The following is a 72,089-nucleotide window of genomic DNA, read 5'->3' on the forward strand; positions in this document are numbered from 1 at the left end:
GCATTAGCTAGTGCAAAGGACATGACTAGATATTCATAGTGACCAAAGGGTGTTCTGAAGGCTGTTTTCCAGTCGTCTCCTTCCTGGACACGGATCAAATGGTAGGCACCCCGGAGATCCAACTTTGTGAATATTACGGCGCCTCTCACAACTTCCAGGATATCCGAGATCAAGGGCAATGGGTACCGGTCTTTGCGGGTGCATTGATTTAAGCCACGATAGTCGAGGCAAGGTCTGAGTTCCTTGGTGTCCTTCTTGGGAACAAAGAACAACGAAGCACCCGCTGGTGATTTTGAAGGTCTTATGGTGCAAATTTCAAGGTTGGTATCCAGGTATTCTCGGAGGGCCTTTTTCTCAGGTTCGGAAAGGATGAACATTCTGTCGAAGGGAATCACTGCTGAGGGATCTGTATCTATGGCGCAGTCTTCAGGTCTGTGAGGGGGTAAGACTTGGACTGTGGCAGTTGAAAATACATCAGCATATCCCTAATAAGCCTCAGGGACTTGTATGATATTGGAAACCATGAGTGGTGTTTGCTGGTCTCCTGGTGGTTCTTTAGGGGGTGTCAAGGAGGGATCCAGGAATAGACAGTGAGACATACAAAACTCTGAGCCTAGGAATAGTGATCCTGCTGTCCAATTGATGTACAGATTGTGCTTCTGTAACCAGGGCATACCCAATACCATGGTGTAATGAGCTGACTTAATGATGTCGAATCTAATCCGCTCTTGGTGATGGTTTATAGAAAGCTGGATCTCTTTAGTCTGCAGGCTTATGGGCCCTGAAGTGAGGGGTCTTCCGTCGATTGCTTCCACCGGCTGCATGGTGCTTCGTGTCTCGTATGGAATATAATGACTAACAACCCAATTTGATCAATGAAAATTCCCATAGCTACGCAGTCTACCAAGGCCAAAATGGAATAGGTCTTATTCTTGGAGGGCAATAGGAAGGCCTGCAGTATCACCAAATTGTTTTGTCCAGGAGAGTTCAAGGATGGAATTGATGTGGAGCAAACATCTCTCTCCCGAAGCTCTGCTCCATCTAGGATCAGGAGCTGGCGTTTCCCGAAAGCCGAGGAGGGGCTAGAGGACACTCCCTAACCAAGTGTTTATCTGAGGCACAATACATGCACAACCCCGTATGAATCCTTCTCATCCTTTCTTGCGGGGATATAGGTCCACGAAAGGCTCCTATCTGCATGGGTTCTGGTTCAGTGACTGAGCCTGGGTTTGTGTCCATCTTGGTGGTACTCTCAAAGGACACTTGGAGGATTACCTCTGGATTTCTTCTTCTCTGCCTTCCTTTCCTGGATTCGAAAGTCTATTTGCATGGCAAGGTCCATTAGTGCCTGGAATGAGTTTGGGTGAGCCACTCTGGCCCACTCATCCTTAATCTCATCATTCAGTCCTCTCCTGAAAAGGGTAAAACTTGCCTCAGGGTACCAATCAGCTTCCTTGGCTAATTGCTTGAATCGGGTTACAAAGGTGAGCATATCCTGGGATCCCTGCTGAAAGTCTAACAGGCGTTCCTGGGCACTATAGACTTGCTCTGGGCGATCAAACATGGTTTTAAGGGCTTGTATGAACCCATCATAGTCATCTAGGAGAGCATCGCCGAAATTAACGAGGGGGGTAGCTCAGGTTAATGCATTTCCTGAAAGGTGAGAAATTATGAAACCCACTTTAGCCCTGGGAGTCGAAAAGTAGTAGGGCTTAAAAGTAAAGTGGACCAAACATGAATCCAGGAATCCACAAAGGGTTTTTGCCGACCCATCGTATTTGTCAACTATGCCGCCCAGCAACACACTTTCTTTTGTGGCAGAATCACGGGATAGAACCAATTGTTTGAGAGCGGCGTTTTCCGCCTTGAGATTCTGTACCTCGGTTGATAGTTCTTGCATGCCACGCATCAGGTCCTGAACGGCCGCTTCCATGTCCATATCGAGTTCGGTCGGGTGGCATCTCAAACTGTCAAGGAGTTGCCCCCCTTCTCACCTGAGTCCGATCTTTGCTGGATTTCTTGGTCGATGCCTTCTTGCAGACGGATCGGGTCTTGAATAAGGCTGCACGAGTCTCTTCTGACTCCAGCGTGCGTTCAAAGTTCCGGGATGCAATGATCCAGGAATCCGGGAAATTAAGAAAGTGCACTACACAGCACACAAGTCCAGTAAGTAAGAAAGAAAGGAGAGGGACTAGGAATGGAGTTATTAGGGACAGAATCAGGGAAACAATACCGCGAGCTACGGAGCACACAACTGGTCGCTACATCGCTATAGCATTGAGACGCATGGAGATGAGGGGGGCGTGGTCTATTAATACAACATGCTACGTCCAACGTGTAGAGTGAGGAAGGTGTTTCACGCTGGACGGCCATGTTGGGAGTACCAGGGAGTGTAAGCCCCGTTGAGACAAGGAACAGGAAGTCCAAAAGGGGCGCTTTCTGTACATCATGACATCCGGAGGAGGACGTGGTCTCCTTCCGCAACAGTCCAGTCGGTTTTTTGTCCTTGTACCTCATTTGTTTCTTCTTGTTGAGTGTTTTTCGACCCGCCCCGCGTGTGCTCGAGCTCTTGAGAGATAAAGGCGACACTAGTAATCAAAGAAGACACATATTGGTACATTTCATCACCAAAAACATTTGCAGAGCTATCATAATCGGTCATGGTCCTTGATGGTGGCGTTAGTGGAAGGTGCATCTGACGTCCAGTCACCACCTCATGGGGTGTGAGGTGGTGACCTGACCCTGGCCTATTCCTTAACTCAAACAGGGCCAAGGGGAGGCAGCACAACCAGCTTTTTTTTGTTGTCTGCTGAATTTTAGCAATTTCTTCTTTCAGGAGGCCGTTCAGGCGTTCACAAAAACCGTTAGCCTGCTGGTGATATGCGCATGCAAACTTGTGTTTGATGCCAAGGAGTGCAGTTATGTGTTCGAACATTTCATTTGCAAAGTGCGGGCCATTGTCTGACCACAGCACTTTGCAAACTCCCCATCTGGGGAAGACCTCCCTCACCAGGAATTTGGCTGCCATGAAGGTGTCTGTATGAGAGCAGGGCCCAGCCTCTATCCACCTTGAAAATGGGCATACCACTACAATCATGTATCTGTGTCCTTGACATACATTGATCATGTCAACGTAGTCAATGTGCAGGTGCAGAAAGGGTCCTTCTGGCCGGGGTATAGTACCTTTTATCACTTGGAGCGTGTGACTGGCTGTGAACTGTTGACAGGTTAGGCATTTGCTGATAAAGTTTGCAACATGTGAATTTAACTTGGGACAGAACCAGGCCTCCTTTATTCATGCTGCAATCACTTCCTTTCCTGTGTGTGTAGGATGGTGTAGCTGAGCCAGGGCTGTTTTCAATAGGGCTAGGGGCATCACTACTTTGCCTGTATTATTCCGATGCCACAATGCATCTGTGGGTGACATTGTGCATCCTCTTTTGACCCATAGCTCCTTTTCCGCCATGGGTGCTGCTGCCTGTAATTCCATAATTTGACTTTCAGGGATGTGTGTGTACCCCTCCTTCATCAACATCTGTCTTGCTCCCGCCCTCCTCTTATCTTTTTGTTTTTCTGGGAGGGTCCAGATCTCGCCAGAGTACGCAGCATGTTTGGCATGTGCGTCTGCTGTTTCATGACCTTTTGAGATAGGATCATCCCCGTTAGTGTGTGCCTGACACTTCACCAGGGCTATTTCTCTAGGGTCATTAATTACTTCAATCAGTTCAGCAAGTAGGAGGGCATGTTGTACTGGGTTACCATCTGCTCTTCTGAACCCCCTTCATTGCCATTTTATTAGCCGTGTGTGCACCGTTGATGTGACGTATGCACTGTCTGAATATATTGTTACCCTCTTGTCATTACTCTCTTTTAGTGCCAAAATTAGGGCCACTAGTTCTGCTGCTTGTGCCGAGTAATGTTGTGGTAGCTGAACAGATTTAACTGGTACATACATCCAATCCTCTGTCAGTCTGAGCACTGCTGCTCCTGTCCTTCTCACCCCATCACTCTGGTCAATTGTGGAGGACCTATCAATGTACTTTATCTCTTCCCCCCTCTAGGGCATTTTCCTCAATCTTTCTTGCGCTGGAGTATATTTCAATGGCCTGTGTGCAATCATGAGCGTAGTGACCATCTTCAACTACCTCTGCTATAAATCTTGCTGGGTTTACAATTTTTATTTTTTATTTTTTTTTTTAAAATGCATTTGGTTTATTTCTTAAACCTTACATTTGTTGCATCATATTGGTGCAATTTAAGGATAATATGAATAAAAAAGGACACAAGAAAGAATCTCTGAATGAAAATAGCATAGTCTTTAAAACACTTATGTATAGTTTACAGCAGTGATGTCCTTCCAAAAGTGGATGATTGGGGACACCATTTTTCTGTTGTTTCCCATTAAAATATAGCTCCACCGTGCCTCAGTGTCCAATGGGATGGTTGCTGACTCGTATCATTTACTGTATGTCAGCCTTTTCTGATTCAGAACTTCACATTCCATTATTATATGTTTGATGGTTTCTTCAGTGACATTGCAAAATCTGCAGTTAGTACTGTTAGAGGGGTTCAGGGTCCATATGCCTAAGATTTGTCATGTCGGAAGGATGTTTAACCTAAATCTTAGGAAGGTGTTGCGTATTTGGCGATCTGGGAATAGGTTGAGGTAATAGGGCAGTTGGCTTATTGCTCTTGCTTCTCCGTCGCATTTAGTATTTAGTATGGCAAAGAGGGCGTGTTCCACAAATAGTGTGGTCGGGCACCCCATTGTTATTGATGATGACTTTTCCACCGCAAAGGCTGCGGCGGCCAGGCTCTGTTCGCAAGGGAAGTGACCTAACATTACAGGGTCCAAGTGTCAGCTGTAAAATGCTACAGGCTTGTGTCCCATGCTTGTTTTTTGTGTCAGTACTGCCTTCATTACTGCTGAGTCGCAATGTGAGAAGATGAAAAATTGGTGTTCATAGTTTGGAGTGGCCAGCACAGGTGCTGTTGAGATGGCGTGTTTTAATTCATCAAATGCCTCTTTCATTTCTCTTGTCCACCCCAACCTTTTGTCCCACTTCTGTGCTTCTCTGAGGGCCTCGAGCAGGGGTCCTATGTATGAGCTGTAGTCAAAAACCCACGCCCTGCAGTAGTTGCATAGGCCCAGGAACTGCTGTAGTTCTCTCACTGTCTGTGGTTGTGGTGTGTTTGTTATGGCTTGTGCCCTTTGTGGTGCAATGTTCCTTCCATGCTGTGAAATGAGCTGACCAATGTAGAGCACCTGTTCTTGGCAGTACTGTAGCTTTTCCTTGTCTACCTTGTACCCCTTTTCAGCTAACACTGTGAGCATCTTTACTGAGTCCTTCCTACACCTTTCTTCTGTGGTGCTGCAAATGATGATGTCATCCACATATTGCAGGACCGTGCTCTCCATCTCAATGTTTCCCAAATCCATTTGTATCACTCTGTTGAAGATGGATGGTGACTCACAGTACCCTTGGGGCAACCTGGTGTGTTTCCATTTTGTGTTGCGGTATCTGAAGCTTGTCAGGTCCTGTGAGTCTGGGTGCAGAGGTATCGCATTTTTTAGGTCAATCACGGTAAACCGTGATGCCTCTGCTGGTATTCCACATAGTATGGTGGCTGGGTTAGCTGCTATGGGGTACTCTGCTTCTACAATGTAGTTCAAGGGTCTTAGGTCCTGGATAAAACGCCAAGACCCTCCTTTTGCTTTGCGTACAGGGTACACAGCAGTGTTGCAAGGTGATTCTGATGGTACTAGTATACCATTGTTTATTAGGGCTGTTATTGTTTCATATATGCCCTCATCCGCCTCTTTTGATAGTGGGTATTGCTTCACTCTTGGTAGCATTGCTCCTTTTTTCAGTTTTATTTTTACTCCACCAATGCTTTTGATGCAGCCAACGTCATATGGACTAGTGGTCCACAGGAATGTTGGTACAGCTGCCATGTCTTCCTCGTAAAATGGCACTGGTGTAGGGGCAGGTGCCTCTAGTGCCATTGCCATTTTTTGTGCCACTTGCTTGTCCGTTACCTTCAACCAAATGTTAATGCTCATCCCAAACACCATCTCTCCCTCTCCATTGTCCTCTGAGAAGAGCTCCTCATCAGATACCTGTGTAAGCCTGCACCCCTCTGCCAGTGCTATTACAGCTCTCCAGGCCCTCCCCTCCCTGTCCTGGGCATGTACTGCGATGTAGTCTGCAGTTTCCATAATGCTCTCAATGCTTACTGACATCATTTTCCCCTCCTTTTCACTCGCAGGTGTTTCTGGTCTAAATAGGTAAGCTGCTGGCCTCCTCCAAATGTTGCCCTCAATTCCAGGCAACTATGCTATTGCCATGTGTGTCCCATATTGGAAGAGGTCTCTGTCTACTGGCTCAGCCCGGGCCACTGTTTGGCCGCAATAAGCCTGAAGTATTTATCGTGCTGTGAGCATGTTGCTGCCTGGTGTAGAGCAAATTATGCCATTCTCAGTGAAGGAGATGGTCATATTCAATCTGCTCATTATATCTCTTCCAAGTATGTTCACTGGTGACTGCTTCTATTATAGAAGTGGAAGAGACATGCCGTGATCTCCTATAGATAAGGAGATGTTATCAATGAAGGGAACCAACCCTCGAGCCCCAGAAAATCCTTGAGTGTGCATGGCTTCAGCTGACAATTTAAACTTTCCCTCCCTTATGCAAGACCTAGTGACCCCGGTGTCAACTAGGAAGGAAACATTTTTGTCACCTATCACCACCTGTATGCGTGGTTCCACCGCAGTATTAGGTGTTACTGATAGGATGGGACACATCAAAAACATCCGTGGGCTGTCCTATTGTGGATATAGTGACTGACCGCTTCCTGTGTAAGGGTTGTGACCCAATATTGTCACCTTCCCCAGCTGTGTCTGCTGTAGGGGTGCATCAGTTGTTGATACTGCATTGTCCTGTATTTGTGTGAGCTGCTGTACCGGTTGTACTTGATGTCGTTGTGTTGCTATCGCCTGTTGCTGTGGTGGTGTGTATGTTTGTACCTGTTGCTGTGGTTGTGTGCATGTTTGTACCTGCTGCTGTGGTGGTGTGTATGTTTGTACCTGCTGCTGTGGTGGTGTGTATGTTTGTACCTGTATCTGTGGCTGTGGTTGTTGCAGTGGTGCTTGTTGTTGTGGTAGGCATTGTTGTGTTCCTTGTTGATGTTGGTAAACTTGTTGTTCCCCCATGGGCCCTTGTTGCCCTTGTTCCCCCCAGGCTGCTTGGGTGGGCCTCATCCTGCAAGTGCGTGACAAGTGTCCCACCATCCCACAAACTCAACATATTGCTGGTTCTCTGGCCTGCCATGGGAACCCCCCGTGTTGTCTTGGTATCCTTGCTGTCCATTCGGGTAGTAGCCCCGGAACCCTCCCCCTTGTTGTTGTGCAGGCGGGCCATAGCCCCTCCCTCTCATCATGCCACCCCTCCCCCTGTAGTAGTTTGAGTACCCATTTCCCACCTGCATATATCCGCCTCCTGCGTATGCTGTGTATGGTGGGGGCAGGGGCATCTGTTGTGTTATTATTTGTGCTGGCTGCTGTAATTGTGCTACCTGTTGTTGTGTTGTGTCTTGTGCAACCGTGACCTGCGTGGGGGCTGGTGTTGCTACCACGGGTGTTGTTATTAGTGCTCCTTCCATGGCATAATTAGATAACTACTTCTGTACCAATTTTGCCTCCTCTGCCTTCCTATCTTCCTCCTTTTGTTTCATCTTTTCCTGCCACATCCTGCAGTGGTGTACTATAGTTAGTTGTATTTCCGGCCAGGCCTTAACTTCCATCCTCACTATTTTCTTCAGCTGTCTTTGTACTTGCTCCGGGAGCCCTTGTATTAATATATGGCAGAAAATTGCTAGTGTTTTATCCCACGGCTCCCGCATTTCCAAGCGCCACTTCTCCTGAATCTCCTCTATGTAATCAACAGGATCTTCATCCTCACGCATCTTGCATGACGTTATTGCTCCTATGTCTGACGTGTCTGGGTACTGAACCCTCAAAGCATGCCACAGCGCATGTCTGCAATTGGCAAATGGCCCTCCATCATGTGACGTGTCTGTTATTGTGACCCCTGGGAATCCCGCCCTTTTCCAGATGTCATCTGCAGCATCCCCCAATATTGATATTAGGAGCCCCTTCACGTCCCCCACCGCCAGTTTCTGCCCCACAGTGTATTTTTCCATCTCATATATCCATTTCCCTGCTCCTCCACTTAGTGATGGGAGTCTGCATTTTATGTTCTCTTTATCGGCATGCTTCCAGGGGACATATTGTGGTCTGGCCTCTCCCCTTTCCAGAAGTGGCATTAAATTGTACCCCCTCATTTCCCCCAGTGCCCGTGGGGTTATGTCAGTGTATTCATCCTCTTCCTCTGTGTCAGGTAATTCTGTAATCTTATCAATATTACAGTGGTTTATTCTATCGTCCCTTTCATCCTTCCTCCCTCTCCTGTTACCCTCTTGTCTCACCGTGGGCATGCTTGCCCGTTCTTCCTGCCTGCGTCCTGGGAGGTCCCTAAGTCTGCCGACATATGGGGTGTGCGCAGGGGTGGGTGTCAGTGGGAGTGGTGTTAGTGGGCGTGATGTTTGTACTGGTGTCGGTGTTAATGGTTGTGGCGTTCTCCTTGCTACCTGTCTTACCTGTGCTTTCTTCTTCCCTTCTTCCGCATGCCCATGGTGACTCGCAGTTAGTGCGTGTAATGTACAGTTTATCTAAACTCTCCCTATTGCCATCTCTTCCACTTTTCCCCGAACATTCTTCCTCCTCGCTGCAAAATCCATCAAGAAAAGACAATCCCCACTCTGTGCGTTTTCCCCCCACTGTTACCGTCCTTAAATCTATTAAGTCTGCTTCCTTGTGCTCACCTCCTTTAACAGCTGCCCCCTGTGTTGACGTTGTAGCCACCTACGAGTCCTGGCGTGTGTATGTTTTTACTCTGTGCTCCACTCTCCGATCTCCTCTTCCTTCTTTCCCATTATTTTACCACCTATTTCCGCTCTCTTCCTGTGTAATTCTTCCATTACTTCTGCACTTACCTTTGCTAATATCCCTTCTTCTTCCTTTCTCCCCCATTTTGCCCCTTCCCTTTTTAATATGCTCTCTATTACTTTACCTTCTTCATACTTCCGGGCGCTTTCAGATAATATCTTCTTTTTCCAAAGTTCCATTTCCCTATCCTTCTCTTCCTCCTTCATTTTCATTTCCCGTTGCTCCGCGCGTGACACCCTCTCTGCTATTGCCTTCATCCGCTCTGCTTCCTTCTTCCTCTCTACCGTTCATTCCTTCATCCTCTCCTGCTCGTCCCTATTCTCCTTTCTTTCCTTCTTACTTCCTCGTGTTTCTTGCTCGAACTGTCTGATCAGTGCGCTTCGTACTTCTCTTAATTCAGCCAACCTTTCCTCCAACATTTCTTCCTCTACCTGTGATAGTTGGCCTTCTCTTGTCTTACTCACCTCAGTCCCTGTCTGTGTGTTGTCCATTTCTTCCTTGTTCACCTTCCTCACTGCGTCCTCTTCTTCCCCTGTTAGTGTCCCTCAGAGATTTAGGAGCACCTGTGCTGCTATCCATTCATCTGGTCCTATGTTTGTGATGTTTTCCCCACTTCTCTTCCCTCCCCCCGTGCCTGCCTGTGTGGTGTTTAAGTCTATCGTGCCCGTCGCCACCGCCCCCCTCTGGTCGCTATCTGTAGGGGCTTATGGTGGAGGGCTGTACGCAGGCTTTGAGTACCCCTCAGCAGCTGTTAATTGTTGTCTGGCGGCTTCTCTTAATTCTGTTACTGGGCACAACCCTCCTTCCTCCTTCTCTACTACCTTCCCCAGAGGCATATCATCTGTCCCTTCCTTTCCCATCTTTACTTCTGAAACTGCAACCGATCCTTCTTTCTCCTTCTTGCCCTCTCCTGTGCATTGTGTATTGCTGCTTGCCGTGCCCACTGCCCCTCTGCTCTCCTTCTCCTCTTTACCCTCCTTTGTTTCTTTGCTCCCTTTCTCTTCTGTTGCCCCTTCCATAGTAAACATTCCCATTGCCCCTGGCCTGGCTCCCTGGAACATCTTCCATAAGTTAACCATCTCTATATGGTGAGCTAATTTCTTTCCTTTGTACGTGTTGTGTATGTATGTCAGTAGCGAGTGTTGGGTGTATGAGTCAAAGCTGCCGTTAGGCGGCCATGGTGTTAGTATTTTGTTGTCTGTCTCTTGTGTCCAGTCAATGCTGTACTTTATAATTTTCTGTTTGTGTGGTGATAGTGACGTGCAAATGTGCTGGAGGGGTGTAGTTAAAGTGTTCCCCCTCACTCCAGACCCCGACCCGTAGTATGTGGCCATGTTACAATTTTTTTCTAATATCAACCTTCTTTACCTGGCCCCGTAAACTGGGGACCTCCGACTGTCTGCTAAAAAGTAATATAATTGCAAATATACAGTTCCTTCTCCTTTATTATTTGTCCCCCTAAATGTCACCAGTATGGCCCCCTGCGGCCATGGCGCACGAAGCCCCCTGCGGCTGCGTGCCCTGTGTGACGTGCTTTTACAGCCGCCCCACCTTCCCTTCTTCATCAAACCTCTCCCTCCCCTTTCTCAACCCCCTTGCTGAGCGTGACCGGCGTTCTCCGTGCGCGGCCACCTCTCCCTTTTTCGCCCCTCCCTTATCGAATGCTGCCAGCGTTCTCCGTGCACGGCCTTCTTTCCCCTTCTGTCCCACCCTTTCCCACTTCCTATCCCCTGACCACCCCTTGATCAACACGAGATGGTCGCAGTGTCACTTCCTGTCCCCCAGCCACCCCTTGATCAACACGAGATGGTCGCAGTGTCCTATACAAGCCCAACAGGTGACGTCACCAACTTCTACAAACTATTACCGGTAAGAAAACTTTTATAAAATCAAAAGAGCGTGCGCGCGATATGTTCTAACCCTCTTGCCCCTCGTAAATCCCACAGCTATCTTCCCACTAAGAGTGGAGGATACAACAATCAATTAACTTATTACAATCAGACTGCGCACGCTGCGTCGCCTGCCTCGCGTGTGATACGCCCCCTCTCTCTCGGGGAGCTTAACCAGCCAATCGTCTTCCGCACTTGGGAACAAAACTAGCTACTTCCTGCGGGGAAACTTCATCTACCTAACGAGCTTCAACACTCAATTAGTAGGGATCCTCGTCTACTCATTGATCTATAACGCCAATTCCTAGGAAAGCCACACCCCTCCCCTACAGGTGCCCGCGATCTGGACAAATCAGTGCTTCCTAACAACCACACGTGGTACCTTTCGGCTCCAACCAAATCACTTTGTGACGTGGTAGAAGACTGCCCTCATGCCTGTCCAGCTACCGCTCACTCGTCTATCATCACTTATTAATCAAATCTTCGGCAGCACACTGTAAACACCTCCCGCCACTCTTTTGACAATGCTTCCCTCCTCCCACACAACATTACATTGCTTGTTGGGTGTGTCATACTCACCAAGTCCTCTTGAGCCGGGGCCGCTCGACCGTGTGCACCCCTCCAAAGCAGCTCGCCGCCTCCCCACATCTGGACACTCCCCAACCGCGGACGGGATACTTCTCAAGTCGGCTCCCGAGGGCCAATATCCGGGTTGCGCTGTCCAGTCTTCTCGCAGTTCTGCGATGGTCCTGTAGTCCTCAAAAGGGAGCAACGGCAGAGGGGGCCGCGCTGCTGGGTTGCCTCGTTGCAAGAGGCCTTGGAATGATGCTCTCAGGGGAATAGACCTCAAACAGATCTCAGCAGTGCCTCCAACTTGTTGGGGTGATTTCCCGGGGGCCGGCAGAGCGGTCCGCGGACCTCCGGGGCTGGGAGGGCCCCAATTCCTCCCACGTCCCAAAAGGAGTATGAGACACACACAAGGAGCAAAGTAATTACTGCTGTTTATTATAGTAACGGCGGGGATAGTTCTCAGCTCGTATGCATCCGATGAGACTCTCGTCGTTAGTGGAGCTCGAAGGCCCTTTTTACAGCAGTATGACGCGCTACTTGCGTCACCTGGGAAAATCATCACAAAACCTATCGCCACTTCGGGTTGGTTCCCCGAGTGGTAGGGTTAGTATAGTTACCCTATGTGAGGAAATGTTAGTGGATAAGGATGGGTCAGGTGTCCCTAACAGTTGCTACATTGGAATTGTTACAAGGGGACCCTTGGTGATTGGCTAAGAGTAATGGCGTCAGTGATGAGCCCCCTGTATTCTGATTGGTTCTCCCGTGAGCCCCCAAGCCTGGGACCATCGCCGTTCCCAGCTCGCAGTAGACCAGACATTAGCAACAATGTGCAACTATGTGTTTGTGGCGGCCAATGGACAGGTCTGCTTACGGGGTGGTGAGCAGGTCTTTCCCATCGCTGTATGTGTCCAACTTGCTGCTTCGTTGCTGCAAACTGTGTCCCAGACGTGGGTCCCTGGCGATTTTCTGTCTCGTGAGCTTGGCATCTTGTCAGTTCGGCTTGATCACATGTGGGGAGACCGTAGCTGGAGCAGAATTGTGAGCATTAGATTTGTGTTTTTCGGCTCTGATGGCTTGGCACCGGCAGGTATAACCTTGGTGCTGGGAGCGCGGCATGTGGGTTGCAACATCGTGGCCTTGGCTATGAGCTCTCGTTGAGGGCTCGTTCTGCATGGTCAGCACTTGCATTTTCGTTCTGGGAGGATTTTCGTTTGCGAGGCTCCTGCCTGGGGACTCTTGCTTGCGGCCTACTTGGGCCTAGTTCGTGGGTGGCGGTACATAATCCATACTATGGAGGTTGCGTGGTGACAGAGTGTCATACGCAGCATTAGGTATACATGGTGGCGTCTTCATAGGGATAGGTAGCGAGAAAGCATCAGCAAGCATATACACAAGCTCTTCAGGCGTCTTGCGTTTCTGCAGTGCTGTAGAAGGCCTATGTGAAAAATAACGATGCATGTCCGTGGGTATGTCAGTCCGCTACGTCATAGCACTGAGTATATTCTTCGTGTGGGTTGGTGTGTGAGTGACCGGTGTGCATGGTGGCACGTGTATTCTTGTCTGTTGGCTATGTTGTCATGGCATCTCTAACGATGATGATTTTCGTGGTTGGTGCCTAATCGAGCTGGTCCATGGTGCAGGCGTCGGCCTGACCAGGGCGTGCTAGTGGGCATGCTTCTCTTATATGTATGCTTTTGAAGCAGGACACTTTGTCATCCGGTAAGGAAGGGAATTGCTGGAACTCCTCTCGTGGGAGGTGCTTGGGCCTTGATCCCCTAGGCCGTGGTCTTGATCCCCTAGGCCGTGGTCTGGACTGGGGGGAGGGTGTTTTCCCATTCTCCTACTTCTATCCCCCACCGTCCTTATCTTTGTGCTTTTTCCTTCCTCCTGCTTACCTGAAGCAGGCTTGTCCTTATGTGACACCCATAAATCTGCTGCAATTGCTAACTTCTTAGGATCTATCTCCTTGGAGCTAGCCAAGTGCCGCACAAGCTCAGGGGAACAAGAAGGAACAATATGTTCAAGCATGATTAAGTACATCATACCCTCACCTTGTATCCTTTCACCCAACCATTCAAGTTTTTAAAGGAATCAGCAACATAAGAAGCCCAAGTATTACCTTCTTTCTTTTTGTATTCTCTGAATCTCTTCAAATATTGGGCAGAGTCTTCCCAAACTTTAAAGCCAGAGTTTGCTTCAATTTCGCAGCATATTTTCTGTCCGCCTTTGACATATCTATAATATCACTGCAGCCAGAATGGGTTAGTCGACTGAGCAACCATGCAATCTTATCAGCATCCACTACTTCTTGTACCTCACATACATACTCAAATGCAGTCGACCAGTCCATAATGTCATTCTTGTCATCATATACACTAAGCAGATCTTTCTGAAATCTTGGATGAGAGAAGGGGCCAGCCCCATTACCAGATTTCCTGCCCATCTGTTATCCTCTGGATCATTTCGGAATTAGTACCAGTGGCCGACAGGCCCCTTTCGGTGCAAATCTTTCTTAATGTCTCAGATTTAGGGGCACTCAAAGCAATGTCCGTAATTGCTTCCATACTATAAATAAAGCAGGTGGCTAACAGTTAACTTTAACTTAAGGACACTATGGGCCTCATTAGTAGTCTACCAGTCCGGTAACAATGTTGCTGGTAACCCTACTAGCACTGTAGTTACCGGACTGGCACACTCCGAGTCTGCGGGCGGCTGCCGTCCGCAGACTTTCACAGAAGCACCGTCATTCCCATTCCCATTGAGTCCTATGGGACAGGATTAATGTTTTTCCGGTGCCTGACTTCCAGGAACACCGGGGTCGTAACCCCCCGGTGTTTCCGTGAAGCCAGTCGCCGGAAAGCTTCACAAGTCCGGCAGCAGCCTCCTGGATTTACCGGCACGATTACCGCCATACTTGTAATGAGGCCCTATATCTCTTGTGTAAGTATAACCGGGGTACCTTACCAGTGCGCAACACTGGGTACCTCCGATCTTACTCCACTGCTGTACACCAATTTGTTAAGATGGATTTCTAAACTCTGACCTGGTGGGCAGAAGTTTAGCAGGCCACCCTTGGTTTAGTGAAACAGGGGAACGTTCTGGACAAGCAAGACCAATCTAGTTAGCTTGTCAGATGGTGAAGACTAAGTCTCAGGAGGGGTGAGAGTGGTCAGAAGCCCATAATGCACACACACAGCAACAAACCACACATTACTCTAAGAAAAGTGTATGTGAAAAATATCTATACATTTATTGTCAGCCAGACCAATAGACACAAAAAATCTTTAGTTATGCAGAAACAGTTACCACACAAAATACTCTACTATACAGCATATATACAATATGTTTCCTAATGTGACAAATAAGGAAAATATAGCCACAACCTGTACATAGAAGGGTGGGTTAACACACTAGGAGCATTACACAAAAGAGTCGTTACTTAACTTTCGAGCCCAGCCCTAAGAAGTGGGAAGCCTTGTGCTCACCATTACAGTTGTGCGTAAAAGCGCATAATCGCACAGGTGAAGTAAAAAACAGGGCTTCTTGGGAGGGCTTTAGCAAGTCAGGAAGGGGCTTGAGGCGATGAAGAATAGGTTCCCACTATTCGAGTATGATCTGCCCTTGGCGGCAGAGCAGTTTTCAAAAGGTTAGAATAGCTAGGGAGCGCAAGCTAACCCAGCCAAGAACGAATACCTTTAGGGGATATTTGTGCGTAAAAGGGATGGGTTGGGGCCACCGGTAAGTGATCCAAATACTCACTGACCCACGGCACAGTCCTGACCAAACCTCGCCAGTCTAGTGGAGGTCACTAGTACATTAGAATCCTGCAGTTTCGCAGTGCTCTGGCTCTCAGCAGCTGCGGGAGAGAACGATCATCTGTGATGGGAAAGTTGCCTTTTCTCAGCTTCCGAATGAGGTATGAAGAAAATTCTGGTGCAGCAGCCTTTAGGCCACTGGAGAGCAAAGCAGCAAGGCGCCTACAGTGACCGACACCAACAGGTAGTGACCCGGGAATCACAGATGCCGGCGGCATTACACACTCTCCTTATTCAGGACCTGGAGGAGCTAGTCTTGTAGAATTTGGAGGGAGAATGCACGGGACCACAAGTAAGCGATGTCCCAAGTCTCGGGTTGCACTTCAAGACAATGGCGATTCTGCTGAATACCCTTAGGTAGAGCTGGATGGCCTCTGCACACTTCCGAAGGGGCTTGTTCGGTAGGTAGGCAGGGGACGCTGAGAGTAGTTTTTCCCACTACTCCAAACAGGATAATCTGATCGAGGAAGAAAGCAGGGGTCTGATTGGACAGCAGAGCGCTAAGGGTGCCAAAACCTTCCATAGTGTCTCCGGTGGTTTCACAAGTCAGTTTCTTCGTGCAGGAGGCTTGGCTCCTTCTGTAGTTCAATGAGAACTCAGGTGATCAACCTGGAATGGATGCAGAACCCCTTCCCTTATCCAAGACTAGCTTCACACCAAAATCGAGGACTTCCAATCGAAGATCTGCTCTCATGCAGGCATCCCAGTCATGGTCCAATCACGGTCCATGGTGGTCTCAGTCATTCAGGCACTCTAGACATCCTGGCACCAGTAGTGTGGATTGGGACCAGACAGTCCCAACCCGCTTGCTGGGCACACACGTGACAGGCAGAAGCCTCCGAAAGAGATCGGTTTTCGTGGGAGGCTGCATGCCCAGCTAAGGAAAACCTGGGTTACTCGACCTGGGTGAAGGCAAGGGACAAAATGGCAATGGGACAGAACAAAAGACTTTGTGGCTTGGCCATTTTCATACCTGACCACAGTCTTGAATCAAATGAGGAAAACACGGTATGATTCAGTAAAAAGAAGTAAAACATTATTAAAAGTCACTGCTGCCACCAGTTCATCCAAGGCACACTCATACAATCACCAAAAAATCCTTCAAGGGTGTCTAGGGCAATAAAACAAAAAGGACCCCAGCACACGGTACTGGAATGTACATGGTGCGCTGTTAAAAAGTTACCAAGAGATAGCATCATAGTCAAAGATTAAGGGAAACCTAGTTTCCCAGTACTGACAGTCTGAAGGACGCGTCAGTTTCCCTGTAACAAGTAGTGAGCAACAGCCCAGGGGAGCACAGCTGAAGGGGGGTCCAAAAATAGAGGGAAAATTACACATAAATGAAATCTTTCCTAACACATACTTGGCAGGAGAGTGAACCAAGGTGCAGCAACCTTGTGTGAGTATTGGAAGAAGAAGAAGGAGAAGGAGAAGGAGAAGAAGAAGAATGGGACTCTGGAGTTTCATGCTTGGCAGTAGAGTGTACCAAGGCGGAGCGAACCTCTGTGAGTCTGGAACCCGCACCCATATCAGAAACCAAAGTCTAAAGCCAGGAGGGGGTGGGGCCCATTGAAAGAGACATCTTAAGAGAACCATTTTTGCCAGTCTGGGACTCACTACCATCTAGAAGATTGAAATCCAGGGGAACAAAGACTGTGGAACTGTTAAAGCAAAACCTATACTTGGTTGAGGAGTTTGCCAAGTTAGGGAGTTTGAAGGACTGGGAAAACAATAAACAATTATTTGTGTGATATCCAGTTTCTTGGAAATATAATAAACCTAAGGGAAAAAAGCATCACCATAGTTTTGGAACTTGCACATTTTTTAACATTATTTTTGCATCACGTTATTACCAGTGAACCTGGAGACTTTTCTGTTTTCTTAGAACACCAACAACACTTTTTATTTTGAAGTAAAGATATCCCTTGCACAGTTATAGTATTATAATATTGTTAGGGGCAGAGGACGGTTTTCCTTGGACATGACAGGGACTGGCTGTTTAAGCTCAACTTCCTGACATTTTCAGTAGTTTCTTTAGAGGCAGGGAAACCCCTCTTTGTTATTGGGACAGAGGTATTTTTCCAACCCTTTTTTTTTAATAAAAGTCTTTACCCAAAATCATGCCACCCTTGTGTCCGAATCGGACTTCTGCACAGGGTGCACGAAAAAAAAAAAGCTTGTTATAAAGAACAGTTTTAGTTGTGGCTATTCATTTGTTAACAGCTCAGATACAGAACATGAGTTATACTATTGGGTAAAAACCCTCATGTGTATTACAAAAAAACAATCTTGCTTATCACAGCTGTTGTGGCTGCCAACAAATTCAGACAGGATAAATTCTTTGTATGATGAAGAAAAGGCAGATAAAAGTAGTGTACTAGAAAACATGCCAATAAGAGTTCATGTGCCACTTTAATGAAGTAATTGACAGGTCAGGAGAACAAATCCCTCATAATTTGAGTCAGGATGATAACTGCATCAGAATAACACATTGGGCCTCATTACAATTCTGGCGGTAACCCTGCCGACGGAGTCGTAATATTTTTACTGATGTCTGATGTCCTATAGGACTTTATGGGAGGGGCGACACTGTAAAAGTAGATATACCTTGCATTATAATGTTGGCCTAAGCACATACACATTGAACTGCGCTATCGCAATTTTTGGAAAATGCCATTTTGGCTGCTTTTGCTCTCATTTTCGAGTTTTCATTCTAACACCGGTGAACGCTCGCAAAGTCACCGCTTTGGAAGCTTCCTAAAGCATGCCCCCACACAGGAATGTCAAACTCACTGAGCACGCTGAACTCTGCAACAGAGAACCTTGAAGCACTGGCATGAACGTAGCTAATCTATAAATTAGGTGCCATTCTGTCTTCCTTGACTGTCTCTTTTTCCAAAGCTAATTGTGAATGTGCAATCAGACAATTAAAGCGAAGCATGATTTACAGCATATTCTGTTTCTAAAATGAATAAACTACTTAGTAGACATGCAGACTGACCTTTCTGCTTATCACAAGCATAGATAAAGTAGCGCACGGAATGTTACCTTGTACTGAAGAACACGATATCCGCCTACACTCATCTTTGGTTTGCTTCCCAGACAGTAAATAGACTGTAGGGGGAGATGGAGGGATCGACCACATGTTGTCATGGAGGATTGAACACGTTCATGGGTCTTTAGGTCACAAGCAATTATCACGTGATGAGCTAGCCCTAATTTGTCATGATATTGTAATGGTGCATAAAACACCCGTACGCACATACGTTTTTGCTCACTTTTCCTATTCTTGTATACCATGCATTTCTAAAAATCTATCTGCGCTCGAGTGCGAATAAACTGTTGTTTATACCTTTGTTCCTCGTGACTGGTGTGTCTTCATTGTTTTACAATAGCCTTCTATAATCAGACTAACCGAATGGCACCCGGAACATGGGCTCTTACGTCCAGGAGCCATCGCTTGGTGAGAACGGAGTGGGCGTACTGAGATCGGAGTGTCGGGGGCCCCTGCATATCATGAGACGCGACTTCTCAGCAGTCTGCTGCTTGTGATTTCCAGAAGCCAAACTTCGCCTAGAGGTCCTGACGGCAAGAGACTCGGACTACAGGCTTTTTGGGAAGACAGCCAGCCACGACGAGTTGAATTGATGCTGGGAGATCTCTCTTTGGAATCAGGTGAGTCTGTTTCAAACAGACAGTGCTCTGCCTGTTGTTGATTGAACTTTGATTGATACTTTGATAGATATTTATACACGTTCAGATATTGGCCTGATAGAACGGCTTGTTTAGACATGCCAGGTTTTAGTAAATTGTCCTCCTGTTGGGCAACGCTTTGTTGTAGGGGAAAACAATTGAATGGTTTGGAACATAATCAACCAGCACCATCGCCAGGGTCGCCGGCATATGATATGTTCATTAAATACGCTAAAGGGGCTGTAGAGTTTAATACTATTTAGTATTGTCCAACCAGACATGAACCAGAACTTCAGTGGCCGAAATTGGGGAGTTTTAAGATAGCGAGAATTGGGTATTTGGAAACTGTGCTGCTGCAAAAGAAAGCGAGACTGACGTTGTTATGGATTGGAGGAAGGAAGCAACCCAACGTCTTAGAAGCAGAGAAAAACATGCACTCAAAAACATTACACAAGCTAGCAAAGTCTTAGCGCATGACCAGCAGAAAGAGGAAAAGACCATGAGAAAAATGGATAGGGGTTTCCAATTAGAAGTACAGAAGATATACCCATCACAGGATTTGCATGCATCCAATTAATTGATGAATACATTATTAAATGAGAGGAGAACGTCTCTTACTGCACCGCCTCCATATGTACAGCCACAACCACACGCACCACAAGTGCAACCAGCCTTGCCTAAACCAGTTACACATTCTTATAGTTTTCCTTTGCCTCCCAGTGCATACGACTTGCTCTTACTCTCATTACCAACCACTTCTAGCACTCCACTGTTGACACATGACGATACTGTTGATGATCAAGAATTGTAACTCGTAGCGTGATATCGTCTGTGCAAAAACAGGAATTACAGGATTGGGCAGAAAAGTATATAGAAGGGGGTGATGAAGCAGCGACTTTGCATTCTTTGTCAGACCATGGGGGTATTCCCGAGCAAAAGATATTGATAGAGCAAATGGGTTTATACTTAGCAGAGGTTTGGGGTGATTTAACTGATTCAACAGTGCCACAAGAATTGCAGGATTTGAATTTTTTGTCTCATAATAGAGATACTGCACTGAAAGTACGCAACCACGTAAATTAGACCATCTGCATCAAATAGTATTAGACGAAGGCACACTATTGCCATCGTATGTACAGAAGAAATGTTTGCCATCCTCAAAAGTAGTCAGCGAAGAAACGCGCATATGTACAAGAGACACTCTTCAATGGATTTCAGACACTTCCATTACACTTATTGAAGTACATGAGACGTTCAATCAGTATTCTCCATCTATGCAGAGAAAGGTATTACAAGTAATGACAGAATATTTGCAAGATGAATGTTTGAAAAATAATTTGTGTTGCCCTGCCGACATTATGGTAATTTATAAACGTGCGTTTTCTGCTGACACCGCACTAACTTCATTGTCACTAGATTTGGCCTTGCTCCTTAATAAATGTTTGAACATTCTCACAATGCAATTGCCTATGAGAGAGGTTCCTCCAACTCTTGTCCCCAAGGTAAAGATACCTGCGGTGGGGGAGCACCAGCCACGACTATTCCAGCCCATTACATTTCTCGATGTGTTCATGTTCCCTTTTCACGACAGGAAGTAAACACCCTTAAGCAATCAATTTCAGATATTAGAAAGAATCCTACAGGATTTTACAAAGAAATAGAGTCAGTCTTTAATTTTTCAGTTTTCACTTTAGGTTACATCAATTTACTGTTTCCTGTCATTTTGCCGACTGACTTATGGAAGCAAATTAGGACCATAGATGATCAAGCTGCCATGGGAGATACTTGGGTTGCCCTGGAATTAGCTGATAGAACTAGGAAGGCCGGCGAAAAACCGCCGCAGAGCATATTAATGTTACCAAACCATATAGTGACTCAACTTAAAACTTTAGTACCTGAAAAGAGAATTATTTGGGATAAGCACACTGCATGCATGCAAGGGAAGACAGATGGGGCAACTGAGTTCTTTAATAGATTTGAACACGTGTGTTCAGATTTTAGTGGTCAAGACTTGAGTACAGAGCCAGGAAAGAGATTATTTGTTGACAAATTTGTGTGAGGATTATTGCTGGACATTCAGTCGCAAATCACTGCTTCTGAAAGTGCATGGCAGGCGAAATGAAAAACAGGGTGAATAATAAGAAAGAGAAGATAGAGAAGAAGAAAGGGGATTTAAAAACTAGGGTACTACTGCAACAGATTGCTAGAGGAGCATGGGGTGGGAATAATGGAAATACACAATCAAGGAACCAGTTCATGCCACAAACGGGACCAGTACATGTGAACCAAGAAGGTCACTGGAGGGCACAGTGTCCGACCCTCCAGCAAAGAGCAGCAAATGGGACGATCGGTAGAAGATCGAGAGCACGCAATGGCATGCCCGACCTGAATAGAAATCAGTTTGCTCAGAATCACAAACCAGTCACAGGATAATCATGCAAATAATCAGGGAGGTCAGCAACAGAATACTGGTAATACAAATGCTTTTAACACCAATTCACATTCCTATTTTACTGAAGATTTCACATCTGATGATGTTTTGTTCCTCTAGGACAGCCTGAAGCAGAATCTGGAGCCTATTTCTATTCCGGTAGATCAGAAAGGCCCCTACGTAGAAATGAAAGTCGGGAATAGAGAGCATGTTTTTCTAGTAGACACAGGGGCACAGAAGTGTTCCATTGACCATCTACGGGTTCCGGATATCCCACCTGAAGCAGACTCTGGAGCCTATTTCTATTCCGGTAGATCAGAAAGGCCCCTACGTAGAAATGAAAGTCGGGAATAGAGGGCATGTTTTTCTAGTAGACACAGGGGCACAGAAGTGTTCCATTGACCATCTACGGGTTCTGGATATCCCACTGTCAGGGCAATATAATGTTTCCGTAGGGCTCTCTGGTACTCCAGTAGTGAGTCTGGTTTCTCAACCAGTACCAATAACTTTGGGTCACTTCACTGACTCATGTGCATTTTTGTTGACTACGAATTAACAAGATGGTAGCACCACAATTTTTTATTGTCCCTGACGTTACCACCATTTTAACTATAATTGCTACGGCTACACATTTTTCCATAATAGATTTGAAGAATGTATTTTTTAGAATACCTATTCATCCAGACAGCAGATCCTTGTTCGCATTTTCATTGGGTGGCTGCTCTTTTACTTTCACACGCATACCACAGGGATACACTGAGAGCCCTAGTAGTTACAGTAGAGCACTCAAGGAACAACTCGATATACTTGAATTGCCTTCCACTTGCACATTAATACAGTACATTGATGACCTACTAATAGCTGCAGATTCCGAGGACACTTGCAAGTAGGGCACTGTTTTGTTATTAAAGCATCTAGCTGAACATGGTCATAAAGCTTCTTTGAAAAAGTTCCAATATTGTCGACATGAGGTTGCTTATTTAGGCTATCTCATGTCAAAGGAGGGTAGACGGCTTGCATCTGAACGTATACAAAGCATCTCTGTTATGACTGTTCCAAATACGCAGAAAGAAGTCAGGGCCTTAATCGGCATGGATTCATTTTGTAGGCAATGGATTTCGAATTTTTCAGTTTTGATTAAGCTGATGTTGGCATTAACTAGAAAGGATGTGACTATACCGTTACAGTGGGATACGGATTGTGAAGAAGCTTTTGATCTGCTCAAAACCACGTTATGTTCAGCGCCGGTTCGGTGCACACCAAACTATAGAGAGGATTCATTTTTGTTCGTGGATGAGAGGGATGGGTGTGCCTTGGCTGTTTTGACACAGGAACTTGGGGGAAGAAATAGACTGTGCGGTTATTTTTCCTCCACGTTAGACCCTGTTGCATGCGCTTTGCCAAAATGTAGAAGGGGTGCAGCTGCTGCTGCCGTCTCAGTCAAACAAAGTGAGGGTATGGTCTTGGGTCACTCCTTGACTCTAATGGTACCCCACTCAGTGCATCCCATGACTGCCTGTACGGCACTTCTACTGCTGCATATGCAATCACCACTTTAGACAGCATTATTGAAAGCAAGAGAATTCCACACAACTTCGCCCAGGCTGCGGAGATAGTTGCCTTGACTAGATCTTGTGAGATATCCCAAGGGCTTAGCGTTAACATATACACTGATAGTCAGTATGCCTTTGGAGTCACTCACAACTTTGGTAGATTATTGTAAGGCTCACTTGACTCCCACGGAGGCGCTGGCCTGGTTCGCGCTGCTGTGACCTCTTCTAAGGTGATGCGCAGGGTTCGGAAGACGGACTGGACCGGGCCCCCAAATCTGGCTTGTCTGGCTCGCAGAAGTATCCTTCTGTAGGCGAAATTAGGGGATTAACTGTCTGCGGGGTAATGCAATCGGCCTCCCACTTTCCCCTCTCACCCTCCTCGAAACCCTTCTGTGATTCCTCGTAGTGTTTCACCTTAGGGTCTGGAAGGACGAGCTCTCCATCCTGCTTCTGATGCAGGGGCGCGTTGGTATCCAGTTACTTCACTGGATTTTCGGATTGGTGAGAATCAAACTTGGTTGGCTTCCAGGTAAGTTTTTTGATAAGAGGTTCCCCTTGTGTCCATGCATTAATGTACTAATGCTAATGTCTTTTTCCCCATAGGGTCCGGGGTACGGAATGCCGGGGAACAGGCATCGACCCGAGATGAGAGGTGAAATCCTTGTAGAAATCAGGTAAGTCTTTAATGAACTTTTTTTTGGTAATGTCTTTTCATTCGCTCATTAACGCTGATGTCTCTTTTTCCCCTTAGGGGCCGAGGTCTGGAAATGACAGGATGCGGCACGGACCTGAAATGGAGAGGGAATGAATCAACAGGTAAGTCTTAACATGGAGATTTAGCTTTCCTTATTCCCTTCTCTCTCTCACCTTTTGTTCTGGTCTTTTTCTCCCTAGGCGCTGGGGCGTGACTGCGAATCCGGATGATCGCTGCTGAACATGCAGGCGCCCTGTAAAGGTGAGTGGAATGCGGCGCTGCAGCGATCAACGCGATGAGCTTTTAAAGAAAAGTCTTCCTTTTCAGGATTGTCGGCGAGATGTCGCCGGGATGCGGTTTTAGCAGGTAAGGACTTTTCCTTCTTCTGTTCTCGTCTTCTCTTCCTTTGCAGGTGATCCAGGATGCTGGCAGGCGTGGCAGAAGTCAGGATGCAGGAGCAGACACAGTGAGCATCCAGCTGCTAGATGCAGAACAACGCGAAGCACGTGTGGCTGTTCGGGTGGGGTTTAAATAGCCTTGGAAGAAGTTCCAGGTATGTATCCTTCCTCCAATCAGGTATGTATCCTTCCCCGACCACGCCCGGATGGTAAATTAGTCCCACAGGTAAAGTAATTCCTTTCAGGCCTCAAGGAGGCCGGGATCCTGCAGCATGGTCTGCATCAGGTAAGTGCACCCAAGCACTCCCATAATGAGCCTGGCGCCTATGGCGCCAGGACTGATGTCTTTTATGAGCCTGGCGACATAGGCGCCAGGACACTGTCCAAAGGGCCCCTATATGGGGTTGCTGGGTACTTCCTTGGGGACTGGATGTCCGCTTTCGGGGACGCAGGGCTTGAACCGGCTCCCCGGGAGCGGGCATCATGACAGCACTCCCCCCCAAGGCCCCTCCCAAGGTTGTGCCCTCCGGGGGTTTTGGTTTGTCTGGGAAGAGTCGGTGGAATTTCCTGACTAATCGAGGTGCATGCACATGGTCGCTCGGTTCCCACGACCTCTCCTGAGGTCCGTACCCCTTCCAATCAATTAGGTAGAACAGTTTTGACCTAAACATTTTTGAGTCTAAAATGTTCTTCACTTCGAATTCGTGCTCCCCATCTATTAGAATAGGTTCTGGAGGTTTGAGTAGTCGCGTTCCGGGTACCACTGGTTTCAGAAGTGACACATGAAAAACAGGGTGAATTCGCATACTAGCTGGTAAATCAAGTTTAACAGCCACTGGGTTAATTATTGCCGTAATAGAATAAGGTCCCAGATATTTTGGGTTAAAAGTTCGAGGCCCTTTGAGTGGTAAATGTCTGGTAGCTAACCACACTTGATCCCCAATCTGATACGGAGGTGCTTCACTCCGATGTAGATCAGCATTCTCCTTGTATTTTCTCTTGACTTGTTGTAAATGTGTAGTTGCCTCTTTAAAGGCTTGGGTAATTGTAGAATGCAGATGTTCTACTGCAGGCATTCCGAGGTTCTGAGGTGAGTCAAGGTTTGAGGTTCGAGGGTGATGCCCAAACAAAGTATAAAAACGACTGTGGCCAGTTCCAGAGTGTACCGAATTATTATATGCGTATTCGGCTATCCAAAGAATGTCTTTCCAGTTGCTTTCAGATTGCTGTAACATACACTGTAAGTACTGCTCAAGGGTCTGATTTGTCCTCTCGGTCTGACCATCAGTCTGAGGGTGGTGACTGGTCGATAATCTTACGTCGATCTGTGCCATTTGACAACATTTGCGCCAGAAGTGGGAAATGAACTGGCTTCCCCGGTCAGAGATTAGTATAGATGGGAATCCATGTAGCCGAACAATATTTTCGAGGAATTCTTTGGCTAGGACAGAAGCTGAAGGTAACCCTTTCAAAGGAATAAAGTGGGCCATTTTGGAAAACAAATCCACAATTACCAGAATAGTATTGTACCCCGAACAAGGAGGCAGGTCCGTAATAAAATCCATTGATAGGGTGTGCCAGGGTGCTGGCGGTATGTCTAGAGGTTGAAGGAGACCGGCTGGTCTTTTCTTTTGACTTTTATTTTGGGCGCAAACACCACAGGACATCACAAAAGATTTAACATCTTTTCGCCAAGAGGGCCACCAAAATTGTCGTTTCACCTTTTCCTCTGTCTTGGCAATACCGGGGTGTCCCTCTATTAATGTATCATGATAACCGGAAATAACTAGTTTGTGTAATTCCTTATGTGGCAGGAATAAGCGTCCTTGGAAATAAGGTAAACCATTATCTATGGTAAAGTCTGATCCCTTTTGTATCCAATCCTGTAAGGTTGTAGGGTCCAGGAGTTGTTTCACTCTGGCTTAAATGTCTTCAAGCGTCTGTAACGAAGTAATGCCTAGAATCCTCTGTTCGGGAATTATTGGTACTGGTTCTGAGTTTGTATCAGATTCTCCCATTCCAATTCGGGATAAGGCGTCTGCCTTGCCATTCTTGCAGCCAGGTCGATAGGTAATCACGAAATCAAATTCAGCGAAAAACAAAGCCCATCGGAGCTGCCGTGATGACTGAGCCTTGGCGGTTTTCAAATACTGTAAATTCCGGTGATCAGTGATCACTGTGATGGTATGTCGAGCGCCAAGCAGATAATGCCGCCAGGCTTTAAAAGCGGACTTAATGGCTAACAGTTCTTTGTCCGTGATTGCATAATTAACCTCGGGTGCTGAGAATTTTCTGGACCAAAATGCTACGGGATGCAGTTGGTTGGTTTCGGGATCTCTTTGGGACAGAACAGCTCCCATGGTTAGGCTGGATGCGTCAGTCTCGACGACATAAGGGAGATCTGGACGCGGGTGTTTCAATATAGGTGCGGAGGTAAACTTAGCTTTTAAATCCTGAAAGGCCTGCTCGGCTTCTTCAGACCATTCAAAACGTTTATTTTTCCTCAAGAGTGCAGTAATGGGTTGTACCACGCGTGAAAATTCCGGGATAAACCTGCGATAGAAATTGGCAAAGCCGAGCATGCTTTGAACCCCTTTTACAGAGCTAGGTGATGGCCATTTGAGGATGGCATCCACTTTTCTTGAGTCCATTCGGACTCCTTTGGGTGTCAGGATGAAACGTAGAAACTCAACTTCTGTGGTACGGAAAACACATTTCTCCAATTTAGCAAATAGTTTGTGTTGGTGCAGTTTTTCAAGTACTGCCCTGACGTGTTTTCTGTGATCAGATTCCGAAGAGGAGTACACCAGAATGTCATCGATATATACGACAACACAAACATCGATGAGATTCCGAAGGACATCAATCATGAAGTATTGGAAGGCAGCCGGCGCGTTACACAATCCGAAAGGTACTCGAATAATCCGTATTTAGTACGGAAGGCAGTTTTCCATTCGTCGCCTTCTTTAACTCGTACCAGATGATAAGCCCCCCGGAGATCTAACTTGGTGTATATGCAAGCGTCCTTCACCTGGTCAAGGAGTTCAGGGATCAGAGGCAGAGGATAACGGTTTTTAACCGTTATCTGGTTCAATGCGCGGTAATCGATACAAGTTCTAAGGTCGCCTTCTTTTTCGGGCACGAAGAACAAAGCCGAGGATGCCGGGGACTTTGACGGGCGAATAAAACCATTAGCTAGGTATTGATCCAAATATTGTCTCAAATGCAGATTCTCAGGTTCGGTAAGGGCATAAATCCTGCTACAAGTGGGTTGTGCACCGGGCACCAGATCGATTTGGCAATCGTACGATCTGTGAGGAGGTAACGTGTTGGCCTGTTCCTTTTGGAAGACGTTCTGAAAGTCTTGGTATTCCGGAGGTAGTTGCATGGAGGCAGAGGTTACAGATGCTAGATTAATCTTCAGGTTTTCTGGGTAGCAGGTTTGTGTACAATCCGGGAAGGTTATTCTCTTAGCTTGCCAATCAATTCGAGGATTATGTGTCTCTAACCAAGGGATTCCAAGAATAACCTGAAACTGTGGAGCCTTGATTACATCAAACACAACACCCTCCCGATGGCCGTCGGGACCAATAAGAGTCACCTCAGTAGTGGAATGTGTTACCGGTCCAGAGGCAATTTCAGTTCCATCGACTGTGGTGATGACATCTTTGCTGGTTTTAGGACGGAGAGGGAGGTTAATCCTAGAGACCAATTCACGATCCACATAGTTTCCAATAGCCCCACTATCGATGTATGCCTTTATTGCATGCAACCGCTTAGGCTGTTCTGGATCTACGATAACCATTGGCACAATGAAATGCGAGGTCTGAGAGTTAGTTTTCAAGCTCGGCAAGCGGACCCCTACACTTGTCGGGCGGAGTCGTTTCCCGAAACAGAGTCTTCATGGTTTTTATCAGCGGCTCCTACCGCCTTTTGGGGCGGTTTTGCCGGGCAATCTCGTAGAAAGTGTCCAGAATTCCCACAATAAAGACATAATTTTAACTGCCGCCTCCTTTCACGTTCCTTTTGAGTTAAGGGTCCTTTAACTCCTCCAATTTGCATAGGCTCAGAGACATCAACTCCCTTGGGATTAGCATGGGTCTTGACCAACACCCGGGTCTCAAACCTGGACCGATCTGCTTTTCTGTTTTGAAGACTGTGATCCAATTGGACCACTAAGTCTATATATTCTGTGCATTCTTGGGGCGGATTTACAACTTGGGCCAAGACATCTTTAAGTTCTCCGCCTAGGCCTCGATAAAACAACGTGACTCTTTTATCCTCTGGCCATCCCGTTTCCACAATTAGTCTATTAAAGGTTGCAATATAGGATAGGAGGTCCTGATTGCCCTGTCGCAGGGATAGAAGTTGGTTATCCAGAGCCTGCCCCTGAGAGTGTCGAGCAAATAACCTTTCCATGCTTGCTTGAAACCTTTGAAAATCACGGAGAATCGGGTCATCTTGAGTAACCAGTGGAACTGACCAATCGGCAGCGCAGCCGCTGAGATATGACAATACAAAGGCTACCTTGGTCTGATCATTAGGGAAGGCCCCAGGTCTGCATAGGAAGTGCAAACGACACTGATTCATGAATACGGCGAATCGTTTGGGGTCCCCAGCAAAGCGTTCGGGTGGGGCCAGCGGCATGTTTCCAGGTTGATTAATCTGCACAGGGTTACTGGAAACCACAGAAGCGGGGTTCCCTCCGGAACCGGGTAGAGGAGTTTGCCCAGCTTGACCTTGCAAAAGCTGTCTGGCCAGGTCATCAGTTCTTTCCTTTGATATTATTAATTCCCTCAGTAATTGGGCCAACTGATCAGTCTCAGAACTTTCCATAGCGCCTGAGAGGGGGTGGGAATTTGTAGGAAGGCTTCGCGTTCTGTAACGCTCACCTGACTCCCACGGAGGCGCTGGCCTGGTTCGCGCTGCTGTGACCTCTTCTAAGGTGATGCGCAGGGTTCGGAAGACGGACTGGACCCGGCCCCCAAATCTGGCTTGTCTGGCTTGCAGAAGTATCCTTCTGTAGGCGAAAATAGGGGATTAACTGTCTGCGGGGTAATGCAATCGGCCTCCCACTTTCCCCTCTCACCCTCCTCGAAACCCTTCTGTGATTCCTCGTAGCGTCTCACCTTAGGGTCTGGAAGGATGAGCTCTCCATCCTGCTTCTGATGCAGGGGCGGGTTGGTATCCAGTTACTTCACTGGATTTTCGGATTGGTGAGAATCAAACTTGGTTGGCTTCCAGGTAAGTTTTTTGATAAGAGGTTCCCCTTGTGTCCATGCATTAATGTACTAATGCTAATGTCTTTTTCCCCATAGGGGCCGGGGTACGGAATGCCGGGGAACAGGCATCGACCCGAGATGAGAGGTGAAATCCTTGTAGAAATCAGGTAAGTCTTTAATGAGCTTTTTTTTGGTAATGTCTTTTCATTCGCTCATTAACGCTGATGTCTCTTTTTCCCCTTAGGGGCCGGGGTCCGGAAATGCCAGGATGTGGCGCGGACCCGAAATGGAGAGGGAATGAATCGACAGGTAAGTCTTAACATGGAGATTTAGCTTTCCTTATTCCCTTCTCTCTCTCACCTTTTGTTCTGGTCTTTTTCTCCCTAGGCGCTGGGGCGTGACTGCGAATCCGGATGATCGCTACTGAACATGGAGGCGCCCTGTAAAGGTGAGTGGAATGCGGCGCTGCAGCGATCGACGCGATGAGCTTTTAAATAAAAGTCTTCCTTTTCAGGATTGTCGGCGAGATGTCTCCGGGATGCGGTTTTAGCAGGTAAGGACTTTTCCTTCTTCTGTTCTCTTCTTATCTTCCTTTGCAGGTGATCCAGGATGCTGGCAGGCGTGGCAGAAGTCAGGATGCAGGAGCAGACACGGTGAGCGTCCAGCTGCTAGATGCAGAACAACGCGAAGCACGTGTGGCTGTTCGGGTGGGGTTTAAATAGCCTTGGAAGAAGTTCCAGGTATGTATCCTTCCTCCAATCAAGTATGTATCCTTCCCCAACCACGCCCGGATGGTAAATTAGTCCCACAGGTAAAGTAGTTCCTTTCAGGCCTCAAGGAGGCCGGGATCCTGCAGCATGGTCTGCATCAGGTAAGTGCACCCAAGCACTCCCATAATGAGCCTGGCGCCTATGGCGCCAGGACTGATGTCTTTTATGAGCCTGGCGCCATAGGCGCCAGGACACTGTCCAAAGGGCCCCTATATGGGGTTGCTGGGTCCTTCCTTGGGGACTGGATGTCCGCTTTCGGGGACGCAGGGCTTGAACCGGCTCCCCGGGAGCGGGCATCATGACAATTATGGGCTGAAAGAGGATTTTTAACATCTCATGGTACAAAAATTCATCATGGTCCCTTGATAGTACAACTTTTATCTGCATTAGCCCTTCCCAAACAATTAGCTATATTGAAATGCGCAGCACACCAGAGGGTGACTGACAACATTGGGAAAGGAAATGCCTTTGCAGACAAAATAGCTAAACAAACTGCTACTGACCAACACTCACATATATATGTGTTAGATTCCACTAAATGGATTGCTGAAATTGGGATGATGGAAGAGGGTGTTAGTAGTGTGAAAGAGATACAGGCTGAGGCCCAGAAGGAAGAGTGTTGTAATTGGATCTGTGGGTTGCCTGGTGATGTCATTTGGAGTGTGGAGTGTTGATAGATGTGATGTTTGCAGGGTTCCACGGATGTCAGTTGGACCTGATGAACTGGGCTAGGTGGATGTCCCGGTGCTTTCTCTATGTAACTACTTAAGAATAAACGTACCTGTAAACTTACCTTCCGGTTCCAGCGTTATGTAAGACAGGTGACCCACGTTACTTCACTGGCGATGAGGATGTTTTTGCTGCTGGGAAGGTGCAGCGTGTGAGGAGTACTGCCTTCCTGGGGTGACATCCACCAGCTGTTCCAGTCCTAGATTTCCAGAGGTGGTGGCCCTGGGGATCCTGCAGGCTGGGCAGTGCAGGAGCAGCAGAGGTCCACGTCTGGGTCCAGGCAGGGCGGCCCTGAGGATTCGGTGGGAGCACGAGGTCTTGTGTTCCTGGCAGGAGGATTGGCCTGTGGTGTGCCGTTAAGTCCGGGATGACAAGCGGACTTGCAGGGGGCTGAGGTGGCCCACTGTTACGACTTGCGGGCTGCGTTGCATATCCAGTCCGGGCACGTCAGGTCCAGGAGCGGAGAGCGGCGTGGCGAAGCAAGGTACGGAGCGAGTCTGTATCCGTGAGAAATGTAGGACTTGGAGCGTTCTGAGACTGCATCATGGCAGTTGTGTGGATTAAGCTGGTCTGGGCATGGCTGAGGCAGTTGGAGTTTTGCCGGATGGCTGTGTTGTTGACTCCTCGGTGCCAGCAAATGAAATGATTACATCCCTCGACAGGGGGCCGCCATCCACCGAGTCCAGCTGGAACGCAACGTTCCCTTGGAACGCGGCTTTGTGGAGTGCCGCGGGGAGTCTACGCTGGTTGTGTGTCACATGTAAGACTTATCATGGAAGTGTAGTGGGGCCGCATCGGTGCAGCACAGAACAGCTGTGCGGTCGACTGTTGGACAGCAAGCTAGGGCGGCCACGGATGTCGTCTGCGTTCGGCATGGCCGTTTCCAATCGTATCATGTTGATTTGCAATGAGGAATTTCCCAGCAGAGGGGAGTGCGTGGCAGAGGTCCCGGGACACTGCAAGAGGAGCGGCTGTGTTGCCGCAGCATCCATGGAGGGTACCACGTGTTAACCCTACTTCAAGGAATGGATGCAGCAACATGATTGGTGCAACGGGTGCCGTGGCATGGCATTGAGCTTGAGGGCGCTGGACCCTGACTTCTGGAGTTTCTTCATGCACTTGGGGGCTTTTCCATGGTCTCAGGACTGTGTACGGTAGGTGTTTGGGGGAGGCCTGTATTGATATTGTTGTGTATATGTTGTGTCCTCGGGGTTGCCATGGTGCTGGGCCCTGGGTTGATTTTTCTGGTCAGGCCCATTTAATGATATTGAGGTTGTTGTGTTCATGTTGTGGCCTATGTGTGTCTAGGACACTGGTTTTGGGTTTCGGCAAGGACTCAAGAGTGTGGGTTCTCGGTAACATGTTGCATTTCGGATGTTCTTTACTGTTTTACTTTGCAGGGGGGTATAGCCTCTCTCTGCGGGATTGTGTAATTGTGTACTTCCATATGGACATGAGGGTGCGGGGTGCTGCTTTGTACTGTGGTGCTCGGACTTCCTTTTGGGGTGTGCTGTGGGTGCCATTGGGGGCGTGGTCATCATTGGGTTCTATCTGTTGTCTTGTGGTGTTTTGTGTTTGTTTGTAGGGGTATTTCCCCAGGTAATTTCCAGAGTGGACGGGTGGGCTTTGGGGTGGTTGTAGTGGTGTGCAGTCAGGTGCTGCTTTAGGGCCCTGCAGGATATGGGATGTCTGGTTATTTTGGGGGCAGTGAGGTGCTGTCTAGTTACTTTTGGGGCAGTGAGGTGTTATCTAGTTACATTTGGGGCAGTTAGGTGCTGTTTAGTTACTTTGGGGGAAGTGAGGCACTGTCTGGTTATCTTTGGGGGCAGTGAGGTTCTGTCTAGTTACTTTAGGGGCAGTGATGTGCTGTCTAGTACTTTGGGGGCAGTGAGGTGCTGTCTAGTTACTTTAGGGTGCTGTCTAGTTACTTTGGGGGGGCAGTGAGGTGCTGTCTGGTTACTCTGGGTGCAGTGAAGTGCTGTCTAGTTACTTTGAGGTACAGTGAGGTGCAGTACATTAGTAGTGTGAAAGAGATACAGGCTGAGGGATTGAAAGTTGGGCTTCAGGACCAGCGATAATGGACAAGGAGGGATGTTGGGTTTGTTTGTTTGTTTTATTGATTTATTGAGCGCACCTCACCCTGGGGTATCTGGGCGCATTAAGCAAGCTTAGTTGAATTAAGTTACATACAGAAATGCATCGCAGGTAAGGAACGGTAAAGTGCCCTCATGTAAAACATGAAAATTATTTACAGATATTTACAAATACATTACACAGTCAAGGCATGAAAGCAACATGTTCTGCCAGGTGGAAGCAAGCACATTGCACTGGTGCAGGTGAATAAAGTACAGTGAGGTTAGATGTCAATCATAACTAGCCACTCTTTTGTGTTTATCCTGAAACTTTGGAAGGTTTGGTCAGTTCGCAGATGAATAGGGAGAGCATTCCAGTATTGGGCAGCCTGCACAGGGAAGCTATTGCCACCAGCCCTTTTCAGGTTGGATCTAGGACCTGTGATACAGAAAGAGTTAGCGGACCTGGTGGGCCGTGATGATGTTTTTTCTCTTAAATACAGAGGCGCAGCGTTGTTAAGGCATTTATGAATGATGGAGACTATTTTGAATTGAATTCTATCCTGAATAGAGAGCCATTTATGCTTTCTTCTAATCTCTGATATATGTTCTCTCCTAGAGATGTTCAATGCCGTTCTGGGCACATTATTCTGTAGTATTGGGAGTTTGTTTCTATTTTGTTTGCTGGCTCCTGCATAGAGGGCATCAAAGTAATCAAGTTTAGACAAAATTAAGGCTCTCGACAGTGTAATGCAGCTCTTTGTAGATACGGCTTACAAGCATGAATTAACTTGCCGGTGTACGCCGTTGCCGAGGCAGTCGCATTGACTTGTTTACAGTCCATTTAGAATCCTAGTGTTTTGGTCTCTTTAGCAACTTTGATGACAAAGCCATCGATGTTAAACGATAAGTATTGGACGTCTAATTTATTGAGGTTGGTGGGGGCTCCTAGAATCAGGATCTCTGTCTTTTCATCATTCAGGCAGAGGCTGTGAGTTGCCATCCATGCCTGAATGATAAGATACATTTTGTTGACTAGGGCGAGGTCAGTGTCATAGTTGCCCGAGAGAGGTATGAGTATCTGGGTGTCATCTGCGTAGTTTGTGTAGATGACACCCAGGTGATCAAGGCCGTCAAAAAATGGTTTTGTAAATACATTAATTCATGGTCGGTGAGACGCAAGAGCCTTGCGGAACTCCGCATGTGATGGGGGCGGGTCAGCGGCAGCCGATGGAGAAAAGACTCTCATTGATCTGTTGCTGAGAAAGGATTTGATCCAGTCTGAAGCTTCTTGTGTGAAGTTTGCCGCAGAAGATAGGTGTTCACAAAGGATTTTGTGGTCCACTAAATCAAAAGCTGCTGAAAGGTCTAATAGGAGAAGTAGTGCACATTGCCTGCTGTCTTTTAGTTTGTCAATTTTCATTTTCAGATCTATCAGGTCAGCATTAGTACCATGAAGTGGTCTGAAACCACTTCATGGTACTGATGCTGACCAGTAACAATGGAGAAAGTTGTGATGGACCTATAATTAGTTGGGGTGGCCGGGTCCAATGATGATTCCTTTAGCAACGGCAAAACCCACGCATCCTTGAGGTTTGTAGGAACATTGCAAGTGCGGAATGTGGCATTTATTAGATTAGTAATGAATGGGGTAAGGTCTTTGACAGCATCTTTCATTATTTGGGCCGGGTGCAAGTCGCCTTGGCATCTTGAAGGTTTGAGGGATGTTATGATCTTTTCGACCTCAGCAGTAGTAACTTGAAATTTTGTGGTGGATTGAAGGAGAAGTTTTTTTTGTGGTCTCTGGTGGGTCTCCAATTTAGAAAGGTTAAGCCTTTTAGCTGCTATTTTATTTTGGAGTGTGACAATTTTATTGCAGAGGGCATTTTGGATGTTTGTGCACCATACTTTGTCTTTAGGGCACGAATCATCAGGGGGTATCAGTTATTCCATTTCCCTCAAGATTACGAATAGTTCCATTATATTACAACTGGCTTTGTGAATCCTTTCGTTGTAAGTTTCACGTTTGGTTCGGAGTATCTCACTTTTAAATTTGGAAGCTATTTTGTTCGCATTGTCCTTATTTTCTTTGGATGGAAAGTTTTTCCATATGAGTTCCATTTTTCTTTTTTCTGATCTTAATGTTTTTAACTGGGAGGTAAGCCATATGTTAAGGTGGGCTTTGGGTTTACTTTTCCGCAATTTGAGTGAGGCAATGGAGTCTAATGCTTGGGTCATGGTATTGTTGTATCAGTCGACTAGTTCCGCTGGGTCCAGAGACTTAACAGAATTCAAGGTAGGGAGTAGGAGGGGCATGGGCTTGTCAGTCGTAATGTTTTGTTTGTTCCTGTTTAGGAGAGGCGGCACTATCAAATTAGGCTTGTTAGCTATTCGTTTGGCGCAAGTGGTGAACGAAACTAGGTAGTGATCAGTCCAAATCTGTGGTTCTATCATGGCAGTAATTGAAGTTTTGCAATTGAGATCAGCGACCCAATCTAATATTCTGCCTTTCTCATGAGTTGGTTTGTCAACTCTTTGCGTAAGACCTAACTCAGATAGAGTATCAGCACATGTCTTGGCTGATTGGTCATTGGGGTCCTGGTTGCCCAGATTAAAACCACCTAACAATAATATTTGTGAGGTAGGTTTGGTGTTGACTGAGAGTAGAGTAGTAAGGTCTTCCTCGAAGGACCCTATGGGGCCAGGAGGTCTATAGATTAGATGGATGGTTAAGGTATTTGACTTGGAGGTGGATAATTTAACTGTAAGTAATTCGCAAGATTTAACAGTAGGGACAGTGGTTACTCTAAGCACTAGGCTAGATTTAGCGATAATGGCAATGCCTCCTCCTTAAGTCATTGCTCTATCGGCTCTTACACTAGTGAATGAGTCAGGAATGGCCAGTAAGAGCGATGGTCCTGCTGCGGCATAGCGCCATGTCTCTGATATAGCTAAAAAGTCTAGGTCTCCCAAATAGATGATGTCTGCTATATTAGTAGCGTGGGCAACCATAGGTCTGGTGTTTATAAGAGCACCTTTGATGTAAGGACTAGTAGATTGAGGCAGGGTAATGCTATCCTTCTTAAGGTTTCTCTTGGGACTTTTACTCTTATTAGAACTATCCATTTCATTTTAGTGTAACCATTAGTTCTTTTAGTGTGACTAGTATTGGAAGTAGAGTAGATTGGCAGTGGAGACAGGATAGGTTTCTCCCGAGCTCTAGTCTGTGTGGATGGGAGTTTAGTGAGTCTGGAGCCTAATTTTTGGTTTCTGAGTTTGACAGGGCACGCTGGTTCAATGTAGGTTTAGTAGCATATAGGTGAATCCATTGGCTAGTATTAGGAGGGTCTGATAAGTTAGTCGGCATAGACAGGGTAGTATTATCATTATCAGAACTTTGATTTAAAGCTGGAAGAAATGAGGTTGGTCTAATGTTTAAGTCAGTTAGGCTGTACTTTCAGGGCAGAAGGAATTGTGTAAGTTTGATCTCCTGAAACATAGATGAGGTCATATTTATCGTTGGGAGGGTAGGCTCTACCTCAGGGTGGTCAATCACTATAGCATGCAGGACACTGACTGTTGACAGAAGACAGAGACTAACTGTGGGGGTGAGGGGGTGTAGACAAGTACATGCTATGTCAGATACTGAGATCACAGTTAACTTTCTATAGAACTATGTGAATCGCTGACCACATGGTTGGCTAGATATGGACCAGAATAGATTGTGGGACAATAGTGATATAGTTGATTAAGGTGGCCCATTTTGGAACGTTAAAATCACAGTACCCTTAGTATAGAACAAGGCAGCATAAGGACAATTTAAGGTAGGATATGGATAAATGCAATATTTGTCTGGTCCAAGGCAACACACAGTATCATAGTAGACTGGATATGGTTAGGTGATGTACACTGGCAATACAATAAAGTAACTGTGGCACAAATATAGCATTAGGATCGCAATACAATTAGAATGGAACAGGTATCACACAGTATCCCAATAGGCTAGTTGTGGATAGGTACGGAGCATTGGCAATACAATGGTCTGAATGTACAGTTTGGAGCCTCAAAGTTACTTGCACACTCGCCTCAGAGTTAGGCAAAATGTAAGGCAATGCTTATCGCAGTGGATGCGGGAGGAGGGCAGTTATGCAAAACTATCATAAGCACTCTCGAATGATTAGGCCATAGGTGCCTGTTGAAGCATATGTAGAAGTGGGTTTAAATCAGTATAGGATATTACTGTAGTGATTCGGAGCAAGAGCTTAATAACGTTGTTTACCAGGGATCTTTAGGTAGACTCATCTAAACCGCTACTAAGCATTTAGAAATTGTCAGGCCGGCTTTACACAATCGGTGCTTTACGGTACGTTAATCAGTAAAAACATACAAGGTAGTTCTTGTCAGTGCAACAGGTGATACCAATATATAGACGAGCAAAGAGCTGTCACAGGGAGGCGAACGTAAAAGCTTGGATTTAGCTTACGCTGTAATCGATGTCTGTCATATAGTCATTCAGCAGGATGCACAGTGTTCATAGGAGAGAGAGCGAAGGCGGTCGGGCGGCCATGGGCCGGCTCGGACAGGCACAGACAGGCCCTTTTATGCCCTTCTGCGGACGGCCCGGCTTCCGCCTACCAGTAGAGGCAGGGTCGGAAGCACTGGAAGCCACCAATCCATGGCTGAGGAGTGATGTTTGGCAGGTTTCCCTTACAAACATGCAATGGGAGGTGTGGCCATTGATCATGTTGCAGATAATGGCGGTCTATGGGAAAGGTTGACCCCACAATGGCTGTAAGCAATGAAACCTTTAGATTTCTATGTTGCTGTGCTCCGTTACGCAGATGAGTAATTGTAGGTGAAAAAGTAAGGCGAAAATAAATTAATCTTATTGGGTAGATCAGAAAGAACAGAGATGGATGCTGCCCAACACATACGTGATAGTGATAGTTACTATGACACATGGACCAGCACACATTAATGTGAAAATCATTTGTAATCACTTAGATGAAGTTTGGTATAACAATAACATTTCCAAAGCTGCAGAACAACTAGTTCAGAGCTGTATGATCTGCTTACAACATAATATTGGTAAGGGTACACCAGCACCTAGAGGTAGTTTTAGACCTCTCGCAATGCCATTTGAAGTGATACATTTAGACTTCATGAGATGGAGAGATGCCAAAACTACAAATATGTGTTGGTAGTGACATGTGCCTTTAGTAAATGGGTTGAAGCCTTCCCTCTGAAGGATAACACCGCCATGTCAACTGCCAAAGTAATGCTGTGGGAATATTTCCCAAGGTTTGGAGTGCCCAGAGTAATTTGGTCCGATAATGGACTCCATTTTATAGCGGCTATCATACTACAGGTATGCGAGGCGCTACAAATAGATAAGAGATTCCATTCAGCCCGGCATCCCAAGAGTGCACACAGTAAACTGAAATGGCCCGATGCTTTACCCTTGGCCTTATTGTCGTTGAGAATAGCAGCGGAATCTAGAACGGGACTCTCTCCTTATGAGATCGTCATGGGGAGACCTGCTAATATATGGAATGCACCCAGACCTAGGAAATTAAACGAAATTGAGTATCCGCTATTAACTGATTATTTTGACCAATTGACTCAAAACCTGCGTTTGTTTCACCAACAGGTTCGAACTGCTTTACCTGAGAAATACGAAGGACCTTGTCACCGCATTCGACCTGGGGACTTTGTTTTGGTGAAGGACTTCGAAAGAAAGTCCTGACTTGCAGCTTGTTGATAAGCACCATATCAGGTGCTACTGACTACTCAGACGGCTGATCGACTCGATGGAAAACGCCATTGGATCCATGCAGCGCACCTGAAACAAGTGCCTTTGCTTTTACCCTGCGACAAATGGGTTAAGGTGGGGGTGGTTGATAATCCCGACTGCAAAGATGTGCCCATGGACAAGGGCTATTCTTATCAGAGGCGACATTTTGAGCCCAAACGACTCGAGAATTCTTCACTTTCCTTAGTACCTGCGAGACTTGGAAAGTGTAGTTTGTATACTGCACCCACAAGAAACCAACGGCCTTCCCTCTAATCCCCTCAAAAACAAAGGAACCTTCTGTTTCAGAGCAGCAGCAGGCCTGGGAAAAGAAGACTGAAAGATTCATCTAACTAGACGAAGACTACAAGCAAGATAGGCCACGTGGTCAAGTGCCACCTACGGATGAACTTATAAAGCCTGTTTTAGTGAGGCTTCCCAACGGACACTAACAACTATGCCTATCTTTGGGGCATGTGCAAATGAAGACAGTAATAACCTTGCTACTGGAAAGCCCATATCTAGAGGGCTATGGTCAACAAAGGAAACATTTATCGTAATAACACTTGAAGCCTGTGTTATGATCATTTTAATACCGGTATTATGGTACGGAGAGTTCACATCCGCTCTGCCAACCCCACTTTGTCTCCCCTTTATGTTCATTTTCACACTCTGCGACCACATGATTTGAAACATTGAGAAGGTTACCACAATAACACACTCATACAGATCATGAATGCCACACATGCTATCTTGAACAAAACCAACTACTGGGTATGTTCTCACCTACCACAACACGGTGAAAAGGGATTGAGATGGTACATCTAGCCACTTCCACTGTGAACTTTGTGCTTTGCATCCTTTAGAGCCCTATTCTTTGGGAAGTGGAACGATAGTGCCACTGGCAACTTTGATGGGACGAACATCAATGAATTTGATCGTTTGTTGTTGCTACCCCTAGGATGCACTGTCTTTGCAAATAAGAGTACGACAAATATTGCCTACACTAGGAACTCTGATAAACATTCTAGACCCTATCAATCTATGATCTCATTTAAAATGGCACCAGTAGGGAACCGGGACGCAGTCCCTCCCTCTTACACCATTAATCATGATCCAGATATAGTACCATTCTGCTTGAGAAAAGAAGGTTCCCGGTACATGGGCACATATGATAAGTGTGTGAATACTGCTGTTTTAATGAACGAAAATAGGGTCTTATACATCGGGGGACCCATATATTTTGTTTGTGGTAAAGAAGCATATCCCTGGTTATTGAAAGATTGGAAGGGGACTTGTTATCTGGGAATATTGCTGCGTGGGGTTTATGTCACATCCACTGCAGACATATTGAAGCATCACCCTAGGAGGGGAATAGATGATGACACCCCCCTCCAGGTTTTGGGTGACGTAGCAAAAGCCATGATTCCTTTTTGGGGCCAAGTCCTTAATTCACGAGATATTATGAAATTGGTGAGTGTATTAGAGAATACTATTAATGAGATTACTGACATATTTTTTAACATGACATTGGAGCAAAGAGCAATTAGGCTAGTGGCTCTTCAGAATAGAATTGTCTTAGATGTCATGTTAGCTGAACGTGGTGGTGTATGCAAAATGGTTAGGTCAGCGTGTTGTGTGTATGTACCTGACTCCTCCCCCACAGTGTTCCAAGCAATAAAACGACTACACATACTAAGTACTGAAGTTCACATTTCCAAAGGGAATTGGGACATAGGAACCTGGGCTTGGAATCTGCTGAAAACCTGTGGTTGGAAAATCTTCTCAGCACTTGCTATTTTCATTGGGATAATGCTATTTTTCTGCTGTTGTATTCAATGTTTGCCTCTCTTAGGTTCTGCATTTGGTAGTTGTTGTTCTAAATCTCAAATGAAGCTTAGACCTGGTCATCATCCACCTGTAAATATAACTAATGCCTTGATCATGCAGGAGGCCACTATCAAACAGTTTATGTCTATCAATATAATGGACAGTGATGACTCTGGTTGTTCTGATGATGACGATGATACATGGCCACTTGTTTCTAGCAATGTGTTGGCTTGCGCCAAAAGGAGGGTTTGTAAAAGTAGATATACCTTGCATTATAATGTTGGCCTAAGCACATACACATTGAACTGTGCTATCACATTTCCGAAAAAGCCACCTTATCTGCTTTTGCTCTAATTTTCGAGTTTTCATTCAACCGCGGTGAACGCTCGCAAATTCACCGCTTTGGAAGCTACCCTAAAGCATGCCCCCACACAGGAATGTCAAAATCATTGAGCACGCTGAACTCTGCAACAAAGGACCTTGAAGCACTGGCGCGAACATAGCTAATCTATAAATTAGGTGCCATTCTGTCTTCCTTGACTGTCTTGTTTTCCGCAGTTAATTGTGAATGTGCAATCAAACAATTAAAGCGAAGCACAATTTACAGCATATTCTGTTTCTAAGATGAAAAAACTACTGAGTAGACATGCAGACTGACCTTTCAGCTTAGCACAAACATAGATAAAGTAGCACAAGGAACCGTTACCTTGTACGTAAGAACACGATATCCTCCTACACTTGTCTTTGCTTTGCTTCCCAGACAGTAAATAGTCTGTAGGGTGACATGGAGTGTTCGACCACATATTGTCATGGAGAATTGCTCACGTTCATGGGTCTTTAGGTCACAAGCAATTATCACGTGGTGAGCTAGCCCTCATTCGTCATGATATTGTAAGGGTGCATAAAACACCCGTACACACATAGCTTTTGCTCACTTTTCCTATGCTTGTAGGCCGTGCATTTTTAAAAACCAGTTCGCGCTTGAGTGCAAATAAACTGTTGTTTATACCTTTATTCCTCGTGACTGGTGTGTCTTCATTGTTTTGCAGTAGCCTCCTATAATGAGAGTAACAACACGGAAGCACTGGCACCGTTATTAGCGGTGCTGGCGCTTCTGTGAGGAGTCTGACTACCGGGGTCGCTGCACCCGGCTGTCGGGCACAGCGGCCACGGCAGGCAGACACGTAGTTTACCAATCCAGAAACAAGGGTGCTGGTGTGCTTACCGGCACCCTTGTTTCCGGAACGGCAAACTTATAATGATGCCCATTGTCCTGTGACAACACTTAACTCAAAACCAGCTGTACAGTAAGAGGCATACATATCACACAATATTACTTGCTACAAACAGGGAGTAAAAATAAGGCCAACCAAAAAAGGGAAACAAAGAACAAATCTGAGGCTACCCCCTGCTTCTACCCAGGAAGTTCCACTGGTATTTTCGAATCGTTGACCAGCAGAGCAGTAGCATAGGAAGGAGCGCTAATAATATTACTGGCTGATTTCAAGAGGAATTTTAATGCGAAAAGAACATCTATCTATATCTATATATTATATTTTCATGGCAGTTTTCCTCTTTTTTGTTTGTCATATATATATATATATCCATATATATATATATATATATATATATATATTCATATATATATATATATATATATATATATATATATATATATATATATATATATATATGGGACATTTGTGGATATATGTTTCTGTGTCGGTTCGAAATGATCAGCATACTTCTCAACATGCTACACACCTGAAATGTTGCATGTGGGTAGTTTCCATGGTGTAGACAATGTAACAAGTATAAAATATAAATATCCCTTTGTCTAATTTTTTTTGTTGGAGGGAATTTGTGGATATGTGTGTGTGTGTGTGTGTGTGTGTGTCTGTTCGAAATGTTCAGCATACTTCCCAACAAGCTACAAATCTGAAATCTGCCATATGGGTAGATTCCTTTGTGTAGGCAATGTAAAAACTATAAAATGTAAATATACCTTTGTCTAATTTTTTGTTGTTGTAGGAATTAACCTGCAAAGCACAAGTACAACTGCTAGTCTTTTAACACATATAAAGCTAATCACTTTTTTACTCCCTAAAAGACCATTTGATTCTAAGTAGGAAGTATAATCTGATGTGATCCCTGTTTGTAACCCTTAGTTAAGAAGTGCAATGACTGGGAACATAATACATAATAGTTGTTTTCCACACCCTTACATTCTCCCAGCCTAGAGGAAATTCAGTGAGAGCCTCACTGAACTAGTTCTTTAGTTCTATATGGAGCACCATTGAAGAAAATCACATAGATTTGCCTTTTAAGTTCATTTCAGCAATGCTCAAAGGTATAGCAGTTAGGAGTGATTTCTCGTGTACGTAGGGGCCCCTCTTCTGCAATTCACTGTTATAAGTTAAACAAGATACTTGAGGATCAGTGTCATTAAACACAGAAAACAAGATTATGTTGAAAAGCCCTCAGCAGCTGAGCATAGAAAGAAACAGACAATGCAGTTTCCTAGACTGTTATTAGCGTTTACTATTCTTTAATGCAAATAATCACATTTTCTTCACTTTACTGTAGTATACTGCCCAAACATCTAACATCTAAGTTGTTTGACTTGTTCTTCACCTCCCAGTATTGTTCTCCAGTGGCCCTACGCTCTCACCCCAAATCCTGTTATGGCCTCCAACACTAGTTGATGGATCTATGTAAAAAGTGTGGGACTGTAGCAGTAAAACATATTTGCACACCCAAAATACTTTGCAAGCAAAAATTATGAAGAGCCTCGCCATGATATTATGGCCAGTTTCAGAGAATGTCATGAGCATGCAGGCACATAATTATTTTGCAGCGCAAACCAGATTGTTTGCTACATCCCCTATTATTGTTGAGTAGGAATATACAAGTTCTCAGTGAAGCCATTTTTGTATAGCATAGAAATAGAATTACCATATCATATGTTAAGGTCTCCGCCCAATGGGACTCTGAAAACCTGGGAAGCATGCCGGTTTTGTGAAAAGCAATGTAGCTGTTTGAAAATTCATTGCCCTAATACTATGTATGAGTAGTTCCAGGCATATTCCAAACCCACAATCCCTTGTAGACTGAATAGATGATATTGTAATGTTGCTTTCCACTTATAGGGTAACATTAGCAATGGTAATGTATAAGAGGCTGAGCATGAAATTTGCCGATTGAAAATCCTTAGAGAGCAAATTAATATTTGTGTTTTAAAATGCACAAGCTTGCAAGGGTACCACTTTAAAGCACCTGTGTGACATAAGTACAAAGAATAGAAATCATGGCATGAGGTCACACCCATAAGTACAAAGAATAGGAATCATGGCATGAGGTCGCAAAACCAAGTAGCCTGCTTACTTACAGTCACTTTCCAATATTTGAGTTGACAGTTGGGTTGCATTGTGTGGGTGCCGCTTTTGCCAAGGCGCCATCGGCTATGGAAATTCTGGTGCTTGAACATTATTAATTTTACAACCAACATAAATCTGCTGTGGCTGGTGCCTTTTAAGTTCTTGAGAGGTGGGAATTGTCTGTGTCTTCAAGAAAGCGCAAATAAACCCGTGCACAGCCCAGTACGCAAAAGGAAAAGATCTGGAAATAGCCTTTAGGGAGAGGTAGTATGCTCACAGAGTAGGAGACGATGACAACTTTTCACTTCGCACTCACCCATAAGATTTACACCGTTGACAAATAAGCAACGGTTGAAAGATAAATAGCCTGATTCATGGAATTATTCGCGTGAAAAATGCAGATTTGCGCACCTTTCTGCCCGAACATCCCTGTTTGAAGTATGGGGATTCTCGGGCAGAAAGGCGCACAAATCCCTGTTTTTCACGCAAATAATTCCATGAATCAGGCTGAAAGAGCGCAATGGGACCCGGACATCGCCGGACGCAGAGCAGGGCAGCACTTCTGATTCATCGGATCTTTCCACGTCCTACACTGATGATTCATCTTTAATGGAGCGCCCCTTCCCCAAAATAAGGCGCACTCAATGGAAAAAGAAAAAAAACATCAACCATAAAAATAAAGAAGATGAGGGTGATAGGAAATCATTGGACTTACAGGCAGTAATTATGCCCGATATGAACATATCTTTGTCCCTTATATGAACAGATGCATGGAAATATCAAGGATTTGACAACATTGACAGCACTGCTTAATACCAAAATATCCAACATGGAACAGGAAATACGAACAATCCCTAGAAACTTGAAAAAAAATAAAACTCACAACGATAACTTCTTGAAGTTGATTTTGGATGCCAACCGAAATTCAAGTGAAGACAAAAGATTGTTGGCAGAAGTAGCACGCAAAGCGTTAAAACTTCTAAAAAATCCTCAAGTAGAAGTTACACAAGAGAGCCCGACAAATGGTCACAATATAGATTGCAGTATCAATGTTGACAAAGAGAATAACAAACCGAAAAATGATTCTACTAATAAAAAGATGGCGGAGAAACAGAAAGAGCAGTTGTTACGAGTGAACGAGAAAGAAAAGATAACCATACACCGTCAAAATAATAAAGAGGATAAATGGCAAGGGTGCCTCCCGATGTCAGTCGAGTCCTTTGTGGCTCCCAGAGAAGAACAAGTGATTCTAGTTGATGGCCTGCAAGAAAAAGAACTGGAGCCGGCCGGAAGTGGGAAGTCTACAGTAGTAGATGAGACGGTTGATGCCGTTTATTTGAGTGAAAACCTAAATGTTAAATGCACGGATGCTCCACAATTGGATGAAATAATTGAAGTGCAAGCTGGTCAAAATGAAAAGGCGGCCCCTCTAAAAACCATTACAGATGAAGTGCAAGTTGGTCAAAATGGAAAGGTGGCCCCTCTAAAATAAAAATTATTACAGATGATGGCACAAAGGAAGATCAAAGCATCAACGAGCCAAGAGCGGAGAATATAATAAATGTGGCGAACCATACTTCAACTGAATCTGAGGCTCCTCACAAAAACAATATACAAGCACCAAAAGGAATGTTCGATATATTTGCAAAAGATAGAAATAGGCGCCCCAAAAGAAGAAAACGAAAAATCTAAAAAAAGGAAAAATAACAAATGGCGCAAGAGCGTTCTTAAGGAACCTCAAGACAGTTACAGTAAATGTCTCTGCCAATGGTTGTGGCCTGGGGTAACACCAAGTGGATGTAACCAGTGAAAGGGAAAGCAAAAAGGAAGTTCTATTGAAAACAACAATGAAGAAATAAAAGCATCTACTATATCCAACATTGAGAACAAGCCAGAAAGGACGCCCGCAGATATAGACATCGAGACACTTATGAACTTATCAACGTACGAAGAGGTGCAGGATGATATACAAAAGGGAAGTGAGCAGGGAAATGTGGAGATGGTACCCACTGCAAACCAGAACATGGCTGGTCATGAGGAGTTAATAATAAAAGTTTGTGCTCCAGCAACAGGACGGCTTGGTGAATTGGTTAATCACCCAAAAACGGATCCTAATATCAAGCATGACAATACAGCGAGCTCCTTCCAGACACTGGATGAAAAAAGACAAAAAGTTATACTAAAGATGAGTGAGCAAGAGAATAGCACCCTTGCAGCGCACCTGGTCTCCTATAGAACTCTCGTGAATGATGAAAAGGATCTGGATCAGGGAAATCTACATTGTGAAAAAAAAATCGTGAGTGTGAATGCTACACAGAACAGAACATGAATCAGTATAAAGAGAGAGAGAACTCTGCTAAGGCTCAAAGTAACAATGACAAACAAAATGCTTATAAAAGCAAAACGTTTAAAGAAAAGGCAAAATATTGCCTAAGCCTGGAAAGAATACTCAATATTCATGACAGTCTAATAATGAACCGAAAGAATGTGCTGAGCCTATTCCATCATGTACCTATACTTCGGACCATTGAATCTAGTGACATCCAGGCGGTAAAATTTAAGGATGGCATCGCACTGGACAAGGTACACTTATACGTAAACTCAAGATTAGTCTGCGAAACCCTGTTGCAGGGAGTGGCAGCTTTGTTACCTTGCGGTTTTGACATTGTGGAAGTGGATACATCAAAAATGATGAGAGAAGCAAATGGCACATCATCTATCAAAAAATCCACGTCCACTACACTGCAGAAGAGCAATCAGGACAAAATTTGAACACTTGGATGGTTACGTGTCCTATAGCAGAAAATTTCAAAGTTGCAATCAACCCGGCTATCAAAAGAAATAAAGGCAGACCAAGTGCTGGCTTGCTTATACTCATCAAGAAAACATCTGGCTATAGATCGCAAGAGTCTAAGAACGTATCACCGTACATCCAAGTAGCTACCATCATCAAAGAATGATGGCACAGAAAACAAACCTACACCCCTCTCTATTTTAAACCTCTACTGGCATCACGGTGAAGCTGAAACAGTTTCTTTTGTCGATCAAGTCATTGACTTAATCAATGAATTACTGATTGCTGACAACTCTGCTCGTATCATTGTTTGTGGAGATCTTAATATGAACTGCATAGAGCTAAGTAAAAATGAGCTACCAGCGAAACAAAATCTGGCTGAAAAATGGTCTGAAGAATTAACCTTATGGAATTTTTTAAGGTTGAATGGAAACGTCGAGGGAGACATACCAGCTAAACCTACCTGGCAAAGGAATAACCAAAAATCCACACTGGATTACATCTTTGCATCAGATAATCTAAACATCATTGATCTCCAATTAGACAAAATGCAAGCTAGTGACCATGATATGGTCGTAGCTCGCTTTAAGATGATTAAGCAAACTACTTTGCCGATATGGAACCATAACATAACGCTAAACTGCGGAAGAAATAGATTGAAATTGAATGCAAAGCAGGTGAGCGAAATAAAAAATGAATATGAAAATCATATCGACCGTTTGGGTGTTGATTACACTCCATTGTTGGAACAATATAAGATCGGGAAAAATCCAAACAATACTCAGAGCTACAAGCTAAAACATGCTTATAATACAGAAATTGCTGGCAGAAAGAGGGAAATGCACAAGGCGCTACGGCAAATTAAAAATCTCCCTAAATCAGAACAGTTAGAGATGAAGAAAAAACTCAGACCAAGTTATAAGAATTTGATTATAGCACTCCGATCCCTGACAGAACAAAATGATGCAGAAAAAATGATGAAATGTCTGAAAGAGAGGAATTCATCAGACTTCTGGACAGTAATTAATAATGAATGCAGTGTACAGCAGGCGCCACCAAAAAACATGGTGACGAAAAAAAATGGATTGAGCACTTCTCCACTCTGTTTGCAAAAAAGGGCAATACCATTGATCCTCCTATGCCATCTCTACGACATTGGGATATTTATTTTGATCAAGATGTCATTCTGATAAATATCAAAAAACTTTCAAACTCCCGTGCGCCTGGACCGGATGGTATTACAACTGCGATGCTTAAAGCCAATCCTGAAGTGTTGGCTGAGTTTTGTAAAATTATGTTTGACAAAGTCGCAGCAGAAGCAATTACACCTAGCACCTGGAAGAAGGCTATTGTCGTGCCTATTTTCAAGAAAGGCAACAGATCTAATCCAACGGACTATCGCCCAATTGCCTTACTTGACGTTATAGGTAAAATATACGCAACCCAACTTCAGCAAAAACTAAAGGAATGGCTAGGTCTAACTAACCATCTAGATGTCAGACAAAGCGGATTCGTGAAAGGAGTGGGATGCTGCTTAAATCTCATACTGTCATGATGCCTACCTCCAAGGAGCCAGGTCCGACCCAGCAACCCCAGAGGCAGGCATCATTTCCCCCAGGGAAGTGCCAGCGGGCTCAAGCTGGGGCCCTTTGGACACAGTCCTGGCGCCTTAGGCGCCAGGCTCATGTTGGACCCCTGTCCTGGCGCCTTAGGCGCCAGGCTCATAAAGCTAGACATGTGTTCAAGTGTTTTAGGTGCACTTACCTGATGCAGGCCATGCTGCTACATCCAGGCCCTCTTGAGGCCTGAATGGAACTACTTTACCTGTGGAACTACTTTCCCCTGGGTGTGGTCGGGGAAGGGTACATACCTGATCGGTGGAAGCATACATTCCTGGAACTTCTTCCAAAGCTATTTAAACCACGCCCGATCAGCAACTCACGCTTCGCGTTGTTCTGCTCCTCGCAGCTGGACGCTCACCTTGTCAGCTCCTGCTTCTGGACTTCAGCCACGCCTGTCAGCATCCTGGGTCACCTGCTAAGAGAGAATTGGAGAGAAAGAAGACCTTACCTGCTAAAGCTGCATCACAGAGACTTCACACCGACGATCCTGAAAGGGAAGACATCATTTTAAAAGCATTTAGCTTCGATCGCTGCAGCGCTGCATTTCACTCACCTTTCCTGGGCACCTCCATCTTCAGCAGCGATCATCCGGATCCGCAGCCACTTCCCGGAGCCTAGAGAGAAAAAGACAAGAACACAAGGTGAGAGAAGGAAGGGAATAGGAAAAGCTCAGTTTCCTTCTAAGACTTACCTGTTGGGTCATTCCCATTTCATTTCGGGTCCTGCCGCTTCCTGGCATTCCGGACCCCGGCCCCTACGGGGAAAAAAGACAAAGACATTGAATGAGCGAATGCAAAGACATTACCCAAACGCTCATCCAGAACTTACCTGTCATTTACTGGAACTGCACGTTTCACTTCGGGTCGGCGCCATATCCCCGGCATTCCGAACCCCGGCCCCTAAGGGGAAAAAGACATAAGCGTTAGCGCTTGCTGCAATAAGACAATGAACATTATTATTAAGCTTGAACTTTTGAACTTGCTACAGAACTCTTACAGCGCCTTACCTGAATAGTCAAGCTTATTTGAACTCCCATCAAACCTCAATCCAGTGAAGTAACTGGGTTTCAACGCGCCCCTGCATCAGAAGCAGGATGGAGAACTCATCCTTCCAGACCCTAAGGGGAATATTCCTGCGAGTCAGTGAGTCCATCTTCAGAGTCCTGCGCTTCACCACAGAAGAAGCATCAGCACTCGAAGCCAGACCTGCGCCTCCGTGGGAATCAGGTGAGCGTGACAGAACGCGAAGACTACCCACAATTTCCCACCCGGGCGCTATGGAGACTTCCGAGACAGATCAGCTGGCCCAGCTTTTGGGGGAATTACGGGCAGAAGTGCACTCAGCCCGCTAGGAGACTAACGCTCTCAAAAGAGAACTGATCCTATCCAAGGAAAGAACAGATGACCTGGCCAAAAGGTTATTGCAGGCCCAGGCAGGGCACACTCCTTTACCTAATTCCGGAGATATTTCCACATCAATGGGTTTGAATAACCCAGTACAAATCAATCGACCTGGACACATGCCTTTGGCCCCGCCTGAACGTTTTGCGGGGGATCCTAAGAAATATGCTGTCTTTATGAACCAATGTCGTTTACACTTTCTATGCAGACCCGGGGCCTTCCCTAACGACCAGACCAAGGTAGCCTTTATACTATCTTACCTCAGTGGCAGTGCTGCCGATTGGTCTATTCCATTGGTAAATCAGGATGATCCCATTCTCCAGAATTTTCAGGGTTTCCAGGCCAGCATGGAAAGATTGTTTGCTCGACACTCTCAAGGACAGGCCCTTGATAACGAACTGCTATCCTTACGACAAGGTAATCAGGATCTTCTGTCCTACGTTGCCACCTTTAATAGACTGGTTGTGGAAACTGGATGGCCAGAAAACAAAAGGATCACATTGTTTCATCGAGGCCTGCGCGGAGAGCTTAAGGATGTTCTAGCTCAGATAGTAGATCCACCCCAGGTCTGCGCAGACTACATAGACTTGGTGGTTCAACTTGATCACAGACTTCAAAATAGGAAAGCAGATCGGTTCAAGTACGAAACCCGAGTACCGATCAAAACCCACGCTAACTCCAAGAGTACCGACGTATCCGGACCTATGCAAATCGGCGGTGTTAAAGGACCATTACCACAGAAGGAATGAGAGAGAAGGCGGCAAATGCAACTTTGCCTGTATTGCGGGACTTTCTTCGAAATTGTCCGGTTAAACCACCTAAGAAGGTGGTTGGAGCCACAGATAACGATTTATTGACACCTGATTCGGGAAAACGACCTAGCCCGACAAGCGTAGGGGTCCGCTTGCCGAGCTTGAAAACAAACTCTTTGACCTCGCATTTTGTCATGCCAATGGTGCTCGTGGACCCAAAACAGCCTCAGCTGTTGCATGCTATAAAAGCATACATCGACAGTGGAGCTATTGGAAATTACATAGACCGTGAATTGGCTTCCAGGATTAAGCTCCCTCTCCGCCCGAAAGTAACCCAAGATGTCATTACTACAGTAGATGGAACCGAAATAGCCTCAGGGCCTGTAACGCATTCAACTGCTGAAATGACACTGGTGGGTCAGGATGGACATCAGGAAGCAATCGTGTTTGATGTGATCAAGGCCCCACAATTTCAGGTAATTCTTGGAATTCCTTGGTTAGAAACACATAATCCCAGAATTGACTGGCGAGCAAAGAAGATAGGTTTTCCTTATTGTGAACCAACTTGTTACCCAAGAAATCCAGTTATGGGTCTAGCCTCAGCAACTTCCACCCCTGTACAGCTACCGTCAGAATACCAAGAATTCCAAGACGTTTTTCAGAAGGAACAGGCTAACACGTTACCTCCCCATCGGTCTCATGATTGCCAAATCGATCTGGTACCCAATGCTCAACTACCTTGTAGTAGGATTTATGCTCTTACGGAACCTGAGAACCTACATTTGCGTCAGTATTTAGATCAGTACCTAGCCAATGGTTTTATTCGCCCGTCCAAGTCTCCTGTCTCCTCAGCTCTGTTCTTCGTGCCGAAAAAAGAGGGCGACCTTAGAACTTGTATAGACTATCGCGCCCTAAATCAAATAACTATTAAGAATCGTTATCCTCTGCCCCTGATCCCTGAGCTTATCGACCAGGTGAAAGACGTTTGTGTGTACACCAAGTTAGATCTCCGATGAGCTTATCACCTGGTGCGTATAAAAGAAGGCGACGAATGGAAGACTGCATTCCGCACTAAATTTGGGCTCTTCGAATATCAGGTGATGCCCTTCGGTTTGTGCAATGCACCTGCCGCCTTTCAGTACTTTATGAATGATGTTCTTCGGGAACTTATCGACGTCTGTGTCATTGTTTATATTGACGACATCCTGGTGTACTCCTCTTCAGAATCCGATCACAGAAAACATGTTAGGGCAGTTCTTGAGAAATTGCGCCAGCACAGACTATTTGCAAAGCTCGAAAAATGTGTTTTTCATACCACAGAAGTGGAGTTTCTCGGATTCATCCTGACACCTCAAGGAGTCCGAATGGACTCGCGAAAGGTGGACGGAATCCTCAAATGGCCATCTCCTAGCTCGGTGAAGGGAGTTCAGAGCATGCTCGGCTTCGCCAATTTCTATCGAAGATTCATTCCGGAATTTTCCCGAACAGTCCAACCCATCACAGCTCTCCTAAAGAAAAACAAACGCTTTGAATGGACTCTTGAGGCCGAACAAGCCTTTCAGGACCTGAAAACCAAATTCACCTCTGCACCTATATTGAAGCACCCGCACCCAGATCTCCCTTACATTGTGGAAACCGACGCATCCAGTTCGGCCATGGGAGCTGTCCTGTCGCAAAGAGACCCAGAAACTAACCAACTACACCCTGTGGCCTTTTGGTCCAGGAAATTTTCTCCTCCTGAAATCAACTACGCAATTACCGACAAAGAGTTACTGGCTATTAAATCTGCTTTCAAGGCTTGGCGTCACTACCTTCTCGGGGCAAGACACACCATCACCGTAATTACGGACCACAGAAATTTACAGTATTTAAAGACGGCCAAGGCTCAATCTTCACGACAACTCCGATGGGCTCTATTCTTTGCGGAATTTGATTTTGTAATTACCTATCGCCCTGGCTGCAAGAATGGTAAATCGGACGCCTTATCCCGGATTGGCATGGAAGAACCCAATTCGAGTTTAGAACCTGTGCCAATCATACCTGAACAAAGAATCTTAGGCCTAACTTCATTGCAAACTATTGAGGACATCCAAACGCAAGTAAAACAACTTCTAGACTCTTCAGCCTTACTGGAATGGAGTCAAAAGGGTCCTCATTACACCGTTAAGGATGACTTACCCTACTTCCAGGAGCGGTTGTTTCTGCCTAGTAAAGAATTGCAAGAACTTGTTATTGCCCATCATCATGAATCATTAATGGAAGGACACCCTGGTATCACAAAAACGGAGGAAAAAATCAAACGCCACTTCTGGTGGCCTTCTTGGAGAAAAGACAAAGTCTTTTGCATTGTCTTGCGGAATTTGCGCCCAAAACAAGGGTAAAAAAAAAAGGCCAGCCGGCCGACTTCAACCCTTGGATATTCCACCGGCACCATGGCACACCTTGTCAATGGACTTTATAACTGACCTGCCTCCTTGTGCTGGTTACAACACTGTCCTTGTAATTGTGGATCTATTCTCCAAAATGGCCCACTTTATCCCTTTAAAAGGTTTGCCTTCAGCTTCCACCTTGGCCAAGGAATTTCTGGAGAATATAGTTCGCATACATGGTTTCCCTTCCATATTAGTCTCGGATCGTGGAAGTCAATTTATCTCCCATTTTTGGAAGAAGTGTTGCCAACTAGCACAAATAGATGTGCGGCTATCCACCAGCCACCACCCCCAGACTGACGGACAAACCGAGAGAACCAATCAGACTCTCGAGCAATATCTTCAGTGCATGTTACACCAATCCGAGTTAAATTGGAAAGACATCCTTTGGATCGCAGAATATGCATACAACAATTCAGTGCATTCTGGAACCGGACAAACTCCTTTTTATACTTTGTATGGTCACCATCCTCGGACCTCTGATCTAGATCCACCTCTGACCCTGGAAATGCCGGCAGTAAATCATCTGCATTCCACAATAACCCAAGCCTTCAAAGAAGCTGCAACTCATTTACAGCAAGCCAAGAAAAAGTAGAAAGAAAACGCAGATTTGCACCGAAGTAAAACTCCTCCTTACCAAGTAGGAGATCAGGTATGGCTAGCAACGAAACATTTACCCCTCAAGGGCCCGCGAACCTTCAATCCCAGATTCATAGGACCTTATCCCATCAAGGCTATAATCAATCCCGTGGCCTTTAAACTGGATTTACCGTCTAACATGCGTATTCATCCAGTTTTTCATGCATCACTTTTGAAGCCACTACAACCAGGGACCCGACTGTCTAAGCCACCAGACCCAGTTCAAATTGAAGGGGAATTAGAATTCGAAGTTAAAGACATTTTAGACTCCAAGGTGTTAAAGTCCAAACTCTTCTATCTTTTTGACTGGAAGGGATATGGACCTCAGGAGAGATCGTGGGAGCCTAGTAACCATATTCACGCACCTCGATTAATACAAAGGTTCCACCGGAGATTTCCGAACAAGCCAAAACCACCTTGGGAGGGGCCTTGAGGGGGGGGGTACTGTCATGATGCCTACCTCCAAGGAGCCAGGTCCGACCCAGCAACCCCAGAGGCAGGCATCATTTCCCCCATGGAACTGCCTGCGGGCCCAAGCTGGGGCCCTTTGGACACAGTCCTGGCGCCTTAGGCGCCAGGCTCATGTTGGACCCCTGTCCTGGCGCCTTAGGCGCCAGGCTCATAAAGCTAGACATGTGTTCAAGTGTTTTAAGGTGCACTTACCTGATGTAGACCATGCTGCTACATCCAGGCCCTCTTGAGGCCTGAATGGAACTACTTTACCTGTGGAACTACTTTCCCCTGGGTGTGGTCGGGGAAGGGTACATACTTGATCGGTGGAAGGATACATTCCTGGAACTTCTTCCAAAGCTATTTAAACTACGCCCGATCAGCAACTCACGCTTCGCGTTGTTCTGCTCCTCGCAGCTGGACGCTCACCGTGTCAGCTCCTGCTTCTGGACGTCAGCCACGCCTGTCAGCATCCTGGGTCACCTGCTAAGAGAGAATTGGAGAGAAAGAAGACCTTACCTGCTAAAGCTGCATCACGGAGACTTCACACCGACGATCCTGAAAGGGAAGACATCATTTTAAAAGCATTTCGCTTCGATCACTGCAGCGCTGCATTTCACTCACCTTTCCTGGGCACCTCCATCTTCAGCAGCGATCATCCGGATCCGCAGCCACTTCCCGGAGCCTAGAGAGAAAAAGACAAGAACACAAGGTGAGAGAAGGAAGGGAATAGGAAAAGCTCAGTTTCCTTCTAAGACTTACCTATTGGGTCATTCCCATTTCATTTCGAGTCCTGCCGCTTCCTGGCATTCCGGACCCCGGCCCCTATGGGGAAAAAAGACAAAGACATTGAATGAGCGAAGGCAAAGACATTACCCGAACGCTCATCCAGAACTTACCTGTCATTTACTGGAACTGCACGTTTCACTTCGGGTCGGCGCCATATCCCCGGCATTCCGAACACCGGCCCCTAAGGGGAAAAAGACATAAGCGTTAGCGCTTGCTGCAATAAGACAATGAACATTATTATTAAGCTTGAACTTTTGAACTTGCTACAGAACTCTTACAGCGCCTTACCTGAATAGTCAAGCTTATTTGAACTCCCATCAAACCTCAATCCAGTGAAGTAACTGGGTTTCAACGCGCCCCTGCATCAGAAGCAGGATGGAGAACTCATCCTTCCAGACCCTAAGGGGAATATTCCTGCGAGCCAGTGAGTCCATCTTCAGAGTCCTGCGCTTCACCATAGAAGAAGCATCAGCACTCGAAGCCAGACCTGCGCCTCCGTGGGAATCAGGTGAGCGTGACACATACTAATTAACCTACTGAAAATGGAGGCAATACGGAAAGGCTCAAAAGTATATCTTGCTTTTGTCGATCTGTCTCATGCTTTTGACAGTGTTGACGGGGAAAAGCTCTGGACAAAACTAAAAACCTGGAAATGCCCTGAAAGTCTGCTCTCTGCCATTAAAGACTTACATACAAACACTGAAATTAACATCTGATTAGATGCAAACAGCACCTTGTCAAAACCTATCTTTACCTTTTGTGGAGTTAAGCAAGGGTGTCCTTTAGCAGCCATAATTTTCAATGCATTCATCTCCGATATTGGTGAGGTTTTTGGAAAAATTCAGTGTTTTGCTCCAAAAATAGATGAATCCGCCCTGAATTGGATTCTCTATGCTGACGATTTAGTATTGATGGATCTTACACCAATTGGGTTACAACAAAAATTGCAAGCTTTGGAGCAATATGTTAAGGACAACGGTTTGTACATAAACCCAAGCAAATCAGTTGTTCTTACCTTACAAGATCTTAAAAAAGGTGCAGCTAATGCAAAGAAATTTAGATGGCACTTGGACGGCGCGCCCCTGCAACATGTAAATCATTTAAAATATCTGGGCATGTGGCTGAATTCAAATATAAATGATCACATCTGGATCGAAAAATCAAAATCCAAATGTCGGCAGCTTAGTGCCCAAGCTGCAGCACTTGATAAAAAATATTGTAAATTCTCTTTGGTTCCCATAATAAAGTTTTATAAACAAAAGGCGGTTGCCATCTTTAATTGTTGGCGCAGAAACCGCCTCTAGATGTCCAGCGACATTGTGGGACACACTTGAAAATATTTTTTGATCAAGAATTCTGAAAGTGGGAAAAGGCATTCCAGCTGCAGTAGTACGATAAGAATTGGGACTAATATCTATTAATGCGAAGATCATTTGAAACACTTTGGCAATTTTTCGCAAAATAATCTTGCCCAATGGTACACCGCAATTGAAAATTCTCCACTATCAAGAGAACAAACAATCGAATTCAGTATTTTCAGCTTGGATAAAACAATGCCACCGCATTTTGGCTGATATAAACAGTGATAAGGCCACCCTGGCTGAAAATCCAGATGCCGTTAAGAAGAAATTGTGGGAACATAATTGGATAAATACTGGTATGAGCAGAGCAAAATATTCATTAATGAAAAATTTTCCTCTGGAAGGAAAAGCCTACAACTCTCTGTACAAATACCTTGGAAAATGTCCAAATAAAAAAAAAGAATACTCCTCATAAACTTTAGATTGAACCAATTCAAAACAAAAGAAGTGATCATGCGTTGGCCTAAATATGAGAGGCTCAATCCAAAATGTAGGTTCTGTAACCATCATGAAGAAAATATTAAGCATCTAATCCTTACCTGTAATGCTTTTAAAACAATGAGAAAGACACTATTTGAAGCAATTGTTTCAGAAAAAGCTCACTGCACAATGGAAGAATGGTGGGAAGAATGCTTTACGGAAGCAAACAAAAAGCTAACCTATGCCCTGACATTTCTCCTAAAAGACATCGAAGAAGAACTTACTAAATCCAGCGTGTAGTCTGGACTGAAATCTGTACTTCCTTATGCTCTCCATCTATTCAAATAGTGTTCGATTGATTTTACTTTTCACATAATTTGAATGATGTTTTCGTCATTCATGATGTGTTTGTCTGTAATTGTGTAATGTGTGAATTTTATTTTATGATTTGTTTTTTTCTTTTTTAAAGGTTTGTATAAACCAATGAAAAAAATTAAAAAAAGATTTAAAAAAAAGATAAACTGCCTAGATTTCAGATGGAAAATGTTAGCATGTGCCACCAGATTAACCTATTCGCCGACGTAGATAACTATTGCGTTAGAGTACAGCTAAGTGGTAAATGGCATGTGAGGAGGGATACGCAGCATGCAGGTGTTATTTGGTATTTAGCAGAACCAGGGCTGTGTATTGCTACACAACAAGCCCAAATGCACTCCAATGGGGAAAAAAATCCCTATAAACAAATTAATCTTTCACCAAAGGTTTTACACCGTGGAGGCGAATATTTAGGTACAGGCGTACCTAATTAACTTAGATACTTAACTCAAATAGTAATTAAGCAGTTTAACATTGACAACAGACATCAAACTTAAAACATCAATATCGAAATGTATAGCTAAATCAGAACCTAGATTATAGAGATAACTTTTGGATTTTAATCTTGCAAGTCCAACAAATTATGAGAAGTAAGCAAATCAAATTCACACAGTGTCCTCTATTTGCACATAGAGCACCATTTTATCCATATTACATACAGTACAGAAAACCTAAGGAACATAGATATTGGCATTCAACCACTGGTGTTGTGAAAACTCGTTGCAGGTCTCTATGAATTCATCACTTCACAGCACTATAATACATAAGTCCAATCAACATAAACTTCCAAATGAAGTCCCTTTGTAGCTGTCAACAAATGACCAACGCGTTTCGGTTCATAGAACCATCTTCAGGGTATGGACTTCACTGTTCATATTCACAATAATTGTTCTGCCCAGCCATAACACACCCTCTGGGAACTCTTTGAGCTCACCTTATCATACAGTAAGATCAAACATTAGCCTGCCAGAGTTAATCCTAAACCGTCTGCTGTGCGTTATTGGCTTAATAAGCATTGACAACGCCAGCAGGTGGGGCTTATGTATAGGTATTAAATAGGCCTTTTCCAAGCACTGCTATCATATGTACAGGTAGTCACACCATTTTCCATGTTATGGCCAGGTAGTACCATGATATCAGTGCTTACTCAAATGCCAATCACATACCTAAACATAAGCCCAAGTTGCTGGCTTGGCCAATGTTTGTTTTTACTAGTGTGGGCTTTGCCCTCATCTAGCTGCTGGGCGCTCTACGGGTTAGAATTGTCGCTCCAGCTTTCCTCCATGTGTGCTGCCATGGGCCCTATCTGGCCAACCATCATCTGAATGATGAAGCCAGGCACAGGATATGGTGCTGAAAGTGGGTGGGCCTACAGCCTTGAACCTGTTGGGCCCTAACTTAGGCCACTCTTTAATCAGGTGGCATGAGCATTGGCACAGTTGGAGCCTCTCAAAATCAGCATTTACAAAGGGGCTAGAGTGTACGTCAATGCTGTGGCTGCCTCCGGGTATGACCCATCCTACCAGCATAGAACATTGGTGACTTATTTGCCTCGTCAACTCAACCACTCACTGTGATACAGTACCTGCCAGAGGATTCTAGCCCCATTGCCCACCAAGGGCTCAGAGCATTTGGGGCCGCAGCCACATGCATGTTGGAGCCCATTGTCTGAATGTTCTATCCACCCTGATCAGCATTCTGACACACCATACTCATGATGCACCTGTTCAGGCTTGCTGATGTGTTCAGCTGAATATGGCTTCACTTTGACTGATGCAGAGCAGGCCACACTGCCTTGAAGCCGCTTGTTAGGTTCGAGGTGGGGGAGATCAGTGGCATGTGAGGCAGACTTCGTCTGTTCCAACATGCATTGATTTACAGACTAGTTTACTCCAACAGCCCATTCTACAGTGTGAACATACTACTATCCAAATGCTAGCCAAGCCAGGAATGCCCTTTCCCCCTGTTCACTTCCTGTCACCCTAGCCAGACAGGAAGTAGTATCCCGCATCATGTACTTTTCTTTAGGAAACTAAAATATGGCCCCAAAATGACAGTACAAATGATAATGACCAAACTGTAATAGCAAGTATTTTTTTTAAAAAATAGTAATTTTAAAAAAACAAGTTGTTATTAAAACATCATAAGGTGTAATGGCTATCAATGCCATGCATGAGCTGTGTATCTCTGAAGGAAGCAACTCGCTTTATTGACTGGAAAAATAGCAAGCAAGTTAAGAACAAAACAATACAAAATAGCTCAGTTAGTCAGTCATGCGGTGTACATGATTCAATGCACTCGTGAGACAACGCATGCTGTTTAAACTATATTAAGACTGTCTCTGCTAGAATTTCCGTACAGAGGACGGCAAAAAAAGAAGGATAAACAAGAGCCAGTACCCTCGGTAAGGATACATTAATCATGCAGGAAATAAATGTGTGTTCCCTGCGCCTGTGGAGCAATTCTGTGAAGGAGGGGAAAAGGAATGTAACACTGGCACTCAAAGAACAAACGTGTATGTATCATTTCTCACACTGCAAGAGAAATGTATGAAGGAATGGATCCGATTCCATTTCATCACAATTGGAAATACTCACGAAAACGTTATTGTGACTTGTACTTTTGTGTAGCTGATCCCCAGCTGAGGTCATTTTGTGTTAATTTTGCGGGGAGGAATAGTCGCATTGGCCGAATCTATTTAATTGGCCTCGTCGCTGGTGCCGTCCATTTTTGGGGTTATTCTGTTGCTGCCACTTTTTTTGCACCAATGGAATTCCTGTCATTTTTACCACACCACGGAATTCTGAGATTGGAATATTTAACTCCACCATGCAGCTCAAGGAGCCAGTAGGAATTACCACTCGCTGAAATTCTGATGAAACTCAGTGGAGTGCCATGGACTCCAAAAATGGGGAAGTGACAGCGCATTGCCGTCATTGGTAACCCTGCGGTACTCTGTGGCATCATGCAGACATAATGGTAAATTAATTTCGGTGGTAATTACCAATCTCGTAATGCGCATACAATAAAGAAAATGCAAGGAGAAATGCTTTGACCTTGGTCGGACGCTAAATGGTAGCTGCGCGCAAGGTCTACGTAAAATAAGTTACAAGTAGAGTATGCTTGGAGAGCAATTTACATAGTTCTAGAATGCATGTGAGCTCATCAATATATAAAATACATGCAGAAAGGACGGATTGGTTTCGTTGTACAGGTAAAAGTGTAAGCACATGCATGTGCTGTGTATGCATAGAGCTTGTAGGTGTCACTTCTATGCTGACGATGCGCAGGTCCATGTTAAAGCCTCAGGTCCTGTCAACAACCTGAATAGATTGGAGAAGTGTTTAGCAGAGGGGCATAACTGGATGAAAAACAATGAATTACAACTCAATCCAGCCAAAACTGAAGTTAAGTTGTAGGGACCTACACTCCTGATAAATGATCTTCAATGCTCTTATCCCCCTCCCTATTTTTGGATTCCCTTCCTCCTTTGCCAGGAAGGTTAAGCATTTGGGAGTTATCAGGGAGCCTGAGCTTTCTCTTATCCTGCCGATCAATGGTGTGGTAAGAACATCTTTCTTCTAGCTAGACTACGTAGAACATCCCTCCAATTGTTTCAGAAGGAAGACCATGCGACTGTAGTCGGCACCGTTATCAACTCTTAGACTTAGACTATGCCAACTCCTTGTATGCAGCTCTTCTGAAACATCTTTAAACTGCCTCCACCGGGTCCGAGATGCAGCTATGACCCTCATCTTTGGATTTTCTTAGAGCACGTGCATCTCCAGTTTTTGTCTTTCCCTTCGTTGGTTGTCAGCACAGCAGCGTGTTATTATTTTCAAGATCTTATGTTTAACCTTTAAGTGTATGAATGGATTGTCTCTGGCTTATCTTACTGACAAGCTTCCCATTTTACGATAACCCTAGAGAATTGCGCTCTGGCGGTAAACTGCTGCTGGCGATCTCTGGCTCACGATGTGTCGCAAGCAATGACAGGCGGTGTACTTTTGTAGGTCCCAGACTATTTTTATATATTTATTTAGATTTGTATAGCGCACATCTGCCCAGAGGTATCGTGGCGCTGGTCAAGTATTCTCACTTAGTACATGTCATTTCAAGATACATAATTTACAACAGGTAGGTGGTTTGACGGGTTACGTAGAATAGATACACGTGTGGTTGATACATACTGATGTCACAAGAACCAGTGTGCGCATAGTTATAAACGGATGTCACATAAAATCACTATTAAGAGAGAGTTAGTTGAAGAGGGTGGTTTTTAGCAATTTGCGGAAAGTATGATTTTTCGTTCCCGAGTACCGTAGGAAGGGCGTTCCAGTTTTTTGGTGCTAGGTGCTGCAAGCTAGAACCCCAAGCTTTAATTCTTTTGAAAGTGGGTACATAGGTCTGGTTAGACAGGTGTGATCTGGTGGGTCTGGAGTACGCGATGTGTGTGATCCTTTCTGCTATATAGGCTGGGGCGTCAGCGGAGAGGCATCTGTGCGTAATGGCCATTTCTATTTCTTTATTTGTATAGCGCGCCTGGCCCAAAGGCATCTAGGCACATATATTGATGGTGGTGTTGGACAAAAATATTGACTCCCTCCATCGCCATCAGCTTAGTATATCACCCTCCAGGCCCCATATCTGACTTCCAGGAAAACATTACCCACCTCCTAGCAGAAAACCTAAAAACAACCACCAAAACTATCCTCTTAGGCGATCTGAACTTGGGTTTCAGCGACAAGAAGGACAGACCGTCCACAGCCCTCGCACTAGCACTACAAGAACTAGGCATTGAACAAAAAAATCCTCGCTCCTACGCACTGAAAAGGACGCACACTGGACTGGGTAGCCGACCATAACTGGAGCATAGATATAAGACAATCCTCATCTGAACTCGGACAAAATATTGACTCCCTCACCGCTAAGATCTCACTTTCAGCTGAGTTCAGATTAGGATTGTCTTATATCTAAGTGTTCTTTGACTATGAGGGCTGCTCCCCCGCCTGTAGATAATGGTCTGTCCTGTCTGAGGATGGTGTACCCTGGTGGGATAGCTAATGAGAGGGCAGGGCCAGCGGCACTGTGCAGCCAGGTTTCCGTGATGGCTAAGATGTCGAGGTCGAGGTTGGTTAGGAGGTCATGGATTTCTGTGGCGTGGGCGGGAAGGGAGCGGGCATTGATCAGAGCACATTGCAGGTTGGGGGGTGTCATGTCGATTGACTTTCCTTTTTTGCTTGTGGATGTCTCCGTAGTCGTGGCTGGAGGTGAACGCTTGTGCTTATTGTGTACGTTAAGGTTGGTGTCCTTTTTGGGGAGGTCTGTGGCCTGGTGGTTGCCACGGTTAGCAGGTGAGGTTTTCGGTGGGTATCTAGAGCGGAGACCTAATGTTTCGTTTCTGGAGCTGGTGTTTCTGGGGCATGTGGTGTAGGTAAGGATAGGTTTCACCTGATTCACTTGTGGGTTGGGTTTGGTGAAGAAGAATGGGAGGAAGGGGATGGGAGGGACAAGTGCTGAAGGGGGTGCGATGTTAGCCATGTTACGACGAGGGGTGTGCATGAGTCAACAGTGATTTGTACGGGTTAGGAGATGGTAGCAACCTAGTTGTGGTCAGTAGTGTGGGGGCAGCACAACCAGTAGGAATCAATTTGGGTGTAAGGCAGCAATCAATTTGGGCATAGGCAGCAATCAATGCAGTAACAATTAATTTGGGCGTCGGCAGCAATCAATTTGGGCATAGGCAGCAATCAATGCAGTAACAGTCAATTTGGGCGTAGGCAGCAATCAATTTGGGCATAGGCAGCAATCAATGCAGTAACAGACAATTTGGGTGTAGGCAGCAATCAATGCAGTAACAGACAATTTGGGCGTAAGCAGCAATCAATGCAGTAACAATTAATTTGGGCGTAGGCAGCAATCATTTTGGGCATAGGCAGCAATCAATGCAGTAACAATTAATTTGGGCGTAGGCAGCAATCATTTTCGGCATAGGCAGCAATCAATGCAGTAACAATCAATTTGGGCGTAGGCAGCAATCAATGCAGTAACAATCAATTTGGGCGTAGGCAGCAATCAATTTGGGCATAAGCAGCAATCAATGCATTAATCAATTTGGTCGTAGGCAGCAATCAATACAGTAACAATCAATTTGGGCGTAGGCAGCGATCAATTTGGGCGTAGGCAGCAATCAATTTGGGCATAAGCAGCAATCAATGCAGTAACAATCAATTTGGGCATAGGCAGCAATCAAGTTGGGCGTAGGCAGCTATCAATTTGGGCATAGGCAGCAATCAATGCAGTAACAATTAATTTGGGCGTAGGCAGCAATCAATTTGGGCATAGGCAGCAATCAATACAGTAACAATTAATTTGGGCGTAGGCAACAATCAATTTGGGCATAGGCAGCAATCAATGCAGTAACAGACAATTTTGGCGTAAGGCAGCAATCCACACTAGAATCTGGTTGTAGAAAATCAAGACATTTTCAGTTTTTGCTCTTTCAGAGGCACAGTGAACAGGTTTTAGAGGTCTAAGCGGTTGATCAGCGTACGAGCAGTGTCATTGATACTGGGCAAATGTAAAGGCACCATGAGCCAAGTGGTATCATACTATTCAATGGCTTGAGTATTCATATATGCTGATGCAATACGACATCATAAGTAAGTTCCAATTAGTTTAGCTGGATGGTGTCAGGAATCAAGGAGTTGGCGGGAAGTGGTATGGTCGAATATTTGATGAGATATTGACCTTACCTCGCGAAGCTGCAACGGAAGAGGATCTGGCCCCACATGCGCCACAGTGCGCAAACAGTAGCAAACAGACGCTTTTCTCTACGGCTCTTCTCTCGTAGAGAGCTGGCTTCCGCCTGCCAGCGGATGGACTTGATTTAAATCCTGCTGTTGCTAGGCAGCATGTCAACAATGATAACGGCCATTTCGGGAAGCGTGCAGCCGATTTCGCAGGCCTGTGTGTTAATGGGGCACAGGTGGACCTGCAGTATAGTGTGCAGGGGGTGGGCCAAAGGGCTTTATGAGGCACGGATGCAGGAGAAAGGAGAGAGTAGTGGCACGAGGAACGTGCTCACCTCTTCATCTCCTTGTGTTCCGGGTCCGGGAGCTGGATGCTGTATTCATGCAGCGTAGTGGAGGTCATCTGGGAAATGGGCTCCTGCCCACTCCGAGGGAAACCAACTCCCCTGGAATTGCGTCAGCTGGATTCCTTGACCACGTTTCATCAAAAAACTAGAAACATTTTTGTACTAATAATTGTTTATGGTGTCCCTCTATTGCCGTATCTTCAAAGGTGATGTGTAACACACGGTTGGCTCTTTGGGCTGGACCTCTGTGCACTGTATGTCTGACTCGAAGAGTAAGATGTCTGCAGATAGAAAATATGGGATTAATGAACTGGGGTTATTGGGTGCCTCTCTCCTCTTCCCTTTCTCTTCTCCTGTAGAACCCCAAAGGTTAACGCCCTCACCTTAGGTAAGTGAACGCCAAGCTCTCCATCTGCCTCGGGGCAGGGTGCCGTAACCAGTTTCTTCACTGGATAAGGGTGCAGGCCTCTTGACCTCAGAGGACTGCTGTCCGTCGTTAACTGCACGAACGGTAAGTTCTGGGCACTTCAAATGTCTTAAAAGTCTTTTGTAATGATATCTCTTGTTTTGCAGGGTTCCGGCGATGGCGGATGGCGGGCTGATGAGAGTTGAGGATCGAACCCGCTTGAGGGATAGAAGCGCCTGGAAGCACGTAAGTAAGCGCTTGTAGCCTGCTTCACGATGCGCACTAACTGTCCCTTTTATCTTGCAGGTACAAGTTCGGAGCTTTAGAGAAGCTGAAGGGTGCTGGAATACCCACTGGATTCGGCGTGGGAAGGAGTAATGGCACGTGAGTAATAAAGTTGCCCAATGTCTTTAAACGCACCTTCTTTTGTCTTTCAGATGCGGGATGCAGCGCCGAAGGCCTCCGGAGGGTGCGAAGAGCTGGTAAGCTTTTGTCTTTCAGATGCCGGAATGCAGTGCGAAGACCTCCGGAGCATGCGAAGAGTAGGTAAGCCTTTGTCTTTCAGATGCCGGAATGCAGTGCGAAGACCTCCGGAGCATGCAAAGAGTAGGTAAGCCTTTGTCTTTCAGATGCCGGAATGCAGCGCGAGACGTTGGTGACAGCCGATGGACCAGGTAAGAGATGCGCTGCCACTGAAGACCGTAGTGCTAACCTGTTCTTTCTTTGTCTTTACAGGTGCTGCTGAAGACTGGATTCCAGGATGGTAAGCCTTTGTTCCCTTAGGCCCAGGATCAGAAGCAGAAGACACGATGAGCGTTCTGCTGCAGAGAATGCAGAATAACGCAAAGCAAGATTCATCCATCGGGTGTGGTTTAAATAGCCTCCTGTAGTGCTTAAGTGTCTCCTTCCACAGCCACGCCTAGGTAAGAAAAGAGTTCCTGCTTTCCAGAAGAGTTCCAGTGTTCTGAACCTAGGGAGTGGCTCCTGCCCCACCCAACAGGAAAAGTAGTCCCAAACAGAAGAGGATCAGGGGTTCAACTGGCAGGTAAGTAAGCAGCATGGTCTGCTGCAGGTAAGACCACCCAAGCATTATGAGCCCGGCGCTTCCAGCGCTGGGACTGGGCATCTTTATGAGCCTGGTGCCACTGGCACCAGGACAGGGTCCAAAAGGTCCCAATTGGGACTGGCTGGCACTCGGAACCGGGGTTATGGGTCTGCTTCCAAGGGAGTCGGGCAAGTCCTGATCTTTTGGAAGCAGAGATCATGACACGTCCTGCATAGGGTCTGTCACGACTGCACCGGTCGTTTCTATTCCATCAGAATACTCCAAATTCTTAGATGTTTTTGACAAGGGTCTGGCTGAAACCTTGCCACCTCATTGTGTCTACGACTGCCCCATAGACCTAATCCCTGGGCAAAAATACCATCAGGTCGAGATTACTCCTTGTCCTTTTAAGAGGAGCATGTATTGAAGGAATATCTGGATAAGGCCCTTGCTGTGGGGTTCATATGACCCTCCAAGTTGCTGGCGGCCTGTCCGCCCTTTTTTGTGCCAAAGAAAGAGGGAGTCCTACGCCCTTGTATAGATTACAGGGCATTGAACGAGGTGACAGTAAAGAACCAGTAGCCTCTACCCCTAATATCAGTACTCATCGACCAGCTGGGTAACTCACAAGTCTTCACAAAACTAGATCTCCGCGGTGCGTACAACTTAGTATGGATTAGAAGCAGCGATGAGTGGAAAACAACCTTTAAGACCAGTTTCGGCCTTTACGAATACTTGGTCATGCCGTTCGACCTTTGCAACGCTCCCGCCACTTTTCAGGCGTTTATGAATGATGTGTTCAAGACCAGTACGTCGTGGTCTACCTAGACGGCATTCTTATCTATTCAGCCTCCGTGACTGAACACTTTCAACATGTCTCTAATGTCCTACAACGGCTTAGGGATAACCACTTGTTCGTGAAGGCGGAAAAATGTGTGTTTCATGCTACGCAGGTGGAATTTCTGGGGTTCCACCTTACTAATCGGGGAATCAGAATGAGCTCCTCTAAATTGAAAGCCGTCATGAAGTGGCCTATCCCTAAGAATGCTAAGGCCTTGCAGACCTTCCTAGGATTGCAAACTTTATCGTTGCTTCATTCACTCTTTTTCTGCTATAGCACCTCCACTCACAGCATTGACCAGCTCTAAAACCCTGTTTGTCTGGAGTGCTGTATCCCAGTCAGTTTTCGACCAACTGAAGGAGGCATTTACTTCGGACGCAGTATTGTAGCATCCCAATCCAGATCCGCCCTTTTTCGTGGAAGCTGATGCCTCTGGTTATGCAGTTGGAGCGGTTCTGTCCCAGCCTTGCCCGCAAACGGGGGTGGTACATCCCATTGCCTTCTATTCCCGGAAACTATTTATGAGAGGAACTATTCTATAACTGAAAGGGAGTTGCTGGCCATCAAGGACGCCTTCACGGAGTGGAGACACCATCTCCTGGGGGCCCGACACACTGTCACTGTATACTCAGATCGTAGGATCCTTCTGGCCTTTAAGTCAATGAAATGCCTCACTGCCCGTCAAGCCCGGTGGCATCTTTTCTTTTGCCAGTTTTGGTTCATCATTACATACCGTCCCGCACGGTTGCATGTTCCTGCAGATGCCTTGTCTAGGCAAGCCTTGAGTGATTACCAGGAGCACTGAGTACCCATTTCTCTCCTATCTGACAAAGATCTATGCGGGTGTACGGTCCAGCCCTCATAGAGGAATGGGTCGTCTCTAATCCAACAGAGGTGGCCTCACTCAACCTTGACATCCTGGGAGCTTGCCTTTTATTCAGGGTTGTGTGTTTGTGCCTCCTGGTCAAGCACAGATTCATGCCTTACAGTGGGCTCATGATTCAGTTGTTGCAGCACACCCCGGTCATCAAAAAATGCTTGAATCCCTTCGACGCTAGTCTTGGTGGCCTTCAATGCCACGTGATGTAATGGACTATCTATCCTCTTGTGCCATCTGTGCCCAATGCAAGTCGTCCAGGTCTAAACCAATGGGTTTGTTGCAACCACTCCCTGTTCCCTACAAGCCATGGCAGATGGTATCAATGGACTTTGTGGTTGAGCTACCGGTAGTCAAAGGGCTGGAAACCATTCTGGTGGTGATCGACTATTTCACCAAGTATGCCGTCTTTATTCCGTGATCCGGCCTTCCATCGGCCCCTGCATTGGCCGACCTTTTTTTGGTGCATGTGTTCAGGCATTTTGGATTACCATCCATCAACGTGACTGATAGGGGAACTCAGTTCACCTCACGGTTCTGGAGGGCTCTCACCGCATTCCTCCAAATTGATGATCGCTTTTCGTCTGCCTTTCACCACCAGACGGATGGGCAGACTGAGCGTGTTAACGCGTCCATGGAACAATACTTGTGGTGCCTATGTCTGCAGTTCTAGTGTACCTGGTTGACTGCTTTGCCACAAGCCGAGTTTGCGTACAACAACTCCCAGCACTCGGCTACAGGGGTATCTTCCCTTTTTTGCTCTGTGTGGTCTTCATCCGCGCTCCTTGCCTCTGGATTCGTCATTGCCCACTGACAACCCAGCGGCCCTTGCTTGAGTGAGCAATATGGACCAACTACATTGCGATGTCAGTTTTCACCTCTTACATGCCCAGGTGAGAGTCAAGAAGTACTCCAGCTCATACGTATCGTTCTGGAATGATGGTTTGGTTGTCCACCCGAAACCTGAAGATACCTGGGAGAAAAACACTTATACCTTGATTTGTGGGTCCTTGAAGAGTTGAATATGTTGTGGATCCGGTGGCGGTTCGCCTGTCCTTACCTGCCTCTTGGCGAGTGCATCCAGTCTTTCAGGTCTCCTTGTTGAAGCCCTGTCCTGCGGGTACCCGGTTGCCCCACCGCCCGGCTCCTGTTTTGGTGAACGGGGAGGAGGAGTTCGAAGTCTTGGCAATCCTGGATGTTAAGCTGTCTAGGGGTAAACTTTTCTATCTGGTGGATTGGAAGGGCTACGGCCCTGACGACCGCACCAGGGAACTGTTAGCACACATTCACTCCCCTGTCCTGCTGCTGGCCTTCCATACTTCCAGGGGGTTGTCGTGGCCTTTGCGGGCGGATACTGTTACATCTGGGGTCCCGCGGGTACTGCCCGCACGATCAGCACTTCTCTACTTGGCCAGAAGGCTGGCTTCTCCTTGCCTGCAACGCTGGTGGTTGCCTTGGAGAAGTTGTATTCCCGTCTCCGGGATACAGGCTTTAGGCACTGGTCACATGAGGAAACAGCTGACTACAGCACGTACGTGCAGGCCCCGCCTCTCGCCAAGTCTACAAAAGTGCTACTCTCCCGCCTAACGCTGCTTCTAATCATAGCGTTACTTCGTGGGAAATTTTGTCTGCTTATTGAATTCTGACCCCAGACTTCCTATCGAACTGCTTCAATCTCTTCCTTTGGCCTTGTTCAACCGGACCCTGCTTTTGACCCAGACAGTCCATGGACTCCTTTTGCCTAACGTCTCATTACGATGCCTGCTAAGCTCTGGATTTTCCGACGGAGCCACTGCCCTAGTGCGCATCCGTCTCCAGTGCTCCTCCCACTGGGGACCTTTCCGCACTCTGCTCCCGCCATCCCGTCTAGCTCCAGCATGTCCACGCTCTCTGCACCCGCCATTCCGCCTGGCTCTTAAAACGGGTGCACAGTGTAAACAAGGTAAGCCCGTCCTTCTTCATTGACTTTCTACTTCTGAACCTGTTTCGCTTGCCTTCTATTGGATTCTTCTGGTATTCCAAGACTGCTGTGTAAATTGGGGGCCGACCCTCATAACAACTCCAGTGACTTTTGAGGACACTCAAGTGTGTATCTTGAAATACTACATGTGCATTTCCGGACGCTACCTAGCTCAGTGCACCACCCCGACTCTAGTAGCGTCCTGTGTGCCGCCTGGGATGTTTCCCTATACTAACCTACCCATTTTTTGTTTTGTCCTGTCGTTGTTTCCTTACCTCATTCCTCAGTGTCTCTCCCCTTATAGTGTTAGCGATCAAAGATGCTAAATCATGGTTTTTGCACTCTAAGGTATTGGGTGTAATAGATCCTTCCCTTCTTACCTATTAGGTTGGTTATCCATTCCTTTCCATCTCACACCGTTATTGATATCCAGTCTAGGTTTTTTCAGGTATATTCACCACTAGTAAGAATACTGTATAAGGAAATCCTTTTCCGCTGTAGTAATCAGTTTTCTTTTTGCCTTTCAGCCTTAGTGTGGCGGTGTGGGTATCCCCGCTCTTTTGGGTACTCAACTCCTCTGTCTGGTATCTGAGCACAGCAGAAGGGTATATTGCATTAAAGAGATCCTCAAGTTGAAGAGGCCTGGTTCTGGGTGTCTCTTTTTTGGGAGGTCACCACAGCTTGGGCTGAACATTATTCCGGACCAGCTTCCTCTTATCTGCGAGGTCCGAGCAACGCCCCGGCCTGTTCAGCTTGGCGGTCAGTAACACCGAGTTTCAAAGCCCTAATTTACAGTAGACCCCTGAGGTGATGATGGATTGATATGCTAATTGGTGGGAAGCTGTTAGGACACAAGGGCTAACTCCAGTAGTGGTGACTTGACACGTCGTGCTGCAATTTGGTCTTTCTGACAATATACCCCTCAAGTGTACAAAAGGACAGATTGAGGTGAGTACTGCCCAAAATATGGTACACCCTGGTACTTCAGCAGCTGGCTGCAAGAAAAATTAACCAGATATTAACGTGTTTTAAGGCAACGGGTTCTCCTAAGCAAGATGCTGAACTGATATTCACAAGCAAGAAAATCAGACTGGGACTGAATAGTTCCAAGTTAGATTGGTGAGTACCCTGAAAACAAGAAAAGTAACTATTACCAGGAGTACGGAATAGCAAGAAGAAAGTAAGAACCAAATAGTTTTGTGCTTACCAAATGAGTGAGCGGGATGGATGCTGCAGGATCGATGGGAATGGAATGGCAGCCCTGGAAACACAATGTCTTGTTCTCGTATACCCACTGGCACGAGGACGTATAAGGAGTTATTTGATCAAGGCGCCGTTGTGCTGAAGTCCTTTGATCCTTGCCCTGATGCGCCAATGTCCTTTGATCCTTGCGCCAATGCGCGAGCCTCCCATGTTCAGTAGTGTCTTTGAAAAGTTCCGAAGTGAAGAGATGACACAGGAAAGACTTGAGGAATGAGATGTATGCAGTCCGTGGAAGTTCCGGATTTGACAATGAACAGGTAAGACTTGAGGAATGAGGCGTATGCAGTCTGTGGACGTTCCGAATTCGATGATGAGCAGGTAAGATTTGAGGGATTAGACGAATGCAGCCCGTGGACTTTCCGGGTCTGGTATGAGCAGGTAAGACTTGAGGGACGAAGCGAATGCAATCCGTGGTCGTTCCCGGTCTGGTATGAGCAGGGAAGACTTGAGGGATGAAGCGTATGCAGTCCGTGGACACTCCGGGGTCCGGTATGAGCAAGTAAGACTTGAGGGATGAGACGAAATCAGGCCGTGGATGTTCCGGGTCAAGTAATGCAAGAAGTTCGAAGGCAATGACAAGAAGGAAGCAAGGAAGGTCAAGGCAGACCGGGGTTTCAAGGAGCCAAGAAGACAAGGTACAAGGTTCGTAGCTTTGAAAAATTACAAATTCAGAAGCACCGCCGTGCGCGGGGGCGAGGCTTATAAACAGGTCAGTTGACCGCACGCACAAGATGGCTCCGTGGGCCTGAGTACCTATGCGAATGCAACGGTCGCCAGCGTTTCCATGGCAACCCATAGCGTTCTGTGAAAGGAAGTGCAAGAAATGACACACCACGGCTACGAGGCTTTACTGACAACCTCTATTTGAAACGAGGATTGTTTACTCCACTGGAGCTTCTAGACAGTTTGCTCTTGTGCGAGCTCAATCTATGATTATCCATGGGGCTTCCAAAGAAACCTTGACAGAAGCTATGGTTAAGGCGAGCTCACCAGCACCTGGACGGCCAGCCTACATGCTGCTAGACGTAGAAGGAAAAGTACTGACGGAGGTTAGAAGCCAACCAATTGTAGAGGACCGCGTGATTAAGGGTCCTATAGTTTGTGCGTACATTTAGTGACGTTCATAGTGGTGATTTTTAGGGAAGGGCTTAGTTGCCCCACCTGATATTAAGTAACCAATTATATTAATTCATTGTCCCATACTAGCATGGATTATATACTTAGATGATTCACTGAGAGCCTGTCACATTTGCCACTAGGTTTTTGTAGTTTGCCACGTAGGATGACGTTAGTAACATGTAGGTTAACGTCATCAGTGACGAATATTCTGTATGACTTTTTTATGAAATGCTTTGAGTAAGAGGATCGAGCAAGTTTGTTGATGTTCGTTGTACTCCCTGTTTTAGACACTTGATATTAAAACAGTTATCCTTTTGCCAAACTACCTGAGTCATTTCGATTATTGGTGTATGAATAGAATCTGCATCCCCATCCATCTTCAGGGTATTGCTACTCATCTTAAAGGGCTGGGATATCCAGTTCACGTGGTAGCAGAGGATGGTTATTAAAAATCCATCGACATAAGTAACCTTTGGAGTCCCGGAAACATCGCACAACCTTTGCCATTCAGCTGATAGGACGTGAAGCTCCCCGTAGATAGTGGGTAGTGTAATTACCAAAACTTGCAAGTTGGGTGTGACGGGTCCCCTGGTTTCATGCAGAATCC

This window comes from Ambystoma mexicanum, chromosome 4p, assembly GCF_040938575.1.
Source record: "Ambystoma mexicanum isolate Mex_15411 chromosome 4p, UKY_AmexF1_1, whole genome shotgun sequence".
Taxonomy (NCBI): domain Eukaryota; kingdom Metazoa; phylum Chordata; class Amphibia; order Caudata; family Ambystomatidae; genus Ambystoma; species Ambystoma mexicanum.